Below are 72089 nucleotides of genomic sequence, written 5' to 3' on the forward strand. Positions count from 1 at the left end.
AGATGATACATAGATAGATAATAGATAGATAGATAATAGATAGATGATAGATAGATGATAGATAATAGATATAGTAGATAGATGATAGATAGATAGATAGATAGATAATAGATGATAGATAGATAGTAGATAGATAGACAGATAAATAGATAATAGATAGATAGTAGATAGATAGATAATAGATGGATAGATTGTTCTCATAAGAGAAATTGACATGCTGCAGCTTGGAAACCTGCACCACAGATGAGTTTATGCAGCGGAATATAGAAACACAGTGGGGGTTTCTACTGATCCCATCCCTTGTGCTTGTACTGTACTGAAAGCAGGTAAACGGATGCAGTAACGGTCGGAGGGAGAGCAAGGGTTAACAGAGGGATTTAATATAACAGTGTTACTCCACACAGGGAGAGGGTAAATGGAAGATAGGATGATAAAATTGTGTATGATAAACTTAGGGGCAACAGGTGTATAATAAGGTAGGGGAGAGTTCAAATGTATCAAACTTATCGATCCGGCGTTGATCAGGAGCAGTCTCTGAGATGATAGCGGTTGCGTCCCGGCCTGAATGCTTGAAGAATCCAGTGTCATCCTGGTACAGAAGGGGCATTGGATTCCGGTGTTGCCGATGGTCCTGCGATGTCCGGTCGCAGGTCCTGGGTGCAAGGGCAGATCTTTTTGAGGAGGAACGCTCCTTTCTTTTGAGGGCCCACATAGCACGGGAGTATGCAGGAGCGGATATATCAGGCAGCCGCACTTTGTGGCCTGGTAGTCCCGTCAGGGAGTGTGTCCTCTACGGTCTGGTTGTAAGGAGGAATCACTCACGCTCAGTGGTATTACGGGAGTCAGCACTGTCAGCGATCTCTGGAAGCATCTCCACCTGGAGTCTCTGGTAAGCTTCTGTAGGCCACTCTGGCTTGGGCCTACTTTGTCCTGACCGTGCAGCGCAGGAGGGCTCACACTCAGCCCCTGCACACTACAGCTTCCCGCCAAAACTGAACCTGTTCCCGCACACTGTTGCCCTTTTATGTCCCCCACGCCTCCTGGTCTCAAGTTCAAAGGTTGGTCCAGAGAACTAAACTCTCCCCCTGCAGCTCGGGTGACAGCATCGGTTGTTCCAGTGGTTCTTGGTGTACCTTGTCATCCCGGACAAGGTACACCGAGGCCGCCTCTCCTCCTTCCTAAGTACATCCATAGAAGCATTTAAAGAGGTATTCCCATAGATCACCAAATCCAACTAGAATCAGTTTAATTGTAATTGTTTTCATGGTTTTTTAAATATTCATCTATCAAAAAAAAAAAATGTCTGACGAAACCACTAATCTGATAATTTTGGCTCAGGTACAATTACGACAAAAAGGTCAAGTACAACAGCAACAACTGTAACTACGAGTAAGTACAGTATCTAACATGGACAAATCTTATTTATTTCTTACAGGAAATGTAACAAGTTTTTATTTTTTTTCACTAACAAGAATGAATATTCACAGTACTAACATTTATAATCTGTTTTTATAATCACATTGTAATTTTTCATTTATACAGTGTCCATGAATATGGAAGCAGCCATCATGCCTGCTCTGTTAATGTTTACTGTACAGCAGCTAAATCTCAGTAAACAACATATAGGTTCTGTAGGAGAATGTAGGAGGCATGCTCTATAACCAGTGCAGAGGTCACCGAGCAGGGTGGGGGAGTAGGTGAGCTGTGACATCATCCATTTTAACTTGTGGACTCAGTGTCATTTCTACTGTATATAAAGATTTTATCAGTCATTGTACAGTAGGTGGAGGAGGTGAGCTGTGACATCACCTATTGTGAATGGTGGATCCTGTGTTATCTACTGTATATAGAGGTGTTATCAGTCATTTTACAGGAGGAGGAGGTGAGCTGTGACATCACCTATTGTGAATGGTGGATCCTGCGTTATCTACTGTATATAAAGGTGTTATCAGTCATTGCACAGGAGGACGAGGTGAGCTGTGACATCACCTATTGTGAATGGTGGATCCTGTGTTATCTACTGTATATAGAGGTGTTATCAGTCATTGTACAGGAGGAGGAGGTGAGCTGTGACATCCCCCATTGTGAATTGTAGATCCTGTGTTATCTACTGTATATAGAGGTGTTATCAGTCATTGTACAGGAGGAGGAGGTGAGCTGTGACATCACCTATTGTGAGTCGTGGACCCTGTGTTATCTACTGTATATAGAGGTGTTATCAGTCATTGAACAGTAGGTGGAGGAGGTGAGCTGTGACATCACCTATTGTGAAAGGTGGATCCTGTGTTATCTACTGTATATAGAGGTGTTATCAGTCATTGTACAGGAGGAGGAGGTGAGCTGTGACATCACCTATTGTGAATGGTGGATCCTGTGTTATCTACTGTATATAGAGGTGTTATCAGTCATTGTACAGGAGGAGGTGGTGAGCTGTGACATCACCTATTGTGAATGTCGGATCCTGCATTATCTACTGTATATAGAGGTGTTATAAGTCATTGTACAGGAGGAGGAGGTGAGCTGTGACATCACCTATTGTGAATGGTGAATCCTGCGTTATCTACTGTATATAGAGGTGTTATCAGTCATTGTACAGTAGGTGGAGGAGGTGAGCTGTGACATCAGCTATTGTGAAAGTTGGATCCAGTGTTATATACTGTATATAGAGGTGTTATCAGTCATTGTACAGGAGGAGGAGGTGAGCTGTGACATCACCTATTGTGAATGGTGAATCCTGCGTTATCTACTGTATATAGAGGTGTTATCAGTCATTGTACAGTAGGTGGAGGAGGTGAGCTGCGACATCAGCTACTGTGAAAGTTGGATCCTGTGTTATCTACTGTATATAGAGGTGTTATAAGTCATTTTAAAGGAGGAGGTGAGCTGTGACATCACCTATTGTGAATGGTGGACCCTGTGTTATCTACTGTATATAGAGGTGTTATCAGTCATTGTACAGGAGGAGGTGGTGATCTGTGACATCACCTATTGTGAATGGTGGATCCTGTGTTATCTACTGTATATAGAGGTGTTATCAGTCATTGTACAGGAGGAGGAGGTGAGCTGTGACATTACCTATTGTGAATGGTGGATCCTGTGTTATCTACTGTATATAGAGGTGTTATAAGTCATTTTAAAGGAGGAGGTGAGCTGTGATATCACCTATTGTGAATGGTGGATCCTGTGTTATCTACTGTATATAGAGGTGTTATCTTATCAGTCATTGTACAGGAGGAGGGGGTGAGCTGTGACATCACCTATTGTGAATGGTGGACCCTGTGTTATCTACTGTATATAGAGGTGTTATCAGTCATTGTACAGGAGGAGGTGGTGATCTGTGACATCACCTATTGTGAATGGTGGATCCTGTGTTATCTACTGTATATAGAGGTGTTATCAGTCATTGTACAGGAGGAGGAGGTGAGCTGTGACATTACCTATTGTGAATGGTGGATCCTGTGTTATCTACTGTATATAGAGGTGTTATAAGTCATTTTAAAGGAGGAGGTGAGCTGTGACATCACCTATTGTGAATGGTGGATCCTGTGTTATCTACTGTATATAGAGGTGTTATCTTATCAGTCATTGTACAGGAGGAGGGGGTGAGCTGTGACATCACCTATTGTGAATGGTGGATCCTGTGTTATCTACTGTATATAGAGGTGTTATCAGTCATTGTACAGGAGGAGGAGGTGAGCTGTGACATCACCTTTATTGATTAGTGGATTCTGTGTTATCTACTGTATATAGACGTATAACTTTTTATTTTAATCCTGTCTGTGATGATAATGAGATGACCAATATTTCACCCACTAAGGATACAAATAGGGTTTTCAAATGACAATATGCTTAAAATAGGCCGTAGCCTATTTTAAGCATATTGTCATTTGAAAACCCTATTTTTTTCTATTTAGATTACAATTTAAACCTATTTACTTGAACCATTATATTCCTCTTTCTGTATTCTAATTTCCATTAGGAAAATATCCCCTAGAGATGAGAAACTGAACAGATGTTAAGCTCAGCTTATGTAATAAATGTGTAATAAAGGTAAACACTGTATGAAAATAATGCTGGTAATAAACGTGTGTTCTTAACAATATGCAGAAAAGAAACACTGCTGGTGCCTTCCTCAACACTGCAATCCGACTATGCCCAACTACAACCATTATAAATGCCGCCTCATCCCGTGTGACTGTCCACGTAAGTAAGATTCACTCCAGTGATGTCTAATACAAAGATTCAGCTCCTGTTTAAACTCACTGCATAATAGATATACATTAACCCTTTAAGGACACTATCTATTTCAGCCTATATGTGAAGACTTTTTTCTTTTTTTAATCTCTGTCTTAGGACTTATACTTTTTTTATCAGCCATATTTTTTATCACAACAATTTTAAATATAGATTGTTAATTCTTACTACTTTCTGTGGCGAATGATAACTAAAAGGAAATTCTTCTCTTGCCTTTTGTGAGTGTTTTATTACATATCGGGCAGCTTAAAGGGACTCTGTCACCTGAATTTGAACATTTGGGAACAATTTTCAGTCATAGGGGCGGGGTTTTCGGGTGTTTGATTCACCCTTTCCTTACCCGCCGTCTGCATGCTGGCTGCAATATTGGATTGAAGTTCATTCTCTGTCCTCTATAGTACACGTCTGCGTAAGGCAAGATTGCCTTGTGCAGGCGTGTACTACGGAGGACAGAGAATGAACTTCAATCCAATATTGCAGCCAGCATGCAGACGGCGGGTAAGGAAAGGGTGAATCAAACACCCGAAAACCCCGCCCATATGACTGAAAATTGTTCCCTCCAAATTCAGGTGACAGAGTTCCTTTAAAGGGATGAGTAGAAAAAATAGGAGGGTGTTCCAGCTTCTTAAAAAATTCTTATCAGACTTTATTGATCCACATTGGAAATAAGTAAAAAGCTCCTAACAAAGAGGATTTAAAAAGAGAAACCACAGTAGTTTGACAATAAATGGCTTTATCCAACCACTAACCATGAGTGGAGAAAAAGTTTTGGTGCTATCACTCATATCCTCTGAAAAAAGGCCAAGAAAGCAAAAATTCTGCCGGGGTATGTAAACTTTTGAGCACAACTGTATATTGGGCATGTCACTGTCCATACCACATTTGCTTTGTGCCCATTGCCCATCACCACTAACTCATGTTTGATTGGAGTCAAATAACTTTTTGTTTACTTGTTTTCTTTTCTCGATTTAGGCACTATTACTACAACAAAAAGCCCAAAAATCACAACCATGCCACCTACCACTATAAAAAGGTCAACAACTGCAATCATGCCACCCACTACGACAGAACAACCAACAACTACAACCATGCCACCTACTAACAAGAGCCCTACAATTACGACCATGCCATCTACTACCACACAAAGCCCAACAACTGCAATTATGCCACCTACTGCCACAGAACAACCAACAACTACAACCATGCCACCTTCTACTACACAAATCCCAACCACTACAACCGTGCCACCTACTACCACACAAAGCCCAACAACTGCAATTATGCATACCACAGAACAACCAACAACTACAACCATGCAACCCTCTACCACAGAACAACCAACAACTGCAACCATGCCACCTACTACCACACAAAGACTAACAAATATAACCACGCCACCTACTACCATAGGAAGCCCAACAACAACAACCATGACACCTACTACCACACAAAGGCCAACAATTACAACCATGCCATATACTACCATAGGAAGTCCAACAACAACAACCATGCCAACTAGTACCACACAAAGTCCAACAACTCCAACCATACCATCTACTCCTAAAGGTTTGTTTCTCAACTTACTAAACTTACCAGGGGTACTAGCTTTTCAGTCTCACTATCTGGATTCTTCCAGTGGAAGAATCTCTCCAACAAAATTATTTTTTTGCTTAAGCAAACCCATGCAGCCGAAACTACCAACTTGCTGTTCCTAATCACCTCTTTCCTTGGCTGAGTTCGCAGATAATGCCCACCCTGTACAAGGAACAATAATAATATCCATTTCGTCTAAATATAGGAAATGATCAGTGCTGGTTCCTTCCTCAAACCTGCAGCCCAGAAATATACTACAGTTATCTATACTCTCGTATACTCTGTGAATGTCAATGTAAATATGCATATTATGGAGATCGTGTGATCAGTAGAGATTAGCGAGTCTTTTGAATTATAGATTTTTGAAAGATTTGATTAATTTTGAGATGAAATTCCATTCGTCAATAAAATAGTTGTGAAAGTCCTCAAAAGCCTCCAATTGCCCTGAAAGGACATGTATGAGGTCTCCTAGGATTGTATTTAACCGATTTAAGGATATTTAATGTAAACATAGCCTAAGTAATGTCAAAGTGACCTCTATACAGTATAAGGCTATGGCAACCATTCTTCACTGCTGTGCTGTCATATTCTATTTGTACAATTTCTTCAGTGTTTTATGGCTTTGTCTCCTTATCTCTGTGGCTGAGCTGTGAACTGTGACGTCCCCTAACAATCTAGATTCACCACAAAATGGCTGCTGTATTTCCTACTTTTGCTTTTATACAGGCTGCAAGAGTCTGGTAGGAAAATGGGTGTAGTCAGCTTAATTTGATCTGTGTAATGACTCCCTGCTGCCAGTCAATGCCTCGCATGGATCCGGTTGAGCAGCCACAAGATGCAAAGAAAAAATGGGGAGAGAAAGGATTTAGCAATAGGCGGAGGTGGCTAAAAAATCATGATCTCATGAGGAAGACTTGTCGAAATGCATTGATCTGCCTATATGTGTACAGTGCCCGACAATATGTGTCTTTCATTGTTTTTATAACTTTGGAATAAAAGTAATTTTTTAGCCACCCCCGCCTATGGCTGGAACTTCCCCCCCCCCCCCCTATTTTGGCTGCAATAGTCCCTCCTGATTGGCTGTGTTATACAATGTAATGTGATATCTGTGAGACATTATGGGGAAAAACAACCCAGCTGTGTCTGAGGTCTTTTGTTCCATCTCTGGCTGATGCATTCTTCTGCAATATGTGAAATCTTTGTGACCAATTTAATTGATTCAACAAACCCAAATCCAAAATTGTTTGAATTTGCCTCGTTCAACAAATTTAAAAAATGTTTATATGAATTCAGTTTGCATTGCATCGATTAACTAATCTCTACTGATGAAACCTTTATATCTTGCATAAAGCCGCTCTCGCTGAGAAGATACATTGGTGACATATTGATTTTATTGGGCACCATGATAGTTATCTAATCATACATTGAAGTACACTTCTAATAAAAATTCCAGCTGTGCATCCACCAAAAATGTAAAGATGATGCAATAGAAATGATTGATAAAACTGGTGGGTTATGGCATGTAACAGGTATCTTTAATGAATCTACACCCCTATAAGTAAGGGCATACCAACCTTAAAGACATCTATTCATCTCTTGGAATCCCTAGTTGGTCCCATCACGTTTGTTACTAAATAGTAATGAGTCCTCTCTGTAGAAACAAAGTGTGGTGGATTTGGCCCAAGGGTCATGGGAAGTGTGTAGTCCACAGTGAGGTGCAGCAGGAACTGTGTAGAGATTAGAAATAGATGGAATACCAGACTTGAGTGACACGAAGTTACATGTCTTACTCTATATTAGGCATGTAACATCATGTATGCTATGTTGTGCCCATTGCCCAACACCAATGACCACCATCGCATTCTCTTCATCAATTGGAATAAATTTACTTTCTTATCTTGGGACAGACATTACTACTACACAACATCCAACAACTATAACTCTACTGCCTGCCACCACACAACGCCCAACAACTACAACTATGACAACTACTACTGAAGGTATGCTATTGGTTATTGAACTTAATAAACTTATCAAAAAACAACCCAACCCAGCCAAAGCTACCAACATGCTTTTCCTATTTGCCCCCTTCCTTTGCTGCGTTGGAACATTATGTTGAACTTGTATACTGAACAATGATGATAATAATATTCATGTCTTCTAAACATAGGAAAAGATCAGTGCTGGTGCCTCCCTCAAAACTGCAGCCCAGAAATGTACTACAGTAATCTATGTCCTCTTATACCATGTGAATGTCCACGTAAGTAAGATTTACCTCAATATTATGGAGCACACGTGATCACTAGAGATATCTATTGGAATACATTTACTTTTTTTTCTGGGAACAGACCTTAAAACTACACAAAGTTCAACAACAACCCTGAAGCCTACAACCACACAACACCCAACAACAACAACCCTGCCGCCTGCTACCACTCAACATCCAACAACTACAACTATGCCAACTACTACTGAAGGTATGATATTGATTATTGAACTTACTAAATCTTAACAGAAAACAACCCAATGCAGCCAAAGCTACCAACCTGCTATTCCTATTCTCCTTCTTCATTTGCTGCGTTGAAACATTACAGTTGGTACGGAAAGTATTCAGACCCCTTTAAATGTTTCACTCTTTGTTTCATTGCAGCCATTTGGTAAATTCAAAAAAGTTCTTTTTTTTTCTCATTAATGAACACTCTGCACCCCATTTTGACTGAAAAAAAAACAGAAATGTAGAAATTTTTGCAAATGTATTAAAAAAGAAAAACTGAAATATCACATGGTCATAAGTATTCACACCCTTTACTCAGTATTGAGTAGAAGCACCTTTCGAGCTAGTACAGCCATGAGTCTTCTTGTAAATGATGCAACACATTTTTCACACCCGGATTTGGGGATCCTCTGCCATTCTTCCTTGCAGATCCTCTCCAGTTCCGTCAGGTTGGATGGTGAACGTTGGTGGACAGCCATTTTCAGGTCTCTCCAGAGATGCTCAATTTGGTTTAGGTCAGGGCTCTGGCTGGGCCAGTCAGGAATGGTCACAGAGTTGTTCTGAAGCCACTCCTTTGCTATTTTAGCTGTATGCTTAGGGTCATTATCTTGTTGGAAGGTGAACCTTTGGCCAAGTCTGAGGTCCAAAGCACTCTGGAAGAGGTTTTCATCCAGGATATCTCTGTATTTGGCCGTATTCGTGTTTCCTTCAATGACAACCAGTCATCCTGTCCCTGCAGCTGAAAAACACCACCATAGCATAATGTTGCCACCACCATGTTTCATTGTTGGAATTGTATTGGGCAGATGATGAGCAGTGCCTGGTTTTCCCCACACTTACCGCTTCGAATTATCACCAAAAGGTCTATCTTCGTCTCATCAGACAAGAGAATCTTATTTCTCATAGTCTTGGAGCCCTTCATGCGTTTTTAGCAAACTCTATGCGGGCTTTCATATGTCTTGCACTGAGGAGAGGCTTCTGTCAGTCCATTCTGCCATAAAGGCCCAACTGGTGGAGGGCTGCAGTGATAGTTGACTTTGTGGAACTTTCTCCCATCTCCCTACTGCCTCTCTGGAGCTCAGTCACAGTGATCTTGGGGTTCTTGTTTACCTCTCTCACCAAGGCTCTTCTCCCACGATTGCTCAGTTTGGCTGGACGGCCAGGTCTAGGAAGACTTCTGGTGGTCCTAAACTTCTTCCACTTAAGGATTATGGAGGCCACTGTGCTTTTAGAAACCATTAGTACTGAAGAAATTATTTTGTAACATTGGCCAGATCTGTGTCTTGCCACAATTCTGTCTCTGAGCTCCTTGGCCAGTTCATTTGACCTCATGATTCTCATTTGGTCTGACATGCACTGTGAGCTGTGAGGTCTTATATAGACAGGTGTGCGCCTTTCCAAATCAAGTCCTACCGGTATCAGTTTATCTAAACACAGCAGGACTCCAATAAAGGAGCAGAACCATCTCAAGGAGGATCACAAGGAAATGGACAGCATGTGACTTAAATATGAGTGTCTGAGCAAAGGGTCTGAATATTTATGACCATTTGATATTTCAGTTTTTCTTTTTAATAAATTGGCAAAATTTCAACATTTGTTTTTTTCAGTCAAGATGGGGTGCAGAGTGTACATTAATGTGAAAAAAATGAACTTTTTTGAATTTACCAAATGACTGCAATGAAACAAAGAGGGAAAAATTTAAAGGGGTCTGAATACGTTCCGTACCCACTGTATATTGATCTTGTATATAGAACAATGATGATAATAATATTCATGTCTTCTGAACATAGGAAATGATCAGTGCTGGTGCCTTCCTCAACACTGCAGCCCAGAAATGTACTACAATAATCTATGTCCTCTTATACCATGTGAATGTCCCAGTAAGTATGATTTACCTCAATATTATGGAGCACATGTGATCCTCCTGTGCAATAAAATCAATAACACCTCTTTATACAGTGGATAACACAGGATCCACCATATTGTTTGTGGGAAAATCCATGTGTGGGATACTGTTGGGAGAAATTGTGCAGGGGATGGCTTGTGGATTGTATCATATGGTGCATGTTGGGGGGTGGATTTCAGAACATAATATTGTACGGAGGCCATGAAAGGGATATCACAGTGGGAGAGAGCATAAGAGGCATCAATTGGAACATGATTCACTATCCTCCCCCTTTTCTTTAAAAAAAATAGGAAGGTACAGTATGCCCTTCTGTGACTGCAAAAATGATGCACTATTACCCTACCGACTTCACCGAACATTTTCTTTTTTAGAGTATGGTCCAAATGTGACTTTTGCTTCCGGGACCCATGATTTTTATGTACCCCTCTGCCCATCTACTATATACTAACACGTACCTACAACAATAACTGGGTAGAGTTAGTAATAGCTGTTGTACCAGAACCAAGTTCAGCAAACTTACATGTCATCATCATCACCTATATTGGGCATGTCACTGTCCATAACACTTTTGCTATGTGCCCATTGCCCACCATCACATTCTCATCTTTGATTGGAATGAAATAACATTTTTGTTTGTTTTGGGGTTTCTTTCTAGGTTTAGGCACTAATACTACACAAAGCCCAACAACAAAAACCATGCCATCTACTACCACAGAAATACCAATAACTACAACCATGACACCTACTACCACAAAAAGCACAACAACTACAAACATGCCATCAACTATCACAGGAAGCCCAACAACTTCAGCCATGACACCCATTACCACACAAAGCACAACAACTACAGCCATGCCATCTACTACCACAGAAATACCAATAACTACAACCATGCCATCTACTACCACAGAAATACCAATAACTACAACCATGACACCTACTACCACACAAATCCCAACAACTACAACCATGCCTTCTACTACCAAAGAAATACCAATAACTACAACCATGACACCTACTACCACACAAAGCCCAACAACTACAACCGTGCCATCTACTACCTCACAAAGCTCAATAACTACAACCATATCACCTACTACTACACAAATCCCAGCAACTACAACCATGCCTTCTACTACCACACAAAGCACAATAACTACAACCATGCCACCTACTACCACAGAACGCCTAATGACTACAACCATGACACCTACTGTTAATGGTACGTTACTTAACTTACTAACTTAACAGGGGTAGTACGGTGGCCTTGCAGCACTGGAGTCCTGGGTTCAAACCCCACCAAGGACATCTGCAAAGAGTTTGTATGTTCGCTTCGTGTTTGCAGGGGTTTCCTTCTGGCTCTCCGGTTTCCTCCCACATTCCGAAGACATACTGATAGGGAATTTAGATTGTGAGCCCCAACGGAGACAGCGATGACAATTTGTGCAACCTGTAAAGCGCTGCAGAATATGTTAGTTCTATAAAAAATTAAAAAGAAGAAAAATAGGGGTATTGTCTCTTCAGTGTCACTATCGTGCTTCTTTCCAATGGAAGAGGTTCTCCACCGAAAAAAAATTTTTGCTTAATCAAACCCATGCAGCCGAAACGGTCAACTTGATTTTCCTAATCACCTCTTTCTATTCCTAGATTCACCACAAAATGGCTGCTGTATTTGCTACTTCTGCTATTATACAGGCTGCGATAGTCCCTCCCGAATGGCTATGTTATACCATGTAATGTGATGTCTGTGAGAGGCATTATGGGGAAAACCAACCCAGCTATGTTCAAGGTCTTTTGATCCATCTATGGCTGATGCATTCTTCTCAAATATGTGAAATGTTTGTGACCAGTTTAGTTAATTCAACAAATCCAAATCCCAAATTGTTTGAATTTGCCTGGTTCAGCAAATTGTAAAAAATTATATATGAATTCAATATGCATCACATCGATTAACTAATCTCTACTGATTAGTGATGAGCGAATATACGCGTTACTCGAGATTTCTCGAGCATGCTCGGGTGTCCTCCGAGTATTTTTTAGTGCTCGGAGTTTTCGTTTTTCTTGCCGCAGCTGAATGATTTACATCTGATAGCCAGCATAAGTACATGTGGGGGTTGCCTGGTTGTTAGGGAATCCCCACGTGTACTTAAGCTGGCTAACAGATGTAATTCATTCAGCTGTGGCAATAAAAACTAAAACTCCGAGCACTGAAAATTACTCAGAGGACCCCCGAGCATGCTCGAGAAATCTCGAGTAACGAGTATATTCGCTCATCACTACTACTGATAAAACCTTTATACAGTGCCAAGCGAAAGTATTCGGCTCCCTTGAACTTTTAAACCTTTTCCCACATATCATGCTTCAAACATAAAGTGGAACACAATTGTGAAGTTGAACGAAATTTATTGGTTATTTAAAATTTTTGTGGAAATTCAAAAACTGAAATGTGGGGCGTGCAATATTATTCGGCCCCTTTAACTTAATACTTTGTTGCTCCACCTTTTGCTGCGATTACAGCTGCAAGTCGCTTTGGGTATGTCTCTATGAGTTTTGTACATCGAGAGACTGAAATTCTTGCCCATTCTTCCTTGGCAAACAGCTCAAGCTCAGTGAGGTTTGATGGAGATCATTGGTGAACAGCAGGTTTCAGCTCTTTCCACAGATTCTCAATTGGATTGAGGTCTGGATTTTGACTTGGCAATTCTAACACCTGGATACGTTTATTTGTGAACCATTCCATTGTAGATTTTGCTTTATGTTTGGGATCATTGTCTTGTTGGAAGACAAATCTCCGTCCCAGTCTCAGGTCTTTTGCAGACTCCAACAGGTTTTCTTCAAGAATGGTCCTGTATTTGGCTCCATCCATCTTCCCATCAATTTTAATCATCTTCCCTGTCCCTGCTGAAGAAAAACAGGCCCAAACCATGATGCTACCACCACCATGTTTGACAGTGGGGATGGTGCGTTCAGGGTGATGAGCTGTGTTGCCTTTACACCAAACATATCGTTTGGCATTGTTGCCAAAAAGTTCGATTTTGGTTTCATCTGACCAGAGCACCTTCTTCCACATGTTTGGTGTGTATCCTAGGTGGCTTGTTGCAAACTTTAAATGACACTTTTTATGGATATCTTTGAGAAATGGCTTTCTTCTTGCCACTCTTCCATAAAGGCCAGATTTGTGCAATGTACGATTTGATTGTTGTCCTATGGACAGACTGTCCCACCTCAGCTGTAGATCTCTGCAGTTCATCCAGAGCAATCATGGGCCTCTTGGCTGCATCTCTGATCAGTCTTCTCCTTGTTAGAGATGAAAGTTTAGAGGGACGGCCGGGTCTTGGTAGATTTGCAGTAGTATGATACTCCTTCCATTTCAATATGATTGCTTGCACAGTGCTTCTTGGGATGTTTAAAGTTTTGGAAATCATTTTGTATCCAAATCTGGCTTTAAACTTCTCTACAACAGTATCACGGACCTGCCTGTTGTGTTCCTTGGTCTTCATGATGCTCTCTGTGCTTCAAACAGATCCCTGAGACTATCACAGAGCAGGTGCATTTATACGGAGACTTGATTACACACAGGTGGATTATATTTATCATCATTAGGCATTTAGGACAACATTGGATTATTCAGAGATCCACAATGAACTTCTGGAGTGAGTTTGCTGCACTGAAAGTAAAGGGGCCGAATAATATCGCACGTCCCACTTTTCAGTTTTTGAATTTCCACAAAAATGTAAAATAACCAATAAATTTTGTTCAACTTCACAATTGTGTTCCACTTGTTGATTCTTCACCAAAAATTTACATTTGATATCTTTATGTTTGAAGCATGATATGTGGGAAAAGTTTAAAAAGGTCCAGGGAGCCGAATACTTTCGCAAGGCATTGTATCTTGCATCAAGCTGCTCTCGTTGAGAAGGTACATTGATGACATATTGATATTAGTGGACACCATGATAATTATCTAATCATACATTAAAGTATATTTTTAATAATGGTTCCAGCTGTGCATTCCAAACAAATAAAAAAAATGATGCGAGATAGATGGTTGGTAGAACAGGTGGGTTATGGAATATAATAGGTTTCTTTAAATAATCAATACCAGCTACAAGTAAGAGCATACCAACCTTAAAGACATCTATTCAGTTCTTGGAATCCTCAGTTGGTCCCATCACGTTTGTTACTACATAGTTAAACGTTGCATGACTCGTCTCTGGAGAAACAGAGTGTGGTGGACTTGGCCCAAGGGTCACGAGAAGGATGTAGGCCACAGGGAGGTGCAGCAGGACATGTATGGGGATTAGAAATAGATGGAATACCAGACTTGAGTGGCACAAAGTTACATGTCTTACTCTATGATAGACATGTGTCATCATGTATGCTATGTTGTGCCCATTGCCCACCACCATCACATTCTCTTCTTTCACTGAAATACATTTACTTTTTATTCTGGTGTCAGACATTACTACTACACAACGTCCATCAACTATAACTTCATCGCTTGCAACCACACAAAACCTAACAACTACAACTATGCCAATTACTACTGAAGGTATGATATTGAACTTACTAAATTTACCAAAAAAATAACCCCCACACAGCCAAAGCTACCAAACTGCTTTTCCTATTCGCCTCCTTTCCTAGCTACGTTGTAACATTATGTTGATCATGTATACAAAACAATGGTGATAATAATATTCATGTATTTAAACATAGGAAATGATCAGTGCTGGTGTCTTCCTCAAAACTGCAGCCCAGAAATGTACTACAGTAATCTATGTCCTCTTTATCCATGTGATTGTCTACGTAAGTAAGATTTACCTCAATATTATGGAGCACATGTGATCCTCCTGTACAATAAAATCAATAACACCTCTCTATACAGTAGATAACACAGGATCCACCATATTGTTTGTGGGAAAATCCATGCGTTGGATACTGTGGGGAGAAATTTTGCTGGGGATTGACTGTGGATTGCATCATATGGTGCATGTTGGGGGACGGATTTCAGAACATAATATTGTATGGAAGCCATGAAAGGGATATCACAGTGGAAGAGACCATAAGAGACTTAAATTGGAACATGATTCACTATCCTCCCGCTTTCTTTAAAAAAATAGGAAGGTACAGTATGCCCTTCTGTGACTGCAAAAATGATGCACTACTGCCCTACCGACTTCACCGAACATTTTCTTTTTTAGAGTTTGGTCCAAATGTGACTTTTGCTTCCGGGATTCATGATTTTTATGTACCAACAGAAACTGGGTAGAATTAGTAATAGCTGTTGTACCAGAACCAAGTTCAGCAAACTTACATGTCATCATCACCTATGTTGGGCATGTCACTGTCCATATCACATTTGCTATGTGCCCATTGCCCACCATCACATTCTCATCTTTGATTGGAATGAAATAACATTTTTGTTTGTTTTTTTCTAGGTTTAGGCACTACTACCACACAAAGCCCAACAACAAAAACCATGCCATCTACTACCACAGAAATACCAATAACTACAACCATGCCATCTACTACCACAGGAAGCCCAACCACTACAACCATGCCATCTACTACCACAGAAATACCAATAACTATAACCATGACACCTACTACCACACAAAGCCCAACAACTATAACCAAGCCATCTACTACCACAGAAATACCAATAACTACAACCATGCCATCTACTACCACACAAAGCCCAATAACTACAACCATGCCACCTACTACCACAGAACGCCCGATAACTACAACCATGCCATCTACTACCATACAAAGCCCAATAACTACAACCATGCCACCTACTACCACAGAACGCCTAATGACTACAATCATGACATCTACTGCTAATGGTATGTTACTTAACTTACTAACTTACCAGGGGTATTGCCTGTTCAGTCTCACTATCGTGCTTCTTTCCAATGGAAGAGGTTCTCCACTAAAAATAATTTTTTGCTAAATCAAACCCATGCAGCCAAAACTATCAACTTGATTTTTCTAACCACCTCTTTCCTTTCCTAGATTCTCCACAAAATGGCTGCTCTATTTCCTACCTCTGCTTTTATACAGGTTCTGATATTCCCTCCAGATTGGCTGTGTTATTCCATGTAATGTGATATCCGACTGTAAGACATTATGGGGAAAACTAACCTAGCTGTGTCTGAGGTCTTTTGATTCATCTGCCTGATGCTTTCTTCTGCAGTATGTGAAATGTTTGTGACCAATTTTGCTGACTCAACAAATCCAAATCCAAAATTGTTTGAATTCGCCTCGTTCAGCAAATTTCAAAAATGTTTATTTGAATTCAATTTGCAATGTATCGATTAACTAATCTCTAGTGATAAAACCTTTATATCTTGCATGAAGCCGCTCTCGTTGAAAATGTCCATTGATAACATATTGCTTTTATAATCATAGAGTATAATCATAGAATCATAGTCATATATTCATTTTAGTGGGCACCATGATAATTATCTAATCATACATTAAGGAACATTTCTAATAATGGTTCTAGCTGTGCATTTAAAAAAAAATCAAAAAATGATGCGAGAGAGATGGTTGGTAGGACTGAAGGGCTATGGAAAATAATAGGGTTCCTTAAATAATCAATACCAGCTACAAATAAGAGCATACCAACCTTAAAGACATCTATTCAGCTATTGGAATCCTCAGTTGGTCCATCACGTTTGTTACTACATAGTAAAACATTGCATGACTCCTCTTTGGAGAAACAGAGTGTGGTGGACTTGGCTCAAGGGTCACGAGAAGGATGTAGCCCACATGGAGGTGCAGCAGGATCTGTTCGGGGATTAGAAATAGGTGAAATACCAGACTTGAGTGTCAAAAAAGTAGCATGTCTTACTATATGATAGACATGTGTCATCACGTATGCTATCTGCCCATTGCCGACCACCGAAGACCACCATCACATTGTCTTCTTTCACTGGAATACATGTACTTTTTATTCTGGTATCAGACATTACTACTACACAACGTCCAACAACTGTAACTCTACCGCCTGCTACCACACAACGCCCAACAACTACAACCTTGCCGCCTGCAACCATACAACGCCCAACAACTACAACTATTCCATCTACTACTGAAAGTATGCTAATGAACTTACCAAATTTACCAAAAAATAACCCAACACAGCCAAAGCTACTGACCTGCTATTTTTATTTGCCTCCTTCCTTTGCTACGTTGTAACATTATGTTAATCATGTATACAGAACAATGTTGATAATTATACTCATGTCTTCTAAACATAGGAAATGATCAGTGCTGGTGCCTTCCTCAACACTGCAGCCCAGAAATGTACTACAATAATCTGTGTCCTCTTATATCATGTGAATGTCCTCGTAAGTAAGATTTACCTCAATATTATGGAGCACATGTGATCACTAGAGACGCCTATTGGAACACATTTACTTTGTTTTTCTGGGGACAGACCTTACTACTACACAAAGTTCAACAACAACAACCCTGAAGCCTACATCCACACAACGCTCAACAACTGCAACCCTGCCGCCTGCTATCACGCAACGTCCAACAACAACAACCGTGAAACCTACAACCACACAACATCCAACAACTACAACTATGCCAACTACTACTGAAGGTATGCTATTGATTATTGAACTTACTAAACAATTATTGAACTTACCATGTGAATGTCCACGTAAATAGAATTTACCTCAATATTATGGTGCACATGTGGTCACTAGAGATGAGAAAATCTTTTGAAATTTGAAGTCACCACCTTTGCTAAATTTTCACAAGAAATTAGTTTTACTGCTAATCGAAAGTACTTGATTACTTGATTGGAGCACATGAAGAGATGTGTATAGCACACATTTGATTTGCATTAACTCCACTTGCTCATCAATACTGACAACACTTCTATATGCAGTAGATATAACATGATTCACCATCAGTGCAAGTTTTAGACAATGTGAGGCCCTAGAAAAAAGTTTAAAGTGCGGCCCCAAATACTAACATGTTGCATCATCACAAAGAAACATTTCTGTTTATCCAGTCGATAAACAAGTACGATGGACAATATTGAAGTAGTTAGGTGCTTATTTACCCCACTTTTCACAGAAGATTACGTAGAATGATGGGCACAGAACAATCACTAGTAGATCAATCTGTCCCCATACAGCATCTGCAGTTTACTCCGGTGATGTGCTGCTGAGGGCAGTGATTTTTATTCCGGCATAAACAATCCTTTGAATAAGCAGAATTTCGCTCATTCGTTGGGCGATGTTTACACCTATGAACTCTCATCTTCATTACCAGTATTTATAAATGCTACATAAACACACACTGTATGTGGCACAAACATTGTATGTTACACACATATATGTATATACATGTAGCACATGAGGGCTTGGGGTACTCAGTACCGGGGCCGTTCACACTTAAAGGGGATCTCACGGTGGCTGCAAACCGGTCTGTGCCCTGGGCACTCAAGTTAAAAGGGGATAGTCTTTTAAGGGTTTGGTGAATAAAGTCTGTATTCGTGACACCACCTGTGGTTCTCAGTCAGAGGGGACTGACGCTGCTTAAAGGGGTCCTCTGGGGTGATGTTACTGCAGCTTAGATGGTGACACTTCCCACAGGTGAAGCAGGGTCCCCAGGGCTTCCAGTGTAGTGGGTAAGGATGGTGGGTTGCCAGTAAATAAACGAAAGACACAGGGTTGCAGTCTTTACCTGGTTTACTGATGTAGCAGGACACAGTCCAGGGTATCGGCAACAGGTGTAGATGGAGTCCAGGCAGCCTGAAGACAGGTGGAAACCCCCTTGACAGGTCAGTTTGGGAGCCTTCCACTTTGCGCTGGTCTACTAGTGCCTTGCTGTCTGTAGTGTCCTAACAAGGTCCTCGTTCTCTGGGGTCACTTTGCACGGTGACTCCAGGCTCTAGAATGCTGATGTACCTCAGGTGTGGTGTGGGCAATTTACGTATAGTCCTATGCCCTCCGGTTCTGCTGTGGGACTTGCAGTTCCACACAGCCTCGGGCTCCAGGTGTCCGGCCTCTGGGCTTCAGCTCTGAGGGGCTCAATCACAGTCCTCCTCAAGCTTCTAATCACTCCTCTGTGCTCCCTCACTCTATCGTCTGCACCACACATGTGCTCTCTCTGGTCTCCCTGGAACAAATAATTAACTCCTCCTCCAGACCAGGATGTAAATGGAGGGAAGCTCTCCCCTAAAATCCAGTTTAGAGCTCCCCCTTCTGGCCTGGAGTCAGAATGTGTTGCATGTACAGCTTACCTGCCAAAGGGATCCCTCCTGTCTCCAGGCATGACACTAAATTCCCCAAGAGGAAGGCAACATCACTATGGTACATGAACTCCGGGGTGCCACACACACATGTATGCACAGAGCACATGCACACAAACATGTATGCACAGAGCAGGTACATGAAAACCCAAGCTCCTACATACAAATAAATTCATGCATGGAGCACATACATACACGAAGAACATACACAAAGCACATACATATACAAAGCACATACATACAGATACATGCCTATAATAAGCACATACATGCAGAGACATGCAAACACAGGCTCATACATACAGAGACTTGCATGCACATACATACATTTACATGTATGCAAAGGCACAAATTAAGATGCCTGCATGCACATACATACAGAAATATGCATGCACAAGCATATACATAGAGAGACAAGCATGCATGTACATAGAGACACATACACAGAAACAGAGACATGTATGCACACACATACACAATATAACACTTACTAGTCTCCCCTTCTTCCATTCCTTTAAACTCCCGCACAGTAGGGGGCCTATGGTTACATCACGGGCACATAACTGTGATGTCACTGAAGGTCCGTAAGCAGTCTCAACATTGGAAATTAGATTATTGGATTGATAATGCAGAATTATTATCAATCTAATTGCTGTAGGCTCTGGGGGCCCTTGAGGGAGTGTGTGCAATTGCCAGGTACTTCCCCTAATGCTGGCCCTGTCACCATTCACAAAAAGATGATATCACAGCTCACCTTCTCCTCCTCCTGCACAATGACTAGTGTGAAGTATCCACAATCAATGATGGTTTTGGGAGCCATATTATCTCATTAACCTGCTTCCACATTGTTGGGTCGTTACTCTTTAAGAAACCCGAGCTTTGAAAGTGACAATAGGGGCAGCCGTCGAGGAGCGAGGAAGCCATTTACGCTTAGGTTAGGGTGCCAACCTCTGCTGATAGGCAGGTATAAACCTCAGGGTGCATGTAGGGTTAAAATAGTTGAGTATTGTACTGAGGGATCACTAACATTGGCATACGCCTACCATCAACAGGTTACCCCTCATCCTATAGCTGCCTAGACAGACCTGCCAGTTTCCATGAAATTGGTTGCCACATGTGTTTCAGGCATGGGTTCATAGGTTATACAGGTGGTCCGGTTGATATACCTAGGATCCCTGTTTCCACTTACTTCTTTATCTCTTTCCTTTATCATGGTCATCTAGGGTTAACAGGGAGAGTTGGTGAGGAGCGGGGGCACCACTATCATGTCCCCTAGGCTGCCATCTTCCACTGGTAGGTAGGCGAGAGTATATGTTATAGTGTATGGGCATAGGTAGCAAGTAGTGTTGAGCGATACCGTCCGATACTTGAAAGTATCGGTATCGGAAAGTATCGGCCGATACCGGCAAAGTATCGGATCCAATCCGATACCGATACCCGATACCAATACAAGTCAATGGGACTCATGTATCGGACGGTATTCCTGATGGTTCCCAGGGTCTGAAGGAGAGGAAACTCTCCTTCAGGCCCTGGGAACCATATTAATGTGTAAAAGAAAGAATTAAAATAAAAAATATTGCTATACTCACCTCTCCGACGCAGCCTGCACCTTACCGAGGGAAGCGGCAGCGTTCTTTGTTTAAAATTCGCGCGTTTACTTGGTTACGTGAAGTCCCGGCTTGTGATTGGTCGCGGCGGCCATGTTGCCGGGACGCGGACCAATCACAGCAAGCCGTGACGTAATTTCAGGTCCTGCAGGATTTTAAAATTACGTCCCGGCGTTGTGATTGGTTGCGCCGCAGTCACATGGGCGACGCAACCAATCACAAGCCGTGACGTCACGGGAGGCTGGACACGCGCGTATTTTAAAATGCGCGCTTGTCCAGCCTCCCGTGACGTCCCGGCTTGTGATTGGTTGCATCGCGGTCAACCAATCACAAGCCGGGAGGCTGGACGCGCGTATTTTAAAATGCGCGCTTGTCCAGCCTCCCGTGACGTCCCGGCTTGTGATTGGTTGCATCGCGGTCAACCAATCACAAGCCAGGAGGCTGGACGCGCGCATTTTAAAATGTGCGCGTGTCCAGCCTCCCGTGACGTCACGGCTTGTGATTGGTCGCGGCGGCCATGTTGCCGGGACGCGGACCAATCACAGCAAGCCGTGACGTAATTTCAGGTCCTGCAGGATTTTAAAATTACGTTCCGGCGTTGTGATTGGTCCGCGTCCCGGCAACATGGCCGCCGCGACCAATCACAAGCCGGGACGTCACGGGAGGCTGGACACGCGCGCATTTTAAAATGTGCGCGTGTCCAGCCTCCCGTGACGTCCCGGCTTGTGATTGGTTACGTCGCCCATGTGACCACGACGCGCCCAATCACAACGCCGGAACGTAATTTTAAAATCCTGCAAGGACCTGAAATTACGTCACGGCTTGCTGTGATTGGTCCGCGTCCCGGCAACATGGCCGCCGCGACCAATCACAAGCCGGGACTTCACGTAACCAAGTAAACGCGCGAATTTTAAACAAACAACGCTGCCGGTTCCCTCGCTGAGGTCCGGGCTGCGTCGGAGAGGTGAGTATAGCAATATTTTTTGTTTTAATTCTCTCTTTTACACATTATTACATTAATGTTGTTTCGATACCCGATACCCGATACCACAAAAGTATCGGAATCTCGGTATCGGAATTCCGATACAGCAAGTATCGGCCGATACCCGATACTTGCAGTATCGGAATGCTCAACACTAGTAGCAAGCACTTTTCTCTTTATTTTTCATCTCCTATGTGTATGTATGTCTGTTTTTGAGGCATATCTAATAAATATTATTTTGGGTATTTTTTCTATGATAAAGCACTATATGAGAGAAAACACTGGTATTTTTTCTGGCTAGGTTTTTTTTTATAACGATACATACAGTTACCTATTTGTTCTCAAATAATAAATCCTAACTACTAGGATGCATTCATGACAAACAATGTGAAGATAGAAGTGCTTACATCAATCATTTCTCTGCATAAAGCAGCTCTAGATATAGGACTTTGACACACCGATTATAGCTGTCCAAATGATAGTAGTCCAGCCATACATTAAGGTATACCTCTAATAGTGGTCCAAGCTTTACCTTCCACCAAAAATTTAAGTGATGTGAGAGAGGTAGCTGGAAGAACTGGCTGGACCTTTAAAGAATTATACTGCTTTAAACAATTGACACCACCAACTTTAGATATAGTTATACGTTTTGTAGACCATATCTGTTACGAAGAAAGGATTCCAGCTCCAGTTGACCTCATTCATCTTGCTAATATATATTAAAATTTGGTAAGATTTCTATTTAGAGAAACAGCAAATAAACTGTGGGGCATTTGGCCCAAAGGTCATGAAAATGGTAGAACCAACATGGATTTGCAGCAGGAACTGGGTGAGGTGACTAAAGCTGTAGTACCAGTCTCCAGTGACAAAACATTTCATCCCTTGTACTATGTTAGGCATGTCAATGTCCACATCTCATATGCTATATGCTAATTGCCCACCATCACACTCCCCTTTTTGTTTGGAATAAAATAATTGTTTTTTTTTCCGGGTGTCAGACAACACTACTACACAGCTCCCAGCAACTACAACCATGCTACCAACTACCACAGAACACCCAACATCTACAACTATACCAGCAACTACCACAGAACACCCAACAACTACAACCATACCAACAACTACCCAAGAACGCTTAACAACTACAACCATACCACCAACTACCACAGAACACCCAACATCTACAACTATACCAGCAACTACCACAGAACACCCATCAACTACAAATATACCACCAACTACGACAGAACGCCCAAAAACTACAACCATGCCACCAACTATGACACAACGCCAAACAAATACAACCATATCACCAACTGCCACACAACACCCAACAACTACAACTATACCACCAACTACCACAGATCACCCAACAACTGCAACCAAGCCAATAACTACAACAGAACGCCCACCAACTACATCCATACCACCAACTACCGCAGAACACCCAACAACTACAACTATACCACGAACTATGACACAACACCCAACTACTACTACCATACCAATACCTACCACAGAACGCTCAACAACTACAACCATACCACCAACTACAACTGAACGCTCATCAACTACAACCATATCAACAACTACAACAGAATACCTAACAACTACAACCATTCCACAAACTACGACAGAACACCCAACAACTGCAACCATACCATCAATTATCACAGGACACCCAACAACTACAACCATGCCATCAACTACCACAGAACAGTTAACAACTACAACTATACCATCAATTACAACAGAACGCCCAACAGCTAAAATTATTCCACCAACTACCACAGAACGCCCAACAACTACAACTATCCCACCTACTATGACAGAACACCCAACAACTAAAACCATACCTATAACTACCACAGAACACCCAACAAATATATCCATACGACCAACTACCACAGAACACCCAACAACTACAATTATACCACCAACTATGACAAAACGCCCAACAACTTCAACCATACTACCAATTACCACAGAACATCCAACAACTACAACCATGCCACCAACTTCCACAGAACGCTCAACAGCTACAACTATACCACCAACTACCACAGAACACACAACAATTACAACTATACCACCAACTGCCACAGAACACATAACATCTACAACTATTCCATCAACTACGACAGAACGACCAACAACTACATCCATACCACCAACTGCCACAAAACGACCAAGAACTACAACCATGCCACCTGCTACTGAAGGTATGTTACTCAATTTACTAAACTTGCTCTTCAGCCTTGCTATCTATGGGAAACATATTTCAAATTGAAGAGGCTAGCCTATCTAGCCAAATTAATTTTGGCATCTGCCTAATGCAACTGAAACTAACAACTTGCTTTTTATACATTTCTCCTTCCTTTTCTGCATTTGTGGATAGAAATTATGTAAGAAAATCAAAAGCAAGAAATTATGATTGATATTCTTATCTCAGTCTTCTTTTCTTCAGCTCCGACTACATCAACAAGCTTAACAACCACTTCACGTCTCACTGCTGGTAAGCTATTGGTATACTTGTGGTAAAAAATGTTAGACTTGAAAATGTCAAGATTAAATTTTTTTAGCGTGAAATTCAATCTACTGGAATATACAAAAAAAATCAGCATAGTTGAGAATATGGATTTTTGTAAATTTGCATGAATTCAGAAAAATCACTTCCAGCTGGTTGCTATATTGCTGAACTGTGGAACCGTTCAGCTATATTGCTGAACCTAATCTGCCCAACCTCTCTGCCACTGGCTGCCCGTCATGTGTTCTTCAGAGCTGCTTCTTCTTTCCTCCTTCATGCTGCCCACCCACCGGTCCTCTTCTTTCCACAGTTGCATCTTTGACCAGCTTACTCTGGGTGACCAGGCCTTAGAGGTCACTACTCATAAGTCAACATAATGTCATGGACGAGCGACGCGCAATGACCTCTTGGGCCTGGTCTCAGCCTGAAGTCCTGTCCTAGAGTGAATAGGTCAAAGATGCTATAGCAAAATGCATAGAACTGGATGATGAACTGTTCTCTGGGACTTGTCTACTGCCTTCGTATACCACATTTTCCAGCCTGTTCAATTTAGCCTGGGACTTTAAGCCATGACCTCACTATGCATTTGAAGAGATGCGCACAACGGAGGAAAGAGTCGGCTCTAAGGAACAGAAAGCAGACAGCGGAGGGGCCTGACAGGTGAGCAGTGAGTATCATTTTTCAACATATTACATTTAGTGATGACCGACTGTGCTCGTTATTCATGTTTTCCTAGCATGCTCGGGTGTTTTCCGAATATCTTGGGTGCGCTCGTAGATTATGTTTGAGTACCCGAAGCTGCATGATTTGTTGCTGCTAGACAGCCTGAATACATGTGGGGATTCCCTAACAAACAGGCAATCTCTGCATGTGTTCAGGCTGTCTAGCAGCCGCAAATCATGCAGCTGCGGGCACATAAACATAATCTATGAGCACACCCAAGATACTCAGAGAACACCCAAGTGCAGTGCCCCAGAGTCCTGGTCGTTGCAGTAATGTTGTTCTTCCACCAGGGGAGCGATATTACGTCTGAAGGCAATAAAGGAGATCTTCTGTCCAGGAATCACAACCACACAACATGCGTCACACTCCAGCCACCAGGGGGAGCAAAGGTTCCATTTATTAGGCCACTCCTCACAGTTAGGTAAAACTGGGGGTTGGAGGGAAAGTTAGAGAGTTCCTGGCTGGAGACCGAGAGAGAGCAGTCTCCAGACCGAGCTGGCTGGAGCGAGTTCCAGTCAGATCCATACTGCGGTCTGAGGAGGACGAGGTTCCATGGAGCTGCGCCTGTCCCACGTGCAGCAGCATCCTAAGGAGGAGATATAGAAGAGAAGTGTATTGCAGTGAGTGAGAAACGAAGGCATAGCAACAAGTGGATACCAGAGAGGAGGGTGGCCGAGAGAAGCTACATCCTTCTGGTGCGCGATCTGGTAGCCGGAATACCAAGGGAGTAAGTGCTCTACGACCTGCTTCAGAGACCGGCAGGGCAGGTGATTCCAAGTTGCCTGTCTGCCCTTTATACACAGGAGGCAATGTGGCAACCTTAAAGAGGCCGGGGCGTGCTAGAGTCCCTTACCAAAGTCTCAAGTCACCGGTCATACGTGTTTGTTCTATCTGACCATGGGGAACAGTGATAGGAGTAATAACAGCGAGGACCTTATTGGAGCTTATGCAAGTAGGGACCTAATGTGTTACTGTGCGCATAGGAAGGCTATTGCATTCCACCTGGATAAGGGGACTCTGGATTTGCCTTCAGACTGGCGGGTCCCTGCCTACTCTGTGGTCCGTACCCTGGATTGTGGACACTGAAGCCTTCAGTAAAGGTAAAGAGACTGCAACCTGGTGTCCTCGTTATTCACTGCACCTCACACCATTCACCATCTACACTCTGGGAAGCCCTGGGGACACACTTCACCTGTGGGAAGGTATACCATCAAGCTGCCAAAACATCACCCCAGTGGACCCCTAAGCAGCGTCGGTCACCCTGACCGAATACCACAGGTGGCGTCACAAACATTTCCCCTTTAAAGACCTTTCCCATATATAAACTCTTTTACTGGACACCCCTGAGGTCCACAGACCAGGTCAGCCACCGTGACATCCCCCTGAACTGAAAGACCCAGTGCCGAGTACCCCATTGCCCTAACCTGGGGGCGATCCATCAGCATGCTCAGAAAACTTGAGTAACGAGCATACTTGCTCATCACTATTACATTTACTATGCTCTTAGGTCTGATGAGACCTCAGAGTATAATAAAAGAAACTTAATTTATGGGGAATAACTTTGCTGAGAAATTAATTTACATAATTTGGAGAAATCAAATTTTGTCAGATCTGCTCATTGATAGTTTTTTGACATGGTTTAAATGTTGTGCAATGTGATAAAGTTGTTGTCCGGTCTTCTACCAAATGTCAGTGGATCACCCCCACGCAAGGGCAATGGGGTACTCGGCACCGGGTCCTTTGGTTCGGGGGATGTCACGGTGGCCCGACCCGGTCTCTGGCCCTTTGAGGGGCGTCCAATAAAAGGGGAAGTTTGTATAATGTTTGTGACGCCACCTGTGATATTCGGTCAGGGTGACCAACGCTGCTTAGGGGTCCGCTGGGGTGATGTTATGGCAGCTAGATGGTATACTTTCCCACAGGTGAAGTGTATCCCCAGGGCTTCCCAGAGTGTAGATGGTGAATGATGTGAGGTGCAGTGAATTACGAGGACACAAGGTTGTAGTCTCTTTACCTTTTACTGAAGGCTTCAGTGTACACAGTCCAGGGCACCGGATCACAGGGTAGGCAGAGTCCGGCCAATCTGAAGGCAAATCCAGAGTCTCCTTATCCAGGTGGAATGCAATAGCCTTCCTATGTGCACAGTAACACAGTAGGTCCTCACTTGCTTAAGCTCTAATAAGGTCCTCACTGTTATTACTCTTCTCTCTCTGTTCCCCGTAGTCGGATAGAACAAAACCCGTATGACTGATGACCTGAGGCTTGTTTATAGGGACCCTAGAGACGCCCCGACCCCCACAATTTGCCACTGTGTCTTCTTAGGTATTAAGGTCGGGCAGCCAACTTGGAATTGACTGTCCTGCCAGTCTCTGAAGCAATGGCATAGAGCACTTTACTCCCTCGGTATTCTGGCTACCGAAACTCGCACCAGAAGGATGCCGCTTCTCTCAGCCACTATCCTCCCTGGTATCCACTTGTTGCTATGCCTTTGTTTCTCACTCACTACAACACGCTTCCTTTCAATGTCTCTCTCTTTGGATGCTGCCGCACGTGGGGCAGGCGCAGCTCCGTGGACCCTCGTCCTCCACAGACCGCAGTCTGGATCTGGCTGGAACCCACTCCAGCCAGCTTCTGCCAAACTCCGTCGGGATCTGACTGTCTGTACGAAGCCCAGTCAGCTTCTGTCTAACTTCCTAACCAACCGACCAGTTTTACCTAACTATGAGGAGTGGCCTAGTAGATAGAACCTTTGCTCCCCCTGGTGGACTGGAGTGTGAAGTGTGTGGTGTGTCGTTGTGATACCTGGACAGGAGATCTCCTTTATTGCCTCCAGACGTAATATCACTCTATGTGACTGCAGACTTTTGAATCCTCACAGCATGCACACCGCTCACTCTCAGGATTTTTCCGTGTTACTGCCGACAGATGGTTGTCAAGTAACCACAAGTATGCAATTTGGATGCTTCTGGTCACATTCCGACTAGACGTGCTCAGCCTCGCTTTAATACAAGTCAAATGTGTGAGGAGCAGCAAGTATACTGCACTGCACATAGTGTAAAAATTCAGAAGTTTGCAGTTAGAGTGATTGCAGACCTTTAGAAGAATACTGGACATCTCCTTTAATTTCTGAAATTCTACATCTGTAAACCAAGAGTAAGTGAGCAGCCAGCCGGCACAGATTGGGCACAGGGCTTGCGTGAACTAACAACCTCACGTGAATCCCAGGAATGAGAGTGCCAACACAGCTGGAACGGCACTTGAGGTGAGTGTAGGTGTTTTTATTTTAACGGGGGCAAATATCAAGACTGAGAAGGGGTTGTCCTAGTAGTAGATAACTCCTTTAACTAATCTCTTGACAGAAGAATATTTTTTTTTATGTGATGAATCTAAAACACCTAATTTATACAGATCAGATTGCCATGTTCTTAAACTCTTTCTTTTTATATATCTCCATCTATATCACCATACCTAACCACAACAATTCCAACTACTAATACACAGGTCTGTGACTAAAAAGCTGTTTGATTATTTTCATCTAATTTCCATGTATTTTGGTGTGCTGAAAAAGAACAAAATATTGAAAAAAAATCCTGGATGTCAGGATTTGCCACAAAATGCAAAATTCTCTTCAAATTTAGTATATTTTTCTCAATTTTTGGTATTTTTTTTATCTTAGAGTTTTGAAAGTCAAAATTACTATTAATTAATTCACATCAATGCATTGAAGATACACAATGCCAAAAAACTATAACTTTCAAAGAAAAGAACTTTCAGACTGAGCTAATGAAACCAGCATCAACATGTTGCAAGCTGAACGAGCAGGCTCTGACATGCCCGGGCTTGATTTAATTGTTTTATCTTGGTTCTCGCCTGTTCACACTTTTTCATCTCAGTTCCTGTTAGCTCGTCATATTCAAGTTGAAGGAAGGTGTGTTCGTCGGACCAGACATTAGAAGGGTTATAGCTGATCAACAGTTTATCAATACCATGACGCATCCTCAAAAAGAAGGGTGGTTTGCATTTAAAGAGGTCGTAGAGAAATTTTTAGGCAAAACAAAGACCCTGACTACAAAAAAATCGTCGGACGAATGCTGAAAGCATTTCAAGCTTTAGGTTGCCTGATGAGTTTGAAAGTGCATTTCCTCCATTCCCACCTTGACAACTTTCCTGAAAATCTGGGAGCTGTGAGTAGGGTTGAGCGACCTTTATTTTTTTAGGGTCGAGTCGGGTTTCGCGAAACCCGACTGTCCTAAAAGTCGAGTCGAGTGAAATCGGCCGACCACCGTGAAATGTCGGGGTTCGGCCGAAACACGAAACCCAATGAAGAATTTTTTTTTGTTTGTTTGCTTTTTGGTGTCTCTCTCTCTCTCTCCCCGAGCGGGAAGGCTGATTTTACACTTTCCAAATCGCTGCAACATACAAGCGAAAAAATGGCGATTAGCTGTGCACGCCCCCTGACACCTATGTCATCACTCTGCCGCTCCTTCATTGGCTGCAATAATGGCGCTAAACGCGTCATACGAAACGCGACTTTGGCGCCAAGTTCGCGTACCACGTGGCCGACCCCACACAGGGATCGGCTCGGTTTCATGAGACGCCGACTTTGCCAAAAGTCGGCGACTTATGAAAATGACCGATCCGTTCGCTCAAACCTAGCTGTGAGTGAAGAGCAAGGTGAACGATTCCACCAGGACATTAAAGAGATGGAAAGAAGATACCAGGGAAGATGGAGCATTACAATGATGCCAGACTACTGTTGGACGCTTCAGAGAGACATTCCAGATGCTACTCACAAGTGCAAATGTACCAAGAGAAGCCTCACAGGGAAGAAGAATCGATTTCAGTGTGTGTTAGTGAGCTCATTGCAGTTAAGAAATGATTTTCATGAAACATTTGTAATAAAAAAATAATTTTGTGAGTCTATTTTCATTTATTTTGAGGTATTGTCTTATTTAACATAGTTACTTAAATTGTCAGAAAACGTGATGTCCTATGACAAAACGGAGGTCATTTTCGGATTCAGCGCACTTAAAAACATAATGATTACATGGAATAACCAAAACAGCTCTTGAAAAAATTTTATTTGCAGACCTGTGTATGGCTATGTTCACATTTGCGTTGTTGGGCGTTGCGTCGGTGACGCAACGCACAACGCATGCAAAACGCATGCAAAACGCAGCAAAACGCAGCGTTTTGTGACGCATGCGTTCATTTTTTTAGCGCAAAAAAATGCAACATGCTGCGTCCTCTGCTCCCTGATGCTTGCGCCAAAAAAACGCATGCGTCACAAAACGCAACACAACGCATGTCCATGCGTCCCCCATGTTAAATATAGGGGCGCATGACGCATGCGTCGCCGCGGCTGCGCCCGACGCAACGCAAATGTGAACGTAGCCTAATAAGTTTTTGGTGTCAATTTACTTTAAAATAAACATGAAAATAAAGGCAAACTATTATTTCTGCATCATGGGAACACTGTATTTTTTTTTTTTTATTATATTGTTTAGTAACTTTCCTTAATTCTGGTATAGTTCCAGATACATCATCAACCCCAACTGCTTCCACTACAAGTAAGTGTTTAATACTTTTGATATAGAGAAAAATGTTTTGTTTTTTATTATTTCACTAGAATTTAGGTTGTATTTAATTGTAATTATACTTTTTGTGACACAGCTTAAAAATAGCAAAAAGACTGACTGGCACTTCCAAGCTAATGTGAACGGGTGTTAACTAGGAGCAGCTACCTCCATATACAATAAACAAAAAATGTTGCACACTGTAGTCCTAAAGCATGTCAATGTGAAACATATGAAATATGAATAGCAATACGGCTTCTTGATACTAGGAAAAAAATGAGACGCTCACCACTTAATTAGGCCAATTCATGCATGGTCATCAACCAACAACAAGGTGGTCTCAAAACTGATGGGTCCTAATTAGTGATGAGTAGTGTTGAGCATTCCGATACCGCAAGTATCGGGTATCGGCCGATATTTGCTGTATCGGAATTCCGATACCGAGATCCGATACTTTTGTGGTATCGGGTATCGGTATCGAAACAACATTAATGTGTAAAATACAACATTAATGTGTAAAATAAAGAATTAAAATAAAAAATATTGCTATACTCACCTCTCCGACGCAGCCTGTACCTCACCGAGGGAACCGGCAGCGTTCTTTACTTAAAATGCGCGCTTTTCCTTCCTTCCGTGACGTCACGGCTTCTGATTGGTCGCGTGCCGCCCATGTGGCCGCGACGCGACCAATCACAGCAAGCCGTGACGTAATTTTCAGGTCCTTCTAGGCATTCAGTATTTTAAAATTACGTTCTGGCTTTGTGATTGGTCGCGTCGCGGTCACATGGGCGACGCGACCAATCACAAGCCCTGACGTCACGGGAGGCAGGAAACGCGCGCATTTTTAAAATTACGTCGCGGCTTGTGATTGGTTGCGTGCCGCCCATGTGACCGCGACGCGACCAATCACAGCAAGCCGTGACGTAATTTCAGGTCCTGAATGCAGAAATAGGCATCAGGACCTGAAATTACGTCACGGCTTGCTGTGATTGGTCGCGTCGCGGTCACATGGGCGGCACGCAACCAATCACAAGCCGTGACGTAATTTTAAAAATGCGCGCATCTCCTGCCTCCCGTGACGTCACGGCTTGTGATTGGTCGCGTCGCCCATGTGACCGCGACGCGACCAATCACAAAGCCGGAACGTAATTTTAAAATACTGAATGCCTAGAAGGACCTGAAAATTACGTCACGGCTTGCTGTGATTGGTCGCGTCGCGGCCACATGGGCGGCACGCGACCAATCAGAAGCCGTGACGTCACGGAAGGAAGGAAAAGCGCGCATTTTAAGCAAAGAACGCTGCCGGTTCCCTCGGTGAGGTCCAGGCTGCGTCGGAGAGGTGAGTATAGCAATATTTTTTATTTAAATTCTTTATTTTACACATTAATATGGTTCCCAGGGCCTGAAGGAGAGTTTCCTCTCCTTCAGACCCTGGGAACCATCAGGAATACCGTCCGATACATGAGTCCCATTGACTTGTATTGGTATCGGGTATCGGTATCGGATTAGATCCGATACTTTGCCGGTATCGGCCGATACTTTCCGATACCGATACTTTCAAGTATTGGACGGTATCGCTCAACACTAGTGATGACGAGCGAATATAATTGTTACTCGAGATTTCTCGAGCACGCTTGGGTGTCCTCCGAGTATTTTTTAGTGCTCGTAGATTTAGTTTTCCTCACCTCAGCTGAATAATTTACATCTCTTAGCCAGCTTGATTACATGTGGGGATTCCCTAGCAACCAGGCAACTCCCACATGTACTTATGCTGGCTAAGAGATGTAAATTATTCAGCTGCGGCGATGAAAACTAAATCTCCGAGCACTAAAAAATACTTGGAGGACCCCTGAGCGTGCTCGAGAAATCTAGAGTAAAGAGTATATTCGCTCATCACTAGTCCTAATGTGTTTAATGTGAATACCTCTCAAAGACTGAAGTGTGAATTCCTTGGTATTTTCTCTTCCAAGTCTGATTTTATGGGTAGGTAGAACCTTGCTGCAATTAAAATCCACCACATGCTGAAGGGGGGCGTGTTCGGTCAGAAAGTTGATATACAATGACAAAAAGACTGACTGGCACTTCCAAGCTAATGTGAACAGGTGCCAACTAGGAGCAGCTACCTCCATATACAATAAACAAAAAAAGTTGCACACTGTAGTGCTAAATCACGCTAATGTGAAATATATGAAACATGAATAGCAATATGGCTTCTGGATACTAGGAAAAAAAATGGGATGCTTAGCACATAATTTGGCCAACGCATGCATGCCCATCAACCAATGACAAAGTGGTTTCAAAACTGATGGTGGATTTTAATTGCAGCAAGGTCATACCTACCTATAAAATCAGACTTGGAAGAGACACTGTGCACCTCAGCTGAATCGGAGGGGAGGACATCGCCAGGTAAGGAAATTTTTTTTTGTGAAGCTGCGGTATGGGGTGCTTTATACCGGTATGGGGTTGCATTATACTATGAGGTGCATTATACTATTATGGGGTGCATTATACTATGGGGTGCATTATACTGCTATGGGGCTGATGGGAACTGTGAATGTGATTGGTGAGGATGTGGTGCAGAAGTGGAGTTTTCTAAGAGAGGGTGGTGGGACGGTGGACAGTTCGAGGGGTGGAGGCGGGGCTGGGGTTGAGCCTGAGTGGAGTTTCAAGGGGGCCCTGAAAATTTTACCAGTATGGGTCCCTGAAATTCCTAGTGGCAGCCCTAGTGATGACAAGCAGCACCATGAAGTCTTCCACACGGTGCAGTCTCAGTAGCCAAGAGGCTGGGCCCCTGATTCCTCAATCTGGTCCTCCTTCCCACCATCAAGAGCCCCAGGAGACATATCACCCCAATGCTGGCCACTCTGAGGAACTGTTTACGTGCCCTTGTAACTGTCAGGCCTCTCAATGTGCACCATTAAAGAGGGTCATGAGGAGGTGGCGTAAGCCACGTTGGGGAAGATCAATTCATGTCTGAAGAGGTGGAGGATAATTGTGATGCACAGATACTGTAACAACTCTGTTGGCATCACGGCATGGCCTCTCATCTCTCACGCTATCTTACCCACTGCTCCAGGCCTTGATGTGGTTTCTGTTTCATGCAGCTGCATATTCTGTGTCTCTGCTCTCTGCATGTTTCCTGGCTGTGTGCATAGGGGGCCGGCACCTGAACTCTCTGGATCTTATAGGAATCAGGTGCATCTGTCTAATCTGTTCCTGACCAATTGCCAGGAGGCCTCCATTATTTAGTGCAGTTCCACCCAGTGGACTGGCTTGTGCAATGTGTTAGCTCAGTTTGTGTTTAGCTTCTGAGTTTGCCAGGTCTTGCTCTGAGTTTCTCCCTCACTGGAGTCTTTTCCCTGTCTTATTGCCTTGATCTTGTTGTCTGCCCTCCAGGAAGCAGAATATCCTGGTCCCTGTGTCTTTGTCCTTGTTTCTTGTCTTGTTCCATTTCCTTTTCTGAACTTAGTCTTATCTCGGTCTCCTTGTCTGTGGCTTCCTTCCCTGCTGTGTCTTTCATCATGGTCTCAGTCTGCTTACACTCCGCACTCTTGTGGCTCTGCCTGCTCTGTACCTTTGAGGTTTTACCTCTGCTCCGCTCTCCTGCGGTTCTGCTCCTTTCTACTCTGCTTTTCTTCTGCTGCAGTAATCTCTTGCTGCAGCTCCTCTCCGCACTCCTGCGGTTCTGCTCCTTTCTACTCTGCTTATCTTCTGCAGCTGCAGTAATCTCTTGCTGCAGCTCCTCTCCACATTTCTTGTGGCTCCGCTCTGCTTAGCTTTTATTGCTGTGCTATCTCTTGCTGCTCTACCATTCCTATCCACAGCCTTGCGGTTCTCTACCAGTCTGAACAGGTCCCAACCTGTTCCTTCTTTCTCCTTTCCTTCTGGCTTGTTTCCATACCTGCATCTCCTGTGTGAACAGGTCCCAACCTGTTCCTTCATACCTCATTCCTTTCTGCTTGTTTCCTTTCCTGCACCTCCTGTGTAAACAGGTCCCTACCTGTTCCTCCATACTACATATCCGTACCTGCACCTCCAGTGTGAACAGGTCCCTACCTGTTCCTTCATACACCACATCAACCAGTCCTGTGTTCTCTGCCGTGCCTTCCAGTCCTGTGTTCCTGCCGTCCTAGCCAGTCCTGTGTTTCCTGCCGTGCCTTCCAGTCCTGTGTTTCCTGCCATCCTAGCCAGTCCTGTGTTTCCTGCTGTGCCTTCCAGTCCTGTGTTCCTGCTGTTCTAGCCAGTCCTGTGTTTCCTGCCTGATGCCCGCAGCAATCCTGGTGTTCCTGTCTCCCAAGTGGGATCAGCAGCCACAGCCAGACACCACCCTGGAGTAGCACCTGGCAGCTGCCTGCTGCACAAGCCTGACCTCACCATCAGAGGCTCCAGTAAAAACCCAGGCAGCTGTCATAGTCACGCCTGTTGTGTATCCGCTTTTTGGGCTCCCCTGGTGGTTGCTGGTGGTACTGGTGACTTGTTTGCACTTTGCTGCTTCTGTTCACCTGCTTCCATCAGCGTTTGGGAGTTTCCTATTTAGCCTTGCTCTCCAGTCATTTCCTTGCCGGTCATCATTGTAACCAGAGCCTTCGGTTGCATGTTCCTGCTACTAGTCTGCTGATCAGCTAAGTGGACTTTGTCCTTTTGTTTTGTATCTTTAGTCCAGTTTGCAGTTTTTGTAATTCTCTGTAGCTGGAAGCTGTTGCGGGCTGAAATTGCCACTCCTGTGTCATGAGTTGACACAGGAGTCTTAAAGTAATTTCAGGATGGTTTTTTGAAAGGGTTTTCAGTTGACCGTGAAGTCCTCTTTTGTATCCTTCTGCTATCTAGTAAGTGGACCTCTCTTTGCTAAATCTACTTTCATACTGTGTATGTCTTTTCCTCTTATTTCACCGTTATTACATGTGGGGGGCTGCTATCATCTTTTGGGGTATTTCCCTAGAGGTAAGCCAGGTCTGTTTCTTCCTCTACCAGGCTTAGTTAGTCCTCCGGCTGGCGCGTGGCATTTAGGAAGCCGTAGGTATGCTCCCTGGCTACTATTAGTTGTGTGGTAGATTTAGCTCACGGTCAACTCGAGTTTCCATCACCCGAGAGCTCGTTCGTTATTTATATGTTTCTTACGTTCCCTTGCCATTGGGAACCATGACAGTATGACCGGCCATGTGTTAAACTTATTGGCAGAAGAAAGGAGAGAAAAAGGAAGTCTGTAAATTTTTTTTTTTTTCTTTTTCCCTATGCTTGCTCCATAGTTGGATCAGTTGTATTTCAGCTCTAATTACTGCCTTTGCCTTTCTCTCCTTATAATCCTTGAATGGCTCTGAGCTCACCTGTTTAAAGATGGATCCTCAGAGTTTGGCTGCAGGTTTAAATAATCTTGCTACGAAGGTTCAAAATTTACAAGATTTTGTTATGCATACTCCTATTTCTGAACCTAAAATCCCTACACCAGAGGTGTTTTCCGGAGATAGATCTCGGTTTCTGAATTTCAAATATAATTGTAAATTATTCCTTTCTCTCAGACCTCACTCCTCAGGAGATCCTGTCCAGCAGGTTAAGATTGTAATTTCTTTGCTGCGAGGTGACCCTCAAAATTGGGCATTTTCATTGGCACCAGGGGATCTTGCGTTGCTCAATGTGGATGCGTTTTTCCTGGCTTTAGGGTTGCTTTATGAGGAACCTAATTTGGAGATTCAAGCTGAAAAAGCTTTGATAGCCCTATCTCAAGGGCAAGATGAAGCTGAGATATACTGCCAAAAATTTCGTAAATGGTCTGTGCTTACTCAGTGGAATGAGTGCGCCTTAGCGGCAAATTTCAGAGAGGGCCTTTCTGATGCCGTTAAAGATGTTATGGTCGGGTTCCCTGCGCCTACAGGTCTGAATGAGTCCATGACAATGGCAATTCAGATTGATCGGCGTTTGCGGGAGCGCAAACCCGTGCACCATTTGGCGGTATCTTCTGAAGAGACGCCAGAGAAAATGCAATGTGACAGAATTATGTCCAGAAGCGAGCGGCAGAATTATAGGCATAAAAATGGGTTGTGCTTCTATTGTGGTGATTCTGCTCATGTTATATCGGCATGCTCTAAACGTACTAGGAAGGTTGACAAGTCTATTTCAATTGGCACTTTACAGTCCAAATTTATTTTGTCTGTAACCTTGATTTGTTCATTATCAGTTATTACCGTGGATGCCTATGTGGACTCTGGCGCCGCTCTGAGTCTTATGGACTGGTCCTTTGCCAGGCGCTGTGGGTTTGATTTAGAGCCTCTGGAAGTCCCTATACCTCTGATGGGTATTGATTCTACACCTTTGGCTTGTAATAAACCACAGTTCTGGACGCAAGTGACTATGCGTATGACTCCAGACCATCAGGAGGTGATTCGCTTCCTTGTGTTGTACAATTTACATGATGTTTTGGTGCTTGGATTACCATGGTTACAGTCTCATAACCCAGTCCTTGACTGGAAGGCTATGTCTGTGTTAAGCTGGGGATGTCGGGGGGCTCATGGGGACACTCCTATGGTGCCCATTTCGTCATCTATTCCATCTGAGATTCCGGCATTTTTGTCTGATTATCGTGATATTTTTGAAGAGCCTAAGATTGGTTCACTCCCTCCTCACAGGGATTGTGATTGCGCCATAGATCTGATTCCTGGCAGTAAATTTCCAAAGGGTCGCTTGTTTAACCTATCTGTACCTGAACATGCTGCTATGCGCGAGTATATTAAGGAGTCCCTGGAAAAGGGACATATTCGTCCTTCTTCATCACCTTTAGGAGCCGGTTTTTTCTTTGTCTCTAAAAAGGATGGCTCTCTGAGGCCTTGTATTGATTATCGACTCCTGAATAAAATTACAGTCAAATATCAGTATCCGTTGCCTTTGCTGACTGATTTGTTTGCTCGCATAAGGGGGGCTAAGTGGTTCTCTAAGATTGATCTTCGTGGGGCGTATAATTTGGTGCGAATTAAGCAGGGAGATGAGTGGAAAACCGCATTTAATACGCCTGAGGGCCATTTTGAGTATTTGGTAATGCCTTTCGGCCTTTCTAATGCACCTTCTGTCTTTCAGTCCTTAATGCATGATATTTTCCGTGAATATTTGGATAAATTTATGATAGTGTACTTGGATGATATTTTGATTTTTTCTGATGACTGGGAGTCTCATGTTCAGCAGGTCAGGAGGGTTTTTCAGGTTTTGCGGGAGAATTCTTTGTGTGTAAAGGGTTCAAAGTGTGTTTTTGGGTTTCAAAAAATTTCCTTTTTGGGGTACATTTTTTCCCCTTCTTCTATTGAGATGGACCCTGTCAAGGTTCGGGCTATTTACGACTGGACGCAGCCTACTTCTCTGAAGAGTCTCCAGAAATTCTTGGGCTTTGCTAATTTTTATCGTCGATTTATAGCTGGTTTTTCTGGCGTTGCTAAACCTCTGACGGATTTGACTAAAAAGGGTGCTGATGTTGCCAATTGGTCCCCTGCTGCCGTGGAGGCCTTTCGGGAGCTTAAGCGCCGCTTTTTGTCTACCCCTGTGTTGCGCCAGCCTGATGTTTCCCTTCCCTTTCAGGTTGAGGTCGATGCTTCCGAGATTGGAGCGGGGGCGGTTTTGTCGCAGAAAAGTCCCGACTGCTCAGTGATGAGACCTTGTGCGTTCTTTTCGCAAAAATTTTCGGCCGCCGAGCGAAACTATGATGTTGGTAATCGGGAGCTTTTGGCCATGAAGTGGGCATTTGAGGAGTGGCGTCATTGGCTTGAGGGTGCCAAACATCAGGTGGTAGTTTTGACTGATCACAAGAATTTAATTTATTTGGAGTCTGCCAGGCGCCTGAATCCTAGACAGGCACGTTGGTTGTTGTTCTTTTCCCGGTTTAATTTTGTGGTCTCGTACTTACCGGGTTCTAGGAATGTGAAGGCAGATGCTCTTTCTAGGAGTTTTGAGCCTGACTCTCCTGGGAATTCTGAACCTGCTGGTGTCCTTAAGGATGGAGTGGTTTTGTCTGCTGTCTCTCCTGATTTGCGACGTGCTTTGCAAGAATTTCAGGCGGATAGACCTGATCGTTGTCCGTCTGGTAGACTGTTTGTTCCTGACGAGTGGACCACTAGAGTCATCTCGGAAGTTCATTCTTCTACTCTGGTAGGTCATCCGGGAATTTTTGTCACCAGAGATTTGGTGGCTAGATCCTTCTGGTGGCCTTCCCTGTCTCGAGATGTGCGTGTTTTTGTGCAGTCTTGCGATGTGTGTGCTCGGGCCAAGCCTTGTTGTTCTAGGGCTAGTGGGTTGTTGTTGCCCTTGCCTATTCCGAAGAGGCCTTGGACGCACATCTCTATGGACTTTATCTCGGACCTCCCTGTTTCTCAGAAGATGTCTGTCATCTGGGTGGTGTGTGACCGTTTTTCTAAAATGGTTCATTTGGTGCCATTGCCTAAGTTGCCTTCCTCATCTGAGTTGGTCCCTCTGTTTTTTCAAAATGTGGTTCGCCTGCATGGTATTCCGGAAAACATCGTTTCTGACAGGGGTACCCAGTTCGTGTCTAGATTTTGGCGGGCAGTCTGTGCCAGGTTGGGCATTGATTTGTCTTTTTCGTCTGCATTCCATCCTCAGACCAATGGCCAGACGGAACGAACTAATCAAATTTTGGAGACTTATTTGAGGTGTTTTGTGTCTGCGGATCAGGATGATTGGGTTGCCTTTCTGCCGTTGGCGGAGTTTGCTCTTAATAATCGGGCTAGTTCTGCCACTTTGGTTTCTCCTTTCTTTTGCAATTCAGGGTTTCATCCGCGTTTTTCATCTGGTCAGGTTGAATCTTCGGATTGTCCTGGAGTGGATGCGGTAGTGGATCGGTTGCATCAGATTTGGGGACAAGTGGTGGATAATTTGGAATTGTCCCAGGAGAGGACTCAGCAGTTTGCTAACCGCCGTCGTCGTGTTGGCCCCCACCTTCGTGTTGGGGACTTGGTGTGGTTGTCTTCCCGTTTTGTCCCTATGAGGGTTTCTTCTCCTAAATTTAAGCCTCGGTTCATCGGTCCTTATAGGATTTTGGAGATTCTTAACCCTGTCTCCTTTCGTTTGGACCTCCCGGCATCTTTCGCTATCCATAATGTGTTCCATCGGTCGCTGTTGCGGAGATATGAGGTACCGGTGGTTCCTTCTACTGAACCTCCTGCTCCTGTGCTGGTGGAGGGTGAATTGGAGTACGTGGTAGAAAAGATCTTGGACTCCCGTATTTCCAGACGGAGACTTCAATATCTGGTTAAATGGAAGGGCTATGGTCAGGAAGATAATTCTTGGGTAACTGCCTCTGATGTTCATGCCTCAGATTTGGTTCGTGCCTTTCATAGGGCTCATCCAGATCGCCCTGGCGGTTCTTGTGAGGGTTCGGTGCCCCCTCCTTAAGGGGAGGGTACTGTTGTGTATCCGCTTTTTGGGCTCCCCTGGTGGTTGCTGGTGGTACTGGTGACTTGTTTGCACTTTGCTGCTTCTGTTCACCTGCTTCCATCAGCGTTTGGGAGTTTCCTATTTAGCCTTGCTCTCCAGTCATTTCCTTGCCGGTCATCATTGTAACCAGAGCCTTCGGTTGCATGTTCCTGCTACTAGTCTGCTGATCAGCTAAGTGGACTTTGTCCTTTTGTTTTGTATCTTTAGTCCAGTTTGCAGTTTTTGTAATTCTCTGTAGCTGGAAGCTCTTGCGGGCTGAAATTGCCACTCCTGTGTCATGAGTTGACACAGGAGTCTTAAAGTAATTTCAGGATGGTTTTTTGAAAGGGTTTTCAGTTGACCGTGAAGTCCTCTTTTGTATCCTTCTGCTATCTAGTAAGTGGACCTCTCTTTGCTAAATCTACTTTCATACTGTGTATGTCTTTTCCTCTTATTTCACCGTTATTACATGTGGGGGGCTGCTATCATCTTTTGGGGTATTTCCCTAGAGGTAAGCCAGGTCTGTTTCTTCCTCTACCAGGCTTAGTTAGTCCTCCGGCTGGCGCGTGGCATTTAGGAAGCCGTAGGTATGCTCCCTGGCTACTATTAGTTGTGTGGTAGATTTAGCTCACGGTCAACTCGAGTTTCCATCACCCGAGAGCTCGTTCGTTATTTATATGTTTCTTACGTTCCCTTGCCATTGGGAACCATGACACACGCCCCTTCCAGGGTAGTCTGGTTTGTGGCTCAGTGGGGTCACAAACCCTCCGAGCTCACACCCACCAGTCAGGGCGTGAGCGTGACAGTTTGCACAGGCTATGGCCTCTGCTGTACCCCATGTCCTACCGCTCACAGAGCATGATGAACTTTCTAACCTTATGAGCAAGCTGAAGAATTTGTTCCGCCCTGTGTCGTTCCAATTGAGGAGACCTCGAGCCCAATCATAATTTCAAATGCTCTCTGCAATCAACTTCTGGCCTATGAGGAAGAGCACAACCCAGCAGACCCGCCTAGGTTCTATGGAAATCCAGAAGATTGCCAAAGCTTCCTGGAACAGTGCTTGCGCTACATCCTGCGGAATGCAGCTTGTTTTCCCTCTAACCGAATTAAGGTGGGCTACATCATGTCCTACCTAGCAGGAGATGCTTTATTATGGATTTGTCCCCTCTGGGAAGCAGGGGATCCTATCATCATGAGTCTTGGGGCCTTCCTGGTGGCCTTCCATAAAGTCTTTGACAAGCCTCATCCTGCTGCTCCTGTGAAGTCTTCCCCATCTAGGTCCGAGAGGCGCTCCAGACTGGCGAAACCCGTGAAGAAACCTCCATGTCAAGCCACGACCGTCTGTGACCCTCCAGTTCCTCTACCCGTTAAAGCAGCTACTCAAATAGAACCCAAAAAGACTGTCAAGAGTGGACTGGCAAAGCACCAGTCTAAGACCAGTCGTAAGAAGGGCTTACTATGTCACTGCTGTTGTGAGGAACACCCGGATGGCCTCTGTCCAAAGGATCTAGAGCTTCAGAACCTTGGGCCAGTAGGAGAGACTGCCCTCAGTGAGAATAACTCCCTTCCATTAATGTCTGTGTCTGTTCCGGTGCCTTGTGGGAGCTTCGGCCCTGCAGATATATTCAAGCTGCTAACCAGACGGAGTCTAAGTGTGGTTCCTGTTCCACTACTCCAGAATCCTGTGAAGGTGTTTGGTGATGCTCGAGCCCTACTTATGAACAGTCCAGTGTTGAAGGGACAACTACAGCTCCAAATTGAAGCATTATATGCGGAGAAATTTGTTTTCCACTTGTTGACCAGCCTGCCCGTCGGTCGTTCTGAACCGGATACTCTGCTGCCCGTTCCGGTCCAAAGACCCAGCGTGGTTCTGCGTTTGGAACTATCAAGTCTCCAGAAGTCTCTTGTTCCTAAACTGCAAGGTCAGTCTACAGTGTTGATATCTTCTCCACCTAATCAGCTGGCTATTGAGTCACGATGTGCTGACCTCACTGCAGTAAAGGAAGCAGTGGCGTCCTCTCCGCATACCTCCAGTGACTATAACAGTGACCAGCTCCCAGGAAAACCCCTGTTGCTTAAAACATTTTCTCTGAACTATGGGCAGAAGATGCTTCCTGTAATGATGCCTTCGGATTCCAAGTGGTAGGTGGATGAAGAAGTTGAAGCTGAAGCTCTTGCATCTCTGTTCTTCACCAATCCGGAGGAAGAAATGGTCCAGTTTTGTCAGAGTAACTGGCTGATGGGGCTTCCTAAATGTATGTCTTCTGCTTCCAAGTGGCTACTTGCTGATAATACTAAGAGACTTACTCATCCTCTAATCTAGAAGAGGAGGTCCAGTTTTTTTCAGGGTACCAGGCTGAAGATGTTTCCTGTATGTATGCCTCCAGTTTCCATCTGGCTATCGGGTGAAGATCCCAAGACTGGTGTTCTCATCTCTGCTTTCCACCAGTCTAAAGGAGGAGGTTCAATTTTCTTGTGACGGGCTTAAGTTGGATCCAGTGAAGGTGTCTTCAGTGTCCAAAGAATTAGATTATGTTGTGGTCAAATCAGAAGCTTCCAAGTCCCTGCTTTCAGTTAACCAGGTGAAAGACGTCCTGTCCCTTGCATCTTCTGTGTGGGAAGCTGATCTTACTGGACTCAAAGAGAATTGGCAACCTGAGATCTCTAATGTCTCATCTACCTCATTCTACCAGAGGAATGTTGTGATGGCTCTGACTATGTGTGCTCCTATCCTTCTTCTACAAGTTATTCTGGCGGGCGCTTGAAGAAGAGGGGCCGTAAGGGGGGGGGGTACTGTAACAACTCTGCTGGCATCACGGCATGGCCTCTCATCTCTCATACTATCTTACCCACAGCTCCAGACCATGATGTGGTTTCTGTTTCATGCCAGCTGCATATTCTGTGTCTATGCTCTCTGCATGCTTCCTGGCTGTGTGCATAGGGGGCCGGCGCCTGAACTCTCTGGATCTTATAGGAATCAGGTGCATCTGTCTAATCTGTTCCTGACCAACTGCCAGGAGGCCTCCAGTATTTAGTGCAGTTCCACCCAGTGGACTGGGCCTGTGCAATGTGTTAGCTCAGTTTGTGTTTAGCTTCTGAGTTTGCCAGGCCTTGCTCTGAGTTACTCCCTCTCTGGAGGCTTTTCCCTGTCTTATTGCCTTGATCTTGTTGTCTGCCCTCCAGGAGGCAGAATATCCTGGTCCCTGTGTCTTTGTCCTTGTTTCTTGTCTTGTTCCATTTCCTTGTCTGAACTTAGTCTTATCTCGGTCTCCTTGTCTGTGGCTTCCTTCCCTGCTGTGTCTTTCTTCGTGTTCTCAGTCTGCTTACACTCCGCACTCTTGTGGCTCTGCCTGCTCTGTACCTTTGTGGCTTTACCTCTGCTCCGCTCTCCTGTGTTTCTGCTCCTTTCTACTCTGCTTATCTTCTGCTGCAGTAATCTCTTGCTGCAGCTCCTCTCCGCACTCCTGCGGTTCTGCTCCTTTCTACTCTGCTTATCTTCTGCTGCAGTAATCTCTTGCTGCAGTTCCTCTCCGCACTCCTGCAGTTCTGCTCCTTTCTACTCTGCTTATCTTCTGCAGCTGCAGTAATCTCTTGCTGCAGCTCCTCTCCACATTCCTTGTGGCTCCACTCTGCTTAGCTTTTATTGCTGCGCTATCTCTCGCTCCTATCTGCAGCCTTGTGGTTCTCTTCCAGTCTGAACAGGTCCCAACCTGTTCCTTCTTTCTCCTTTCCTTCTGGCTTGTTTCCTTTCCTGCACCTCCTGTGTGGACAGGTCCCTACCTGTTCCTCCATACTACATATCCGTACCTGCACCTCCAGTGTGAACAGATCCCTACCTGTTCCTCCATACTACATATCTGTACCTGCACCTCCAGTGTGAACAGGTCCCTACCTGTTCCTTCATACTCCACATCAACCAGTCCTGTCTTCTCTGCCGTGCCTTCCAATCCAGTGTTCCTGCCAGTCCTGTCAGTCCTGCTGTTCCTGCCGTGCCTTCCAGTCCTGTGTTCCTGCCATTCTAGCCAGTTCTGTGTTTCCTGCCTGATGCCCGCAGCAATCCTGGTGTTCCTGTCTCCCAAGTGGGATCAGCAGCCACAGCCAGACACCACCCTGGAGTAGCACCTGGCAGCTGCCTGCTGCACAAGCCTGACCTCACCATCAGAGGCTCCAGTGAAAACCCAGGCAGCTGTCATAGTCACGCCCCTTCCAGGGTAGTCTGGTTTGTGGCACAGTGGGGTCTCAAACCCTCCGAGCTCACGCCAACCAGTCAGGGCGTGAGCGTGACAGATACCATCAGGTCAGACTAAAATCACAACTCAGAAGGAAAATCAGATTGAGGATTTGGAAGATGACGTGGTCGATGATGAGGCCACTGATCCAACCTGGCACTGAGGTACACCTAGCGAGCACAGCAGTGCAGACATGGATTGGTCTGTAGCACAAAATCAGGCAAGAAGAGGTAGTGGTTTGACCAGAGGAAGAACTCGGTCAACTGTTCCACAGAGCCCCCCGCACTCCGCTAGATAATAAGCCAAGGGTGCATTTTTCCCCTGTATGGCAGTTTTTTCTGAAATTCCTTCAGACAAAACGACTGTAATTTGCATCATCTGCCCAACCAAGCTAAGAAGAAGCAAGAACACTGCCAACCTGAGCACCACCAGCATGCAAAAGCACATGGCAGCCAAGCACCCCAGTAGGTGGGCGGAACACCTGGGTACAAAATCTGTGTCTGATGGTGAAACCACGGCCTTCCCTATCTGCTGTCCATGAAGCAGGTGCTGATGCCTCCTGCCCACAACCTGCAGTTGCACAAACATAACAGTCAGCAACCACGTCCAGTTCATTGTCCCAGCGCAGTGTTCAATTGTCCCTGCCCCAGATGTTTAACAGAAAGAAAAAGCAACCACCCACCCTCGCTAAACACCCACAAAGCCAGATAGGTAGCCATGGAATTGTTGCCGTTTCGACTTGTGGGAATTGAGTCTTTCCATGAACTACTGGCTGTGGCAGCCCCATAGTACTCGATTACTATCTGACACTACTTTTTCCGGTGTGCTTTCAACTCATTACTTAATCACGTATTACACAATATCAGCTGTGCTCTGGCCGAAACAGTCACAGGGAAAAGGTCTACTTTAACACAGACACATGGACAAGGTCTTGTGGTGTTATGACCTGGTGGTAACGGAGCAGCACTGATATGACCTGGTGGGAACGGAGCAGCGCTGATATGACCTGGTGGGTACGGAACAGCACTGATATGACCTGGTGGGTAAAATAGATCATGGACAAGCTCTGAGGAGGTGGTAGCTTTACTGACCGCAATCCCTAATCCTAACACAAACACTAGAAATAGCCGTGGGACATTCCTGTCAATCCCTAGACGCCTCTTCACAGCCTAAGAACTAACTACCCCTGAAGATGGAAATAGAAAACTATCTCGCCTCAGAGAAATTCCCCAAAAGGAAAGATAGCCCCCCCCCACATATATTGACTATGAGTGAAGAGGGAAATGACAAACGCAGGGATGAAAACAGATTTTAGCAAAGGAGGCCAACTCTGACTAGATAGATAGAAATAGGAAAGGGCACTGTGCGGTCAGTATATAAAACCTAAAAATCCACGCAGAGATCACAAAAATAACCTCCACACCGACTCACGGTGTGGAGGGGCAGTTCTGCTTCCCCAGAGCTTCCAGCTAGCCTGAATATTTCATAATGACAAGCTGGACAAAAAGAGACATAACTTTAACTGAACAGTAAGTACAAGAACTAGCAAGAACTTATCTTATGCTGACATGGACAGGCCATCAGGGAAATCCAAGGAGAGGACTGAGTCTAACCTAGAAAAACATTGACAGCTGGCATGAATTACAGACCAGAGCCCTGTTAAATAACAAGGCCAAGGGAGCCGATTAGTGAAGTCAGCTGCCAGGCCAAACTCCAGGAGCAGCAGTTCCACTCGAAACCACCAGAGGGAGCCCAAGGGCAGAACTCCCAAAAGTACCATTCATAACCACAGGAGGGAGCCCAAGAACGGAATTCACAACATGTGGACAGGGATGCTACATTTCCCTTGTGGCACACTGGCTGAACCTGGTGGAGTCTAGAACAGAGTCAGAAGCTGGGACATCACACATCTTACCCACAGCAACAATAGCGGTCTCAACTTCCATCAGGATTTCAGTTTCTTCATATTACAGTTCCTGTCTCTCCTCCTCCTCACCAAAAGTAGCCTCTCCACCACTCCCCAGCCGGGATGTCTGCAGCACTGCCTCGGCAAAGTGGCAACACACTCTGCTGAAGCTCATCTGTTTAGGCGATAAAGCTCACAACACAGCCGAGCTTTTGAATGTGATAAAAGAAGAAGAGACCGATCTGTGGCTCGCCCCGCTGAACCTCCAACAAGGTCTGGTTGCTGCAATAATGGGTGTAACTTGGTGGCGCCTTAAAGCAAGTTGTTAAACATGTTCCATGCATAGCCCACATATAGAACTTGGTTGTACAGAGTTATTTAAAAACATACCCTAACTTGCCAGACCTACTTGCCAAGGTACGGCATGTCAGCACACATTTCCGAAAGTCTCTCAGGCTTTTGGCGGACTTATTTTGCTGCAGCAGCGCTTTAAGTTGCCTTGTCACAGACTGATTTGTGACCTGCCTACACACTATAATCCAACTTTTATTAATAATAATAAAAATAATAATAATAATAATAATAATAATAATAATAAATAATAATTGTATTTCTATAGCACCAATGTATTCCGCAGCACTTTACATTTTAGAGGAGACTTGTACTGACAAAAAAAGGCATTACAGAATAACAGTAACCACATAAACAACAGATACCAAGAGGAATGAGGGCCCTGCTGCTCGCAAGCTTACAATCTATGAGGAAATAGGGGAGACACAAAAGGTGGATGGTAACAATTGCTTTTATTGTTCTGACCAGCCATAATGTAAGAAATCTGGTGTTCATGTAATGTGGCATGAACCGGTTACCAACCAGTATGTGTAAAAGAACAGACACAGAGTGCTATTAAGTGCAAAAAGCGTGTGAGAACAAGATACAAGGACCCTGGTTATGAAGAAATTGAAATTTGAATGGTCAACACAGGGATAGTTAGATAAATGTGTTGAGGCAGAAGGCAGTTCATATGTTGGCAAGGCTTAGTGACAACAGAGAGCAGTGTCTGAATTCCAGCTTCTCAATGCCTGTCAGAGTAATACTCAGCCCCCACATATAACAACTACTGAGTGGGTTCTTCAAAACTTTGAGTACTGCATGAAGATGGTGAGCGCTGATGATGCTATTGTCAGCGTGACCATCCTGCTGCTCTGTCTATTAAAACATTCACTGAATGATCTCAAAGAGAAAGCTCTGAATGCCAAGCAGGTGGCTATGGAGCAAGATTGTACAGTGGCTGATACCACACAGCCCAGCATAACACGATATTCTCAAGCCACATTGGGTGATGACGAGGAACAGGAGGAGGATGAGGCAGAACAGGAGTTTTTGGTGTGCGCTACAGAGGGGACTACCAATCCCAGGTTCATACCTGTCCAGCATGGTTGGCCTGAAGAGGAGAAGGAGGAGGAGGAGGCTATGCATCGTGAGGAGAGGATGGTTAGCATTCTTCCTAGTGAGGACACTGTATATTTGACTCTTTGTTGTCTGCCACACATGGCAGAGTTCTTGTCCAGATGCCTTTCCCAAGACCCTTGCGTGAAACACGTTTTGTCCAACATGAAATACTGGCTGTGCACCTTTATTGACCCATGGTACAAGTAGACATTTGATTCTATCATGTCGGAATCAGACCTGCCATTTTCAGTTCATTTATGCCAGAGGGCCGTTTTGGAAGACTTGGCTAAAAGAATTACCCTCAGACAACGCTGGTGGCAGAGGTACTGACCACCCACAAGGATTACGATATGATACGATACGATATGATACACTTTATTGATCCCGTGGGAAATTATGGAATTTATGGATTACAGGGAGGGCCACGCAACTCTGGGTGGGGGGAATGTAAAAAAACTGACACATTTTCAAAAAACACTGTCACATCAGCAAGGGCTATCTGTGGGTGTAACTATGACGAGGAGGGAGAACTTGACCAAGATAGTGAAGGACTACTTATTAAGTGACCATACCAGCGTCCTTCCTTATTCTTCAGTGGCCTTTAACCCTGCTGTTCTGTTCACATTGACTGCACACTTGTGTATATATACTTTTTCAGGTCAAATAAACCAAAACAGAACAGCAGGATTAAATATTGGTTGTCCAAGCTCCACATTTGGCCAGACCTCTCCTTCATCACCTTGGAGGTGCTGCCATGCATTGCTGTAAGTGTGTTGTTCGAGCAGGTTTTTAATTTAGCAGATGCAATCATAATAGATAGGTGCACATGCCTGTCAAGGGAAAATGCAGTCTGACTCTTCTAAAATTGAACAAGGACTGGATTTCTGGCGACTTTGTAAGCCCTACGGATGAAAGCAATATAACGCAAAAGCAGCCCAAATGTTTTGTTTGGGAAGTTGTCTTAACATCCATCCCTTACCATTCAAAACCATTTTTTTCATGAAATCACCTCATCCTCCTCATCTTCCTGCTTCTGCAACAAGTACTTTGTGATAATGTATGTATACCCCACATGGCTAATGTGTTGCACTTTGTGAAAACCTGGAATATTGTGCAATGGTGAAACTTGTACTCTATCGATTCTCTTGCTGACACACTCCAATATTGGAGTAATGAAGATTATTGCACCTGTTAAATTGTCACGTAAGATTATCTGTACCAGGATTGCGGCAGTCACACAACTGCTAGATAAAGATACGCTATTTTTTTAAAACAATAGAAAATTAAGATTTGTTTTCAATCATCTTGCTGACATGCTCCAAGAGCGGAGTAATGAAGATTTTTGCCTCTTCTAAATTGTCACGCACGGTTTTCTCTACCCAGATTGCGCCAGTCGCACAACTGTTAGACAAATATTAGATATTTTAAGTGTAAACTAGGACAGAGCTGCAGCATGTACTTCCAATGATAACACCCAGGTGCCTGCCTTTCACCCATCCTCCCTCCCTCCTTCTCTCCCTCCTATTAAATTTCTTCCTATTAAATCCCCACCGAACAAACATCTAATATTGGCAATCTTCAGCTCTTAAAAGAGCTTTTTGGAAGAAATAGCACTCACTGTAAACTCCTATGACTCGACCTAAGCTATTTTAATTGTTCCTACGCTGGAACTACGCTCTCGGCAGCTTTTAAATAGTCTCTATGATGCTGGAAGGACAGCAAATCACAGTAATACAAAACCAATGATGGTGCTGGCATTACTGTGATTTGCAAGCCAGCCCAGCATGTTCATTGGCTGCAAATAACGCACGAAACATGCTGGGTGGGTCACTCCAATATACCGAGGGGAATACCTAATTACTTGCAAAGTAATGAATAGCCCAAATAGCATACTATTCATGCGAGTAACGAATAGTGCTAAATTTATTCACACATCACTAGTTATCAGTCATTATATAGGAGAGGGAGGAGGTGAGATATGACATAGAATCATAGAATTTTAGAGTTGGAAAGGACCTCCATGGTCATCGTGTCCAATGCAGGATTCACTAAGCCATCTCAGACATATGTCTGTCCAACCTCTGTTTGAAGACTTCCATTGAAGGAGAAATCACCACCTCTCCTGGCAGCCTGTTCCACTCATTGACCACCCTGTTGTGAACTCTGTTCTCGAACTCCCTCCTGTGGTCAGGAATGGTGTTTCTGTGAGTTCTGTCCGTGGGTTCCCTCTGGTGGCTGAAAGTGGAGCTGCTGGTCTGGAAGTGGCTTCCTCAGCTGCATCGTTTAGGACTGGGCTGGTTCCTCTATTTAACTCTGCTCAGATCGTTACCTGATGCCAGTTGTCAATGTATCAGTACTGGTTCAGATCTCACTTGGATCTCCTGATGACCTGTCTACTTCAGCAGAAGCTAAGTCCCTGCTAAGCTCATTTGTTGTTCATTTGTGTGCTGAATATATTTCTGAGTACTTGCTAAGTTTTGTCCAGCTGGCTATCATGATATTGTCTCGCTAGCTGGAAGCTCTGGGTTGCAGAGTGGCACCTACCGCGCCGTGAGTCGGTGCGGGAGGTCTCTTGCTCACTCTGCGTGGCTTTTTGTAGTTTTTTGTGCTGACCGCAAAAATCCCTTTATCTATCCTCTGTCTATTAGTAAGTCTGGCCTCTTTTGCTGAAACCTGTCTCATTCCTATGTTTGTGCCTTCCTCTTAACTCACAGTCAATATATGTGGGGGGCTGCTCTTTTCCTTTGGGGAATTTCTCTGAGGCAAGGTGAGGCTATATTTCTCTTTAGGGGTAGTTACCTCTCAGGCTGTGAAGAGTGGTCTAGGCAGAGTCAGGCACGATCCACGGCTAATTCTAGTGTGTGTGATAATAGGATTAGGGCCGCGGTCAGCAGAGCTCCCACTTCCCAGAGCTCGCTCTATTTTGCAGTTTTGACTATCAGGTCATTCCAGGAGCTCCTAACCACCAGGTCCATCATAACACCACCCTCAATGTCAAAAATGTTTGTCCAATATCTCATCTGGATCTTCTCCCTTTCAGTTTCATTCCATTTCTTCTCGTGTTTCCACCTGCAAATGAGAATAATGATGATCCCTTTACAATGTGACAGCCCTTCAGATATTTGTAGACAGCTATTAAAGGAAACCTGTAACCTGAATTTGGTGGGACCAGTTTTGGGTCATATGGGCGGGGTTTTCGGGTGTTTGATTCACCCTTTCCTTACCCGCTGGCTGCATGCTGGCCGCAATATTGGATTGAAGTTCATTCTCTGTCCTCCAGAGTACATGCCAGCGCAAGGCTTGCGCAGGAGTGAATCAAACACCCGAAAACCCCGCCCATATGACCCAAAACTGGTCCCGCCAAATTCAGGTGACAGGTTCCCTTTAAGTCTCCTCTTAGCCTTCTTTTTTGCAAGCTAAACATTCCCAGATCATTTAACTGTTGCTCTTAGGACATACTTTGCAGTTCACTCACCATCCTGGTAGCTCTTCTCTGAACTTGCTCCAGTTTTCGATGTACTTTTTAACATGTGGTGCCCAGAACTGGACACAGTATTCCAAATGAGATCTGACCACAGAGGAGTAGAGGACGATAATTACTTCATGTGATCTAGACTCTATGCTTCTCTTAATACATCTTAGAACTGTGTTTTCCTTTTTTGCTGCTGCATTACACTGGTGACTCATGTTCAGTCTGTGACCTATTACTATACTCACATCTGATCATTTTACCTTCACTTTGCTTATCTAGATCATCACTGATTCACCTATCATGAATGGCAGATCTTGAGTTATCTACTGTACTGTATATATAGATGTAATTAGTCATTTTACAGGAGGGGGAGGAGGTGAGCTGTGATATCACCTATTGTGAATGGTGAATCCTGTGTTATGTACTGTATATAGAGGTGTTATCAGTCATTATACAGGAGGAGGAGGTGAGGTGTGATATCACCTACTGTGAATGGTGAATCCTGTGTTATCTACTGTATATAGAGGTGTTATCAGTCATTGTACAGGAGGACGAGGTGAGCTGTGATATCACCTATTGTAAATGGTGAATCCTGTGTTATCTACTGTATATAGAGGTGTTATCAGTCATTGTACAGGAGGAGGAGGAGGTGAGCTGTGACATCACCTATTGTGAATGGTGGATCCTGTGTTATCTACTGTATATAGCTGTGTTATCAGTCATTGTACAGGAGGAGGAGGTAAGCTGTGACATCACCTATTGTGATTAGTGGATCCAGTGTTATCTACTGTATATAGAGGTATAACTTTATATTTTAATCCTATCTGTGATGATAATGAGATGACCGATATTTAACCCACTAAGGACACGGCCTATTTTAAGCATATTGTCATTTGAAAACCCTATTTTTTTCTATTTAGATTACAATTTAAACCAATTTTTTGAACATTATATTCCTCTTTCTGTATACTAAGTTCCATTAGGAAAATATCCCCTAGAGATGAGAAACTTAACAGATGTTAAGCTCAGCTTATATAATAAATGTGCAATAAAGGTAAACACTGTATGATAATAATGTTGGTAACAAACGTGTGTTCTTAAAAAATGCAGAAAAGAAAAACTGCTGGTGCCTTCCTCAACACTGCAGTCCGACTATGCCCAACTCCAACCATGTTAAATGCCGCCTCATCCCGTGTGACTGTCCACGTAAGTAAGATTCACTCCAGTGTTGTCTAATACAAAGATTCAGCTCCTGTTTAAACTCACTGCATAATAGATATACATTAACCCTTTAAGGACACAATGCATTTCTGCCTATATGTGAAGACTTTTTTCTTTTTAATCTGTGCCTTAGGGCTTATACATTGTTTTTGCAGAATGAGCCATATTTTTTACATATAGGTTATTAACTCTGTAGGGAATGATAACTAAAGGGAAATTCTGATCTTGTTTTTGTGAGTTTTTTATTACATATCGGGCAGCTTAATGGGAGCATGTCGATGGATAAATGTAAAATGTTCCATTGTGTGCCAGAGTTATTTAGTTACTTACCCATAGTAGCATTGCTTTGAAGGAAAATATGTGCCAAATGGAGGTGCCACAAGGTGACAAATTAAAGGGAATCTGTCAGTGGGATCAACCCTCCTACTTCATCTATATGGACATGTAGGTCATAGGAAGCGAAATAAAGTGATACCTTGACATCTGTGACCCTTTGTCTTATTCCAGAGAATTTACATTTTACTTATAGGCAAATGAGTTGTTAAGATCTATGGGCCGGACTTAGGGTACCGTCACACATTGAAATTTTCATCGCTGCGACGGCACGATTCGTGACGTCGCAGCGTCGTATAATCATTGCTCCAGCATCGTAGACTGCGGTCACACGTTGCAATCACGGCGCTGGAACGATGCCGAAGTCCCCGGGTAACCAGGGTAAACATCGGGTAACTAAGCGCAGGGCCGCGCTTAGTAACCCGATGTTTACCCTGGTTACCAGCGTAAATGTAAAAAAACAAACAGTACATACTCACCCGTCGGTGTCCTTCAGGTCCCTTGCCGTCTGCTTCCTGCTCTGAGTGCAGCCGTACAGTGAGAGCAGAGCGCAGCACCGCTGTGATCTGCTCTCACTTTCCGGCCGGCACTCATAGCAGGAAGCAGACGGCAAGGGACCTGAAGGACACCGACGGGTGAGTATGTACGGTTTGTTTTTTTACGTTTACGCTTGTAACCAGGGTAAACATCGGGTAACTAAGCGCGGCCCTGCGCTTAGTTACCCGATGTTTACCCTGGTTACAAGCGAAGACATCGCTGGATCGCTGTCACACACAACGATCCAGCGATGTCAGCGGGTGATCAAGCGACGAAAGAAAGTTCCAAACGATCTGCTACGACGTACGATTCTCAGCAGGGTGTCTGATCGCAGTAGCGTGTCAGACACAGCGATATCGTAACGATATCGCTAGAACGTCACGAATCGTAACGTCGTAGCGATGGAAATTTCAATGTGTGACGGTACCCTTAGATCTCCCTGAGAATCTGCCCCCAGGGTTTATTTTAAATAAATGGGGGCGTCACCAGTGTGAGACATGTAATGACTGACAGCCTGCTTTCCTGATCTACAGGCCTCATACTAATTATTGCCCCTGTCATTTCAAAAAAAGCTTTGTAGGCAGATTATCAGGGAGATCTATGTCTTGCCCATAGATCTTAACAAATAATTTACATATTAAGAAAAGCTTGTTTTTCTCTAGAATAGGACATTGGATTGCAGATATCAATCAGTATATCAGAGTCTCAGGAACAGTGGGGGGATCACTATGGGACATAATATTGTGGATAGATCAGTGAGAAAGGCCTTATAATATAGGTGAAGAAACTGATTGGGTTTCATATTATGTAGAGGGATTACTGTGAGGGCTTCATACTGCTTGTGGGGGGAGGGTATTCATTTTATAGGAGGGGAAGATAGTGCAGATAGAGACCTGGGCACAAATAAGGAAGTTGGGGGTGGCAGTGGCATGGGGGATGGGGGTTAGAACAGTTAGTAATTTAAGAAAGAATAGAGGTGCAGAGAGATACATAAAATGTATGTATACTAATGCCAGAAGCCTCGCCAACAAAATGGACGAATTTGAACTAATGTTGTTGGAACATAATTATGACATGGTGGGGATATCTGAAACATGGCTGGATGAGAGCCATGACTGGGCTGTTAACTTGCAGGGCTATAGCCTTTTCAGAAATGACCGTACAGATAAGCGAGGGGGTGGGGTGTGTCTGTATGTAAAATCGACCTTAAAACCCATCCTGCGTGATAATATAGGTGAATCTAATGAAAATGTAGAGTCCCTGTGGGTGGAGATAAGGGGAGGGGGAAAAAATAATAAATTACTGATAGGGGTTTGTTATAAATCTCCAAAAATAATGGAAGCAATGGAGAATATCCTCGTAAAGCAAATAGATGAAGCTGCGACTCAAGGAGAAGTCATTATCATGGGGGACTTCAACTACCCTGAAATAGATTGGGGAACAGAAACCTGCAGTTCCAGTAAAGGTAATCGGTTTTTGACAACTATGAGAGACAATTACCTTTTACAACTGGTTCAGGACCCAACAAGAAGGGGGGCACTGCTAGACCTAATATTAACCAACAGGCCAGACCGCATATCAAATATAAGGGTTGGGGGTCACTTGGGGAATAGTGATCACAAAATAATAAGTTTTCATATCTCCTTTAATAAGATGTGTAGTAGAGGGGTGACAAGGACACTAAACTTCAGGAGGGCAAATTTCCAACGGATGAGAGAGGATCTTGGTGCAATTAACTGGGACGATATCCTGAGACATAAAAGTACACAAAGAAAATGGGATACGTTTATTAGCATCCTGGATAGGACCTGTGCACAGTATATACCTTATGGGAATACACATACTAGAAATAGGAGGAAACCAATATGGCTAAATAAAGCTGTAAGGGGCGCAATAAGGGACAAAAAGAAAGCATTTAGAGAATTAAAGGATGTAGGTAGTGAGGAGGCATTAAATAAATACAAAAAATTAAATAAATTCTGTAAAAAGCAAATCAAGGCAGCAAAGATTGAGACAGAGAGACTCATTGCTAGAGAGAGCAAAAATAACCCCAAAATATTCTTTAACTACATAAATAGTAAGAAACTAAAAAATGATAGTGTTGGCCCCCTTAAAAATAGTCTGGGGGAAATGGTGGATGAGGATGAGGAAAAAGCCAATATGCTAAATGACTTTTTTTCATCAGTATTTACAAAAGAAAATCCCATGGCAGCCAATATGACTAGTGATAAAAATTCCCAATTAAATGTTACCTGCTTAACCCAGCAGGAAGTACGGCGGTGTCTAACAATTACAAAAATTGACAAATCTCCGGGCCCGGATGGGATACACCACCGAGTACTGCAGGAATTAAGTACAGTCATTGATAGACCATTATTTTTAATCTATAAAGAGTCCATAATAACAGGGTCTGTACCACAGGACTGGCGTATAGCAAATGTGGTGCCAATATTCAAAAAGGGGACAAAAACTGAACTCGGAAATTATAGGCCAGTAAGTTTAACCTCTACTGTGGGTAAAATCCTGGAGGGCATTCTAAGGGATGCTATACTGGAGTATCTGAAGAGGAATAACCTCATGACCCAGTATCAGCACGGGTTTACTAGGGACCGATCATGTCAGACTAATTTGATCAGATTCTATGAAGAGGTAAGTTCCGGACTGGACCAAGGGAGCCCAGTAGATGTAGTGTATGTGGACTTTTCAAAAGCTTTTGATACGGTGCCACACAAAAGGTTGATACATAAAATGAGAATAATGGGGATAGGGGAAAATATGTGCAAGTGGGTTGAGAGTTGGCTCAGGGATAGGAAACAAAGGGTGGTTATTAATGGAGCACACACGGACTGGGTCGTGGTTAGTAGTGGGGTACCACAGGGGTCAGTATTGGGCCCTCTTCTTTTTAAAATATTTATTAATGACCTTGTAGGAGGCATTCAGAGTAGAATTTCAATATTTGCAGATGACACTAAACTCTGCAGGGTAATCAATACAGAGGAGGACAATTTTATATTACAGGATGATTTATGTAAACTAGAAGCTTGGGCTGATAAATGGCAAATGAGCTTTAATGGGGATAAATGTAAGGTCATGCACTTGGGTAGAAGTAATAAGATGTATAACTATGTGCTTAATTCTAAAACTCTGGGCAAAACCGTCAATGAAAAAGACCTGGGTGCATGGGTGGATGAGAAACTCATATTCAGTGGCCAGTGTCAGGCAGCTGCTACAAAGGCAAATAAAATAATGGGATGCATTAAAAGAGGCATAGATGCTCATGAGGAGAACATAATTTTACCTCTATACAAGTCACTAGTGCGACCACACTTAGAATACTGTGCACAGTTCTGGTCTCCGGTGTATAAGAAAGACATAGCTGAACTGGAGTGGGTGCAGAGAAGAGCGACCAAGGTTATTAGAGGACTGGGGGGTCTGCCATACCAAGATAGGTTATTACACTTGGGGCTATTTAGTTTGGAAAAACGAAGGCTAAGGGGTGATCTTATGTTAATGTATAAATATATGAGGGGACAGTAAAAAGACCTTTCTGATGATCTTTTTAATCATAGACCGGTGACAGGGACAAGGGGGCATCCTCTACGTCTGGAGGAAAAAAGGTTTAAGCATAATAACAGACGCGGATTCTTTACTGTACAAGCAGTGAGACTATGGAACTCTCTGCCGTATGATGTTGTAATGAGTGACTCATTGCTTAAATTTAAGAGGGGACTGGATACCTTTCTGGAAAAGTATAATGTTACAGGGTATATATATTAGATTCCTTGATAAGGCGTTGATCCAGGGAACTAGTCTGATTGCCGTATGTGGGGTCGGGAAGGAATTTTTTTCCCCATGGTGGAGCTTACTCTTACCACATGGGTTTTTTTTGCCTTCCCCTGGATCAACATGTTAGGGCATGTTAGGCTATGGGTTGAACTAGATGGACTTAAAGTCTTCCTTCAACCTTAATAACTATGTAACTATGTAACTATGTGGAAGAATCCATGTGTGGGGTACTGTGGCGAGAAATTCTGCGGGGGATTGACTGTGGTTTATACCTTATGGTGTATGTTGGGGCGGATTTCAGAACATAATATTGTATGGTGGCCATGAAAGGGATGTCACAACTATGTAGTAACAGGTACTTACAGCAGTAACTGGAAAGAGTTAGTAATAGAAGTTGTACCAGACTCAAGTTAAACAAAGTTTCATGTTATCACCTACGTTGGGCATGTCACTGTCCAAATCACATTTCCTTTGTGCCCATTGCCCAACATCACATCCTCATCTTTCATTGGAGTGAAATAACTTTTTGGTTTGCGTGTTTTCTTTTCTTGGTCCAGGCACTACTACTACACAAAGCCCAAAAGTTACAACCATGCAACCTACTACCACACAAAGCCAAACAACTACAACCATGCTACCTACTACCACAGAGCGCCCAACAACTACAACCATACAAACTACTACCACACAAATCCTAACAACAACCATCTCAACTACTACAACAGAACACCCAACAGCTACAACCATGCAAACTACTACCACAGAACGGCCAACAACTGCAACCATGCCACCTACTACCATTGAAATCCCAACAAGTATAACCATGCCAACTGCTACAACACAAAGCCCAACAACTACAACTATGTCAACTGCTACCACAAAACGCCCAACAACTGCAATCATGTCAACTACTACCACACAAAGCTCAAAAACTACAACCATGCCACCTACTACCACACAAAGCCCAACAACTACAACCATGCCACCTACCACCACACAAATCCCAACAACAACCATGTCAACTACTACCACAGAACGCCCAACAACTACAACCATGCAAACTACTGCAACAGAAAACCCAACAACTACAACCATGCCACCTACTACCATAGAAATTCCAACAACTACAACCATGTCAACTACTACCACACAAATCCCAACAACTACAATCATGTCAACTACTAGCACAGAAAGCTCAAAAACTACAACCATGCCACCTACTACCACACAAATCCCAACAACAATCATGTTAACTACTATCACACAAAGTCCAACAACTACAACCATTCCACCTACTACCACACAAAGCCCAACAACTAAAACCATGTCAACGGCTACCACAGAACACCCAACAACTACAACTATGCCAACTATTACTACACAAAACACAAGAACTACAACCATGCCAACTACTACTACACAAAACTCAACAAATACAACAATGTCACCTACTACCACACAAAGCCCAATAACTGCAACCATGCCACCTACTAACACAGAAAGCCCAACAATTACAACCATGTCAACGGCTACCACAGAACACCCAACAACTACAACTATGCCAACTACAACCACACAAAGCATAAGAAGTACAAGCATGCCCACTACTACCACACAAAACCCAACAAATAAAACCATGCCACCTACTACCACACAAAGCCCAACAACTGCCACCATGCCACCTACTACCACACAAAGCCCAACAACTACAACCATGTCAACAGCTACCACAGAACACCCAACAACTACAGCTATTCCAATTAATACAATACAAAGCCCAACAACGATAACCATGTCAACGGCTACCACAGAACGCCCAACAACTGCAACTATGCCAACTACTACCACCCAAAGCACAACAACTACAACCATGCTAACTACTACCATGCAAAGCTCAAAAACTACATCCATGTCAAATACTACCACACAAAGCCCAACAACTACAACCATGCCACCTACTTCCACACAAAGCCCGAATACAACCATGCCATCTACTACCACAGAACACTCAACAACTACAACCATACCATCTACTAACAAAGGTATGTTAGTCAACGTACTAAACTTACCAGGGGTACTAGCTCTTCAGTCTCCAGTGGAAGAATCTCCAGTGGAAGAATCTCTCCACCAAAATTATTTTTTTGCTAAATCAAATCAATGCAGTCGAAAGTGCAAACTTGCTTTTCCTAATCACCTCTTTCCTAGGCTGAGTTGGCCGATAACTCCCTCATTGTACAAAGAAAAAAAATAATATTCATGTCTTTTAAACATAGGAATAGATCACTGCTGGTTTCTTCCACAAAACTGCAACCCAGAAATTTACTGCAGTTATCTACAGTATGTTCTCATATACTATGTGAATGTCAATCAAAGTATGATTTACTTGAATGTTATAGAGATTGTGTGATCAGTAGAGATGAGCAAATCTTTTGAATTGTATATTTGAAATATTTGATTAATTTTGAGATGAAATTCCATTTATTGTGAAAACAATAACTGTGAAAGTCCTTGAACGCCTCCAATTGCCCTGAAAGGACATGAATAACACTATGAGGTGTTTTTTGGCTTTGTTTCCTTAGCTCTGTGGCTATGTGAACTGTGAGTCCCCTCACAATCTAGATTCACCACAAAATGGCTGCTGTATTGCCTACATCTGCTTTTATACAGGTTGTGATAGTCCCTCCTGATTGGCTGTGTCATAACTTGTAATGTGATATCTGTGAGACATTATGGGGAACCAACCCAGCTGTATCCGAGGTCTTTTGATCCATCTCTGGCTGATGCGTTCCTCTGCAGTATGTGAAATGTTTGTGACCAATTTGGTTGATTCAACAAACGCAAATCCAAAATTGTTTGAATTCGCCTGGTTCAGAAAATTTCAAAAATGTTTATATGAATTCAATATGCATCACATCGATTAACTAATTTCTAATGATAAAACCTTTATATCTTGCATAAAGCTGCTCTCGCTGAGAAGGTACATTGATGACGTATTGATTTTATTGGGCATCATGATAGTTATCTAATCATGCAAATAGTATATCTATAGATCACAATGGCGCTAAACACGTGTGCCTAACGGAACAGCAGCAGGCAAAACCAGCCAGTATGGTGTGTGTAACTGCCGAAAAATAATCAGAGTCTATAGAAAGGTTGGCACGCTGAAAGGCACTTACAGAGCGATGTGTAATCCTGTGCAGGGAATGTCCACTTGCATAGCGGTTTTGTCCCCACTGTCCAGTAGTGCTTGGCGATGGGAGCATCCTCCCTAAAGTAGCAATCCCCCGTGGAAACCTGCCGCCGTAACCCAGCGGTAGCCTCGGCCGATGGCGCCGCTGTCAGCATGGCGAGGTGAGCGGGGGGCGTGGTTAGATGGTGACGTCACCTGTCCGTGTATGACGGACGTGTGTAGGGGCCAATCCCGACGCGTTTCGAGGGACAGGTGACGTCACCATCTAGCCACGCCCCCGCTCACCTCACCACACTGACAGCGGCGCCATTGGCCGAGGCTACCGCTGGGTTACAGCGGCAGGTTTCCACCAGGGATTGCTACTTTAGGGAGGACGCTCCCATCGCCAAGCACTACTAGACAGTGGGGACAAAACCGCTACGCAAGTGGACATTCCCTGCACAGGATTACACATCGCTCTGTAAGTTCCTTTCAGCGCGGCAACCTTTCTATAGACTCTAGTTATCTAATCATAAATTAAAGTATACTTCTAATAATGGTTCCAGCTGTGCATTCCACCAAAAATAAAAAAGATGCGAGAGAGATGGTTGGTAGAACTGGAACTGGTGGGTTATGGAATATAATAGGTTTCTTTAAATAAACAACATCCCTTACGAGTAAGGGCATTCCAACATTAAAGACATCTATTCAGTTCTTGGAAGGAATCCCCAGTTGGTCCCATCGCGTTTGTTATTACATAGTAAAATGTTACATGACTCCTCTCTGTAGAAACAAAGTGTGGTGGACTTTGCCCAAGGGTCATGGGAAGGGTGTAGCCCACAGTGACTTGCAAAAGTAACTATGCGGGGAATAGACGTAAATGGAATACCAGACTTGAGTTACACGAAGTTACCTGTCTTACTCTATATTAGGCATTTAACATCATGTATGATATGTGCCCATTGACCACCACCGATGACCACCATCACATTCTCTTCTTTCAATGGAATAAATTTCCTTTTTTTTCTTGGAACAGACATTACTACTACACAACATCCAACAACTTTAACTTTACCGCCTGCTACCGCACAACGCCCAACAACTACAACCACGCCAACTACTACTGAAGGTATGCTATTGAAAATTTTGAATGGTGAACACAGGGATAGTTAGATAAATGTGTTGAGGCAGAAGGCAGTTCATATGTTGGCAAGGCTCAGTGACAGCAGAGAGCAGTGCCGGCATTACTGTGATTGGCAAGCCAGCACAGCATGTTCATTAGCTGCAAATATACAGTAGCACCAAACATGCTGGGTGGGTCACTCCAATATACCGAGGCGAATACCTAATTATTCGCCAAGTAATGAATAGCCCAAATAGCATACTATTCATGCGAGTAACGAATAGTGCCAAATTTATTCACTCATCACTAGTTATCAGTCATTATATAGGAGAGGGAAGAGGTGAGATATGACATAGAATCATAGAATGTTAGAGTTGGAAAGGACCTCCATGGTTATTGTGTCCAATGCAGGGTTCACGAAGCCATCTCAGACATATGTCTGTCCAATCTCTGTTTGAAGACTTCCATTGAATGAGAAATCACCACCTCTCCTGGCAGCCTGTTCCACTCATTGACCACCCTCACTGTCAAAAAGTTTTTTCCAATATCTCATCTGGATCTTCTCCCTCTCAGTTTCATTCCATTTCTTCTCGTGTTTCCATGTGCAAATAAGAATAATGATGACCCCTTTACAATGTGACAGTCCTTCAGATATTTGTAGACAGCTATTAAGTCTCCTCTTAGCCTTCTTTTTTGCAAGCTAAACATTCCCAGATCATTTAACCGTTCCTCGCAGTTCACTCACAATTCTGGTAGCTCTTCTCTGAACTTGTTCCAATTTTTTGATGTATTTTTTAACGTGTGGTGCCCAGAACTGGACACAGTATTCCAGATGAGATCTGACCAAAGAGGAGTAGAGGACGATAATTACCATATTTTCCGGCGTATAAGACGACTTTTTAACCCCTGAAAATCTTCTTAAAAGTCGGCGGTCGTCTTATACGCCGGGTATCGTCTTGTACGCCGGGTGTATATGGTGGGTGGGGGGGGAGTGGTCCTGATGACGAGGAGGGGGCGTCTCACAGGAAAGTGCGTGGAGTATCACCCATTACCTCATCGTAGCGCTGCAGCGTGGGGTCTCTGTGCTGGGAGCGGCGGCTGCTGCTCCTCTTTGTGCCGCGTGGGTGCTGTGCTGTGGGGAGGCGGCTCCTCTTCTGCAGTGTGGGGCCTCTGTGCTGTGGGGTGGCGGCGGCGTATCTTCATGCAGTCAGTCGGGGCTCCTCCGGCATCTCCTTAAAGCCTGGAGGCCCCGCCGGCAGCTCCATTGCTACGATGCGGTGGCCTCCAGGAAAATGGCCGCTGCTCAGATTCAGATCTCGTCTCCCGAGATCTCGGGACGAGATCTGAATCTGAGCATGCGCCGCCCTCCGCGGCCATTTTCCCAGAGGCCACCGCATCGCAGCAATGGAGCTGCCTCCGGGAAAATGGCCGCTGCTCAGATTCAAATTTCGTCTCCCGAGATCTTGGGACGAGATCTGAATCTGAGCATACGCCGCCCCTAGCGGCCATTTTCCCGGAGGCCACCGCATCGTAGCAATGGAGCTGCCGGCGGGGCCTCCGGGCTTTAAGAAGATGCCGGAGGAGCCCCGACTGACTGCATGAAGATACGCCGCCGCCGCCCCACAGCACAGAGGCCCCACACTGCAGAAGAGGAGCCGCCGCCCCACAGCACCCACGCGGCACAAAGAGGAGCCACCGCCGCCGCTCTCAGCAGAGACCCCACGCTTCAGCGTTACGATGACGTAATGGGGGATAGTCCACTCACACTTTCCTGTGAGACGCCCCCTCGTCGTCATCGGGACCACTCCCACCCAAAAGGCACATTAGTCACCGGCCCTATAAGACTTTATATTTTAATCCTATCTGTGATGATAGTGAGATGACCTATATATAACCCACCAAGGATATGGCCTATTTTAACCATATTGTTATTTGAAAACCCTATTTCTTTCTATTTAGATTACAATTTAAACCAATTTTTTGAACATTATATTCCCCTTTCTGTATACTAATTTCCATTAGGAAAATATCCCCTAGAGATGAGAAACTTAACAGATCTTAAACTCAGCTTATATAATAAATGTATAATAAAGATAAACACTATATAAAAATAACGTTGATAACAATCGTGTGTTCTTAACAAAATGCAGAAAAGAAACACTGCTGGTGCCTTCCTCAACACTGCAATCCGACTATGCCGAACTACAACCATTATAAATGCCGCCTCATCCCGTGTCACTGTCCACGTAAGTAAGATTCACTCCAGTGTTGTCTAATACAAAGATTCAGCTTCTGTTTAAACTCACTGCATAATAGATATACATTGACCCTTTAAGGACACAATCTTTTTCAGCCTATATGTGAAGACTTTTTTCTTTTTAATCTGTGTGTTAGGGCTTAGACTTTTTTTTTTTTTTGCAGAATGAGCCATATTTTTTATCACAACAATTTTACATATAGGTTACTAACTCTGTAGGGAATGATAACTAAAGGGAAATTCTGATCTTGTTTTTGTGAGTTTTTTATTACATATCGGGCAGCTTAATGGGAGCATGTCGATGGATAAATGTAAAATGTTCCATTGTGTGCCAGAGTTATTTAGTTACTTACCCATAGTAGCATTGCTTTGAAGGAAAATATGTGCCAAATGGAGGTGCCACAAGGTGACAAATTAAAGGGAATCTGTCAGTGGGATCAACCCTCCTATAACTTCATCTATATGGACATGTAGGTCATAGGAAGCGAAATAAAGTGATACCTTGATCTCTGTGACCCGTTGTCTTATTCCAGAGAATTTACATTTTACTTATAGGCAAATGAGTTGTTAAGATCTATGGGCCGGACTTAGATCTCCCTGAGAATCTGCCCCCAGGGTTTATTTTAAATAAATGGGGGCATCACCAGTGTGAGACATGTAATGACTGACAGTCTGCTTTCTTGATCTATATGTCTCATACTAATTATGGCCCCTGTCATTTCAAAAAAAGCTTTGTAGGCAGATTATCAGGGAGATATATGTCTTGCCCATAGATCTTAACAAATAATAATAATTAATAATAATAATAATTTTATTTATATAGCGCCAACATATTCCGCAGCGCTTTACAACTTATAGAGGGGACTTATACAGACAATAGACATTACAGCATAACAGAAATCACAGTTCAAAACAGATACCAGGAGGAATGAGGGCCCTGCTCGCAAGCTTATAATCTATGAGGAAAAGGGGAGACACGAGAGGTGGATGGTAACAATTGCTTTAGTTATTTGGACCAGCCATAGTGTAAGGCTCGGGTGTTCATGTAAAGCTGCATGAACCAGTTAACTGCCTAAGTATGTAACAGTACAGACACAGAGGCTATTAACTGCATGAAGTGTATGAGAACATGATGGAGGAACGTGATTATGTTGTTGTATTTTTATTAATAGGCCACACAGGGATAATTAGGTTAATGCGTTGAGGCGGTAGGCCAATCTGAACAAATGAGTTTTTAGGGCACGCTTAAAACTGTGGGGATTGGGGATTAATTGTATTAACCTAGGTAGTGCATTCCAAAGAATCGGCGCCGCACGTGTAAAGTCTTGGAGACGGGAGTGGGAGGTTCTGATTATTGAGGATGCTAACCTGAGGTCATTAGCAGAGCGGAGGGCACGGGTAGGTTGGTAGACTGAGACCAGAGAGGAGATGTAGGGTGGTGCTGAGCCATGGAGTGCTTTGTGGATGAGGGTAGTAGTTTTGTACTGGATTCTGGATTGGATGGGTAGCCAGTGTAATGACTGGCACAAGGTAGAGGCATCGGTGTAACGGTTGGCGAGGAATATGATCCTGGCAGCAGCATTCAGGACAGATTGGAGCGGGGAGAGTCTGGTAAAAGGTAGGCCAATTAGTAGAGAGTTACAATAGTCCAGACGAGAATGAATAAGTGAGACAGTAAGAGTTTTTGCAGAGTCGAAAGTAAGAAAAGGGCGAATTCTGGAAATGTTTTTGAGATGCAGATAAGAAGAGCGAGCCAGTGATCGGATGTGGGGGGTGAATGAAAGCTCGGAATCAAGGATGACTCCAAGGCAGCGGGCATGTTGCTTTGGAGTAATGGTGGAACCGCACACAGAGATGGCAATGTCGGGCAAAGGTAGGTTTGTAGAGGGAGAGAACACGAGGAGTTCAGTTTTTGACAGGTTCAGTTTCAGATAGAGGGAGGACATGATGTTAGAGACAGCGGTAAGACAATCACTGGTGTTTTCTAAAAAGGTCGGCGTGATAACAGGAGAAGAGGTATATAATTGGGTGTCGTCAGCATAGAGATGGTACTGGAAACCAAATCTACTGATTGTTTGTCCAATAGGGGCAGTATACAAAGAGAAGAGGAGGGGGCCTAGGACTGATCCTTGAGGAACTCCAACAGTAAGGGGAAGGTGAGAGGAGGAGGAACCAGCAAAACAAACAGTGAAGGATCGGCCAGAGAGATAGGAGGAGAACCAAGAGAGAACGGTGTCCTTGAGGCCGATGGAGCGGAGCATAGTGAGGAGGAGCTGATGATCCACAGTGTCGAATGCTGCGGAGAGATCCAAGAGAATTAGCATGGAATAGTGACCATTAGATTTAGCTGTTAGTAGGTCATTAGAGACTTTAGTGAGGGCAGTTTCAGTAGAGTGTAAAGAGCGGAAACCAGATTGAAGAGGGTCGAGAAGAGAATTATCTGAGAGATAGCGGGTAAGACGGGAGTGGACCAGGCGTTCCAGGAGTTTAGAGATGAAGGGAAGATTAGAGACAGGTCTATAATTAGCGGCACAATTTTGATCGAGGGAGGGCTTTTTAAGTAGTGGATGTATGATGGCATGCTTAAATGAAATAATAATTTACATATTAAGAAAAGCTTGTTTTTCTCTGGAATTAGACATTGGATTGCAGATATCAATCAGTATATCAGTGTCTCAGGAACTGTGGGGGGATCACTATGGGACATAATATTGTGGATAGATCAGTGAGAAAGGCCTCATAATATATGTGAAGAAACTGATTGGGTTTCATATTATGTAGGGGGATTACTGTGAGGGCTTCATACTGCTTGTGGAAGAATCCATGTGTGGGATACTGTGGGGAGAAATTCTGCGGGGGATTGACTGTGGTTTATACCATATGGTGTATGTTGGGGGGCGGATTTCAGAGCATAATATTTTATGGTGGCCATGAAAGGGATGTCACAACTATGTAGTAACAGGTACTTACAGCAGTAACTGGGAAGAGTTGGTAATAGAAGTTGTACCAGACTCAAGTTAATCAGAGTTACATGTCATCACCTACGTTGGGCATGTCACTGTCCATATCACATTTCCTTTGTGCCCATTGCCCAACATCACATCCTCATCTTTCATTGGAGTGAAATAACTTTTTGGTTTGCTTGTTTGCTTTTCTTGGTCCAGGCACTACTACTACACACAGCCCAAAAGCTTCAACCATGCCACCTACTACCACACAAAGCCTAACATCTACAACCATGCCACCTACTACCACAGAACGCTTAACAACTACAACCATGCCACCTACTACCACAGAACACCCAACAACTTCAACCATACCAACTACTACCACACAAATCCCAGCAACAACCATCTCAACTACTACCACAGAACACCCAACAGCTACAACCATGCAAACTACTACCACAGAACGCCCAACAACTGCAACCATGCGACCTACTACCACAGAAATCCCAACAACTACAACCATGCCAAATACTACCACACAAAGCCCAGCAACTACAACCATGTCAACTGCTACCACAAAACGCCCAACAGCTACAACCATGTCAACTACTACCACACAAAGCTCAAAAACTACAACCATGCCACCTACTACCACACAAAGCCCAACAACTACAACCATGCCACCTACTACCACACAAATCCCAACAACAACCATGTTAACTACTACCACAGAACTCCCAACAACTACAACCATGCAAAATACTACAACAGAACACCCAACAACTACAACCATGCCACCTACTACCATAGAAATCCCAACAACAACAACCATGCCAACCACTACCACACAAATCCCAACAACTACAACCATGTCAACTGCTACCACAAGACTCCCAACAACTACAATCATGTCAACTACTACAACAGAAAGCTCAAAAACTACAACCATGCCACCTACTACCACACAAATCCCAACAACAACAATCGTGTCAACTACTACCACACAAAGCCCAACAACTACAACCAATCCACCTACTACCACACAAAGCCCAACAACTACAACCATGACATCGGCTACCTCAGAACACCCAACAACTACAAATATGCCAACTACTACCACACAAAACAGAAGAACTACAACCATGCCAACTACTACCACACAAAGCCCAACAAATACAACCATGCCACCTACTACCACACAAAGCACAACAACTGCAACCATGCCACCCACTAACACAAAAAGCACAACAACTACAACCATGTCAATGGCTACTACAGAACACCCAAGAAGTACAACTTTGCCAACTACTACCACACAAAGCACAAGAACTGCAACCATGCCACCTACTACCATAGAAATCCCAACCACTACAACCATGCCAACTACTACCACACAAAGCCCAACAAATACAACCATGTCAACGGCTACCACAGAACACCCAACAACTACAACTATGCCAACTACTACCATACAAAGCCCAACAACTAGAACCATGTCAACGGCTACCACAGTACTCCCAATAACTGCAACTATGCCAACTACTACCACACAAAGCACAACAACTACAACCATGCTAACTACTACCATGCAAAGTTCAAAAACTACAACCATGCCACCTACTTCCACACAAAGCTCGACTACAACCATGCCATCTACTACCACAGAGCACTCAAAAACTACACCCATACTATCTACTCACAAAGGTACTCAACTTACTAAACTTACTAGGGGTATTAGCTATTCAGTCCCACTATCTGGATTCTTTCCAGTGGAAGAGGTTCTCCACCAAAATAAATTTTTTGCTAAATCAAATCAATGCAGTTGAAAGTGCAAACTTGCTTTTCCTAATCACCTCTTTCCTTAGCTGAGTTGGCAGATAACTCACTCATTGTACAAAGAAAAATAATAATAATATTCATGTCTCCTAAACATAGGAATAGTTCACTGCTGGTTTCTTCCACAAAATTGCAACCCAGAAATTTACTGCAGTTATCTACAGCATGTTCTCATATACTATGTGAATGTCAATCAAAGTATAATTTACCTGAATGTTATAGAGATTGTGTGATCAGTAGAGATGAGCAAATCTTTGGAATTGTATATTTGAAACATTTGATTAATTTTGAGATGAAATTCCATTTATTGTGAAAACAATTACTGTGAAAGTCCTCGAAAGCCTCCAACTGCCCTGATACGACATGAATAACACTATGAGGTGTTTTTTGGCTTTATTTCCTTATCTCTGTGGCTATGTGAACTGTGAGTCCCCTCACAATCTAGATTCACCACAAAATGGCTGCTGTATTGCCTACATTTGCTTTTATACAGGTTGTGATAGTCCCTCCTGATTGGCTGAGTCATAACTTGTAATGTGATATCTGTGAGACATTATGGGGAAATCAACCCAGCTGTGTCCGTGGTCTTTTGGTCCATGTCTGGCTGATGCATTGCTCTGCATTATGTGAATTATTTGTGACCAATTTGGTTGATTCAACAAACCCAAATTCCAAAGTGTTTGAATTCGCCAGGTTCAGCAAATTTAAAAAAAAGTTTACATGAATTCAATATGCATCACATCGATTAACTAATTTCTAATGATAAAACCTTTATATCTTGCATAAAGCTGCTCTCGCTGAGAAGGTACATTGATGACGTATTGATTTTATTGGGCATCATGATAGTTATCTAATCATGCAAATAGTATATCTATAGATCACAATGGCGCTAAACACGTGTGCCTAACGGAACAGCAGCAGGCAAAACCAGCCAGTATGGTGTGTGTAACTGCCGAAAAATAATCAGAGTCTATAGAAAGGTTGGCACGCTGAAAGGCACTTACAGAGCGATGTGTAATCCTGTGCAGGGAATGTCCACTTGCATAGCGGTTTTGTCCCCACTGTCCAGTAGTGCTTGGCGATGGGAGCATCCTCCCTAAAGTAGCAATCCCCCGTGGAAACCTGCCGCCGTAACCCAGCGGTAGCCTCGGCCGATGGCGCCGCTGTCAGCATGGCGAGGTGAGCGGGGGGCGTGGTTAGATGGTGACGTTCCCTGTCCGTGTATGACGGACGTGTGTAGGGGCCAATCCCGACGTGTTTCGAGGGACAGGTGACGTCACCATCTAGCCACGCCCCCGCTCAGCTCGCCACACTGACAGCGGCGCCATCGGCCGAGGCTACCGCTGGGTTACAGCGGCAGGTTTCCACCAGGGATTGCTACTTTAGGGAGGACGCTCCCATCGCCAAGCACTACTAGACAGTGGGGACAAAACCGCTACGCAAGTGGACATTCCCTGCACAGGATTACACATCGCTCTGTAAGTTCCTTTCAGCGCGGCAACCTTTCTATAGACTCTAGTTATCTAATCATAAATTAAAGTATACTAGTATACTTCTAATAATGGTTCCAGCTGTGCATTCCACCAAAAATAAAAAAGATGCGAGAGAGATGGTTGGTAGAACTGGAACTGGTGGGTTATGGAATATAATAGGTTTCTTTAAATAAACAACATCCCTTACGAGTAAGGGCATTCCAACATTAAAGACATCTATTCAGTTCTTGGAAGGAATCCCCAGTTGGTCCCATCGCGTTTGTTATTACATAGTAAAATGTTACATGACTCCTCTCTGTAGAAACAAAGTGTGGTGGACTTTGCCCAAGGGTCATGGGAAGGGTGTAGCCCACAGTGACTTGCAAAAGTAACTATGCGGGGAATAGACGTAAATGGAATACCAGACTTGAGTTACACGAAGTTACCTGTCTTACTCTATATTAGGCATTTAACATCATGTATGATATGTGCCCATTGACCACCACCGATGACCACCATCACATTCTCTTCTTTCAATGGAATAAATTTCCTTTTTTTTCTTGGAACAGACATTACTACTACACAACATCCAACAACTTTAACTTTACCGCCTGCTACCGCACAACGCCCAACAACTACAACCACGCCAACTACTACTGAAGGTATGCTATTGAAAATTTTGAATGGTGAACACAGGGATAGTTAGATAAATGTGTTGAGGCAGAAGGCAGTTCATATGTTGGCAAGGCTCAGTGACAGCAGAGAGCAGTGCCGGCATTACTGTGATTGGCAAGCCAGCACAGCATGTTCATTAGCTGCAAATATACAGTAGCACCAAACATGCTGGGTGGGTCACTCCAATATACCGAGGCGAATACCTAATTATTCGCCAAGTAATGAATAGCCCAAATAGCATACTATTCATGCGAGTAACGAATAGTGCCAAATTTATTCACTCATCACTAGTTATCAGTCATTATATAGGAGAGGGAAGAGGTGAGATATGACATAGAATCATAGAATGTTAGAGTTGGAAAGGACCTCCATGGTTATTGTGTCCAATGCAGGGTTCACGAAGCCATCTCAGACATATGTCTGTCCAATCTCTGTTTGAAGACTTCCATTGAATGAGAAATCACCACCTCTCCTGGCAGCCTGTTCCACTCATTGACCACCCTCACTGTCAAAAAGTTTTTTCCAATATCTCATCTGGATCTTCTCCCTTTCAGTTTCATTCCATTTCTTCTCGTGTTTCCATGTGCAAATAAGAATAATGATGACCCCTTTACAATGTGACAGTCCTTCAGATATTTGTAGACAGCTATTAAGTCTCCTCTTAGCCTTCTTTTTTGCAAGCTAAACATTCCCAGATCATTTAACCGTTCCTCGCAGTTCACTCACAATTCTGGTAGCTCTTCTCTGAACTTGTTCCAATTTTTTGATGTATTTTTTAACGTGTGGTGCCCAGAACTGGACACAGTATTCCAGATGAGATCTGACCAAAGAGGAGTAGAGGACGATAATTACCATATTTTTTGGCGTATAAGACGACTTTTTAACCCCTGAAAATCTTCTTAAAAGTCGGGGGTCGTCTTATACGCCGGGTATCGTCTTGTACGCCGGGTGTATATGGTGGGTGGGGGGGAGTGGTCCTGATGACGAGGAGGGGGCGTCTCACAGGAAAGTGCGTGGAGTATCACCCATTACCTCATCGTAGCGCTGCAGCGTGGGGTCTCTGTGCTGGGAGCGGCGGCTGCTGCTCCTCTTTGTGCCGCGTGGGTGCTGTGCTGTGGGGAGGCGGCTCCTCTTCTGCAGTGTGGGGCCTCTGTGCTGTGGAATGGCGGCGGCGTATCTTCATGCAGTCAGTCGGGGCTCCTCCGGCATCTCCTTAAAGCCCGGAGGCCCCGCCGGCAGCTCCATTGCTACGATGCGGTGGCCTCCGGGAAAATGGCCGCTGCTCAGATTCAGATCTCGTCTCCCGAGATCTCGGGACGAGATCTG

General features: G+C 43.8%; 2 protein-coding genes across 2 annotated transcripts in view; both read left to right on the forward strand.

Moving 5' to 3' along the window:
* The window catches only part of LOC143803791 (uncharacterized), a 13698-nt gene extending 2231 nt beyond the window's left edge, over positions 1-11467 (forward strand). Inside the window, exons 3-9 of the mRNA XM_077281557.1 lie at positions 1339-1389; positions 4108-4203; positions 7755-7847; positions 8018-8107; positions 8196-8324; positions 10132-10225; positions 10963-11467. Of these exons, the coding sequence (XP_077137672.1) occupies positions 1339-1389; positions 4108-4203; positions 7755-7847; positions 8018-8107; positions 8196-8324; positions 10132-10225; positions 10963-11467 (1058 nt within the window). The remainder of the gene's footprint in view (positions 1-1338; positions 1390-4107; positions 4204-7754; positions 7848-8017; positions 8108-8195; positions 8325-10131; positions 10226-10962) is intronic.
* A 6256-nt stretch (positions 11468-17723) lies between these two features.
* Positions 17724-58468, forward strand: LOC143803792 (uncharacterized). Its single transcript, XM_077281559.1, has 7 exons — positions 17724-17865; positions 23115-24338; positions 24584-24631; positions 30898-30936; positions 42111-42489; positions 57841-58030; positions 58130-58468. Exons 1-7 carry the CDS (start codon positions 17847-17849, stop codon positions 58466-58468), a joined length of 2238 nt encoding a protein of 745 aa, XP_077137674.1. The 5' UTR covers positions 17724-17846.
* Positions 58469-72089: the final 13621 nt, after the last annotated feature.

The sequence above is a fragment of the Ranitomeya variabilis genome, chromosome 2, assembly GCF_051348905.1.
Source record: "Ranitomeya variabilis isolate aRanVar5 chromosome 2, aRanVar5.hap1, whole genome shotgun sequence".
NCBI lineage: Eukaryota > Metazoa > Chordata > Amphibia > Anura > Dendrobatidae > Ranitomeya > Ranitomeya variabilis.

Bases quoted from the DNA above. Each gene is read 5' to 3' on its own strand.
- LOC143803792 (XM_077281559.1), top strand. The intron at 42,490-57,840 runs GTAGGTGGATGA...TTCTTGGTCCAG, and splicing joins ATGCCTTCGGATTCCAAGTG to GCACTACTACTACACAAAGC. The intron at 58,031-58,129 runs GCAAACTACTAC...TACAACACAAAG, and splicing joins CACCCAACAGCTACAACCAT to CCCAACAACTACAACTATGT.